Genomic DNA, 60,948 nt, shown 5'->3' with positions numbered 1-60,948 from the left:
TAATTATTATAATTATAGAACTTGAAATAGTTATTATAAGTTCCGAAATTATAACTAGATTTATATTAATAATTTTTAAATAAATAATAGCTTAAAAAGTTTCAAAAATAATATTATTAATTAGTAAAATAGATTTTAGTATTAATTTATTACTTTTTTTATAAATAATAATAGATAATTAGAGTTTATTAATAAACTAGCCGAGTTTATTAATAAATTAGCCGAGTTTATTAAAAAGATTCGAAATTATATATTAATATATTAATAAGCTTTAATAAAAAATAATAATCTTATTATATAAGAATTTAATATTCTATAAAATAAAAATAAGGCTATATTATAATTTATATAAATTATTAATTAGTATTTAAATAAGTTTAAATATTACTTTTTTAAAATCTTTTATTATTATAATATTAGTTTATTAGAAATATATAATACTATTATATAATTATAGAATATTATTTATATAAATTAGTAAAATAATTATTATTTAGAAATAAGAATTATAATATTATAATATTAATATATAATTCCTAAATCTATTAAGCCTAATAAAAACTAATTACTAATTAAGTTATTTATATAATATAAGATTATATAATTATTATTTATTATTTATATTCTATTATTTTTAGTTATTTTTATATTATATAACTATATTATATAACTATTAATAATTATAACTATATTAATATTAAAACTTTTCTAAAAACGCAAAAAATAGAAAATAATACTTTTTTTTAACTATATATAAATTTCCTAATTCGATCTAATATTAGATTTCTTAAATACTTTATATATTTATATTACTTTTAAGATTTTAGTTATATATTAAAGGCTATAGTTTTTTATATATAATTTCCTTTTCTATAATATTTTTTTATTTTATATATTTATATTTCCTAATCTAGTCTAGTATTAGATATTTAGATACTAGATATCTAGATACCTAGATATTTAGGTATTTAATTTCCTAATCCGGCCTAGTATTAGATACTTAGATATTAGATATTAGATATTTAAATACTAGATATCTAGATATTAAATATAAAAAAAATCTTTATATATATTCTTTTATTTTATTTTTTTATATTTAATTTATTTATATTTAATTTATTTATATTTAATTTATTTATATTTAATTTATTTATATTTAATTTATTTATTTATATTTAATTTATTTATATTTAATTTATTTATATTTAATTTATTTATATTTAATTTATTTATATTTAATTTATTTCTCTATATTTAATTATATAGTATTTATATTAATATAGTATTTAAAGATATTTAATAGTTTTAATTTTATTATAGAATTAATAAAATTTAATTCTTTTTTAATTTATTTAATTTCTATAATCTTTTATTATTTATATATTTAATAAAGATATTTCTCTTAAATAATATCTAATTTAATAAGGTATTTATATAATAACTTTAAATTTATATAAATAACTAATAATAATTCTATTTCTAGTATTTTATTAATTATAGATTTAATTAAAGTACTTATATTAAAGCTATAAGCTATATTATAGAATTTAGAAGCTAGAATACTTTTTGTAATTCTCTTATATTTAATAAAGAACTAATAAATAATATTAATATATCTATTTCTATTTATTAGAACTAAAATATATCTAATTTAGGAAAAGAGATTTTTATTATTTATAAATAAAGTATTTATAAAAATAATTAAATATAAGAACTTTTTTATTAGCTTTATAAATTTTAATTCTCTAATAATATTCTTAATTTATTATTAAATATATTTATTAAATATCTTTATATTAGTTTTTAAAAATTTAATAATTTAAATAATAATTAATAAATTATATAAAGCTTCTAGTTAATAGACTAATATAATATATATTTCTCTAGTATATTAGATAATATATTAGTTCTTAATAAAGAGATTTTAATAAATAGTATTTTTATTATTTATAATACTAGTATTTTTTATAAAAATAGTTTAAAGATTTTTATATTAATATTTTTATATAAGAATAATTCTAGTAATATTTATATAAATAATACCTTTATTAAACTTGAGATTATAATTAAAAATAAGAGATTTATATTCTTTAGCTAAAAACTTAGCTTTTTAAAGCTTTAGTTATTTTACTTTTATAAAATTATTAGTTTTAATAAATAAGATATTATTAGTTTAAAAGCTAATAATTCTAAAAAGTTATTTATTATAGAAAAAATAAGAATTATAAGTTAATTATTTTATAGAAAGCTTATTAATATAATAAAAATAATAAGTTTTAAACTAGTAGTTTTTAGTTTCTAGTATATTATATAATAGTTTTATAATTTTTAGAATAAAATTATTTTTTAGATTTAGCTCTTTAGTAAGTTTATAAAATAAGTTAATATAGAAATTATAATTAAATAAGATTATTAATTAAATATAAGCTTATAAAATATTATATAAATATAATTCTATAATATTTATTATTATAATAATAATATTAAAAATAATTCTTTAGCTAATATATTAAATAATAAATAATTATATTAATATTATATATTTCTTATTATTATTATAAGCTTAGATAACTAGTTTTAACTTTTTAAGCTCTTTTTTTATATTCTTATTCTTAATCTTATTAATAAACCGGGAGTTAAAAATATATATTTTCTTTAGTATTTGAGATCTAGAAATAATCTCAAATATTTTTTTTAAAAAAAACTAGTAATTTTAATTTAATAGAAATTCTTATATAGTTTATTATTTTATAGAAATACTATAATATCCGGGGTTTTATAAGAGCGTTTTCTGTTATATTTTAGTAAAATAGCAGAAATAGTAAAAGAAATTATATTTATATTACTTTTAGTTTTATTATTAGATTCGGAAATAGATTTAGGTTTAGAGCTATTAATAATAACTTTAATATTCTTTATATAAAAGAGTTTTATAAAAGTTTTATAAAAAGTAATATTATTATATAATAGAACTAGTATATAGTTCTTTTTATTAATAGCTACTAGCTTATATAATCTATTTTAATTACTAGATTAATTAGTATTTCTTTTATACTAAATAAGAATATTTAAATTCAGGAATAGTTTATAAATATTAGTAATACTAGAACTATTTCGGGTATTTAAAGTATTTATAATTTAATATCTAGCTTAAAGCTTTTAAATTTCTATTATTATTTTCTTAAATATTACTAATTACTATAATATAATAAATAATAGAATATTATATTTAGTTATTTGAAATAAAATACTATAAATTAAAATAATTAAAATAATATTATTAGGTTTTATAAAGTTATTAATAGCTTTAAAAGCTATTTGAAATATAGTATTCTTATTAATTCTATTAATTTTAGTTATAATAATAAAATAAATATATTAGATTATAATAGTATTTTATAATTCTAATAGAATTATAAGATTTTATAAAAATAATCTTAATTTTAATTCCTATAATATTTATAAGCTAAATAAACTTTTTATTAGTAAACTATTTTCTAGTATTTATTATAATTTAATTAGGAAAATCTAAATAGTTATTAATTTAGTATTATTTAAATATATTTTAAATATATATTATACTAATATTCTAGAGCTATTAGCCGGTTTAATATTAAATACCTTTATTAATAATATAAAATATAGGCTTACTAGAAATATAAAAAATATTAATAATAATAAAATAATTAAAACTAATATTATTTCTTAGATTAAACTTAAATTATTTAGATAATTAGCTATATTTCTAGTATTATTTATAATATTTTATAAAGTATTTAAGGGCTTTTATATTAATATTATAATTTAATCTCTATAAAAAAGCAGAAATTATAAGTAAAGAATTTAGAAATAAAGCCTTATAATATAATATTCTAAAACAAGAAAAAGTATTTGAAATATTATATTATAAATATATATTTTCTAATAAAAGTAATAAGATAATTAGTAAAATTATTAAAGCAAACTTCTAGCTTATTTATATTAGTTAAGCTAAATAAAAATAGAGTTTTTAAAAATATAATATAAAATTATACTTATCTAATTAGTATATTTATTATTATAAATCTAATAGAAAATATAAATCTAATACTAAACTAGATATTAACTTAATCTTTAGTAATTTTATTAAGTTTAATACTATTATTAGTTTATTAGAAAGCTTGAAATTAGTTAGAACTAGTAATTAAATATCTAAAAGCTTTAGTATTAATTATAATTTTATAAAAGTAGTAAGTATTATATCTTAATATATTATTAATTATAAAAGTCTAAGTATTTTCTATTAAGGATTTAATAGGCTTTAAGATATAGTTTTTGCTTATTATTTAATATATAAGAAAAAGAAAAATAAGATTATTTATAAGAATATTAGCTATAGTTATTAGTAAAGCAAGAATAATAGAAGTAGCTAAAAAGCTCTTAATTAAAATAAAATAGAAATCTAAATAATATTTCTTTTTTTTATTTCTTTTTACTAATAAAGCCTTAAAAGTATTATTTATTAGTTTATTTTTATTATTTTTATTATTTTCTTTACTTTTAGCTTTAGTAATATATTATATATAAGTATTACTAAAGTATTTATTAAAGTTATAAATATTTCGAAATCTGAACTAATAAATATTTCTATTTCTAAATCGAGTTTTCTTAGTTTCATATTTCTTTAATATATACTTTTATAAGTAATATTCGGGTTTCTTATATATAAAATATAATTTTAGGATATAATTATTATAATTATAAGACTTGAAATAATTATTACGGGGTTTAAAATTATAACTAGATTTATATTAATAATTTCTAAAAGAATAATAATTTAAAGAATTCTAAAAATAATATTATTAATTAGTAAAAAAGATTTCGGAATTAGCTTATTATTTGCTTTTATATATAGTAATAAATAACTAAAGCTTATTAATAAGCTAGTCGAGATTTATAACAGAGTTTGAGATTATATATTTATATATTTAGAAGCCTTAATAAGAAATAATAACTTTATTATAAAAGAATTTAATATTTTATAAATTAGATATAAAATTATACTATAATTAATATAGTTTATTAATTAGTAATTAAATAATCTCAAATATTATTTTTTCTGGAAATTTAGCTATTATAAAAGTTAATATAATAATATTTTATATATCTAAATTTCGATATTTGAATTTAGATTTTTTAAAAAAGCTATAAATATTAATATAAGCCTTTTTATATATATATTAAAAGAGCTAGTTATTATAGAAATAGTCTTAAGCTTGTTTCTTTAGTATAATAGGAAAAGCTCGTATTAGTATCTTTTATAAAAGCTTTATATATTAATAAATATTAAGAAAAATAATAAGTTTATAATTAAAATTATTATTAGATTTATTATATTTTTATTCTTTAATATAAATTTTAATAATTTTCCTAATAAGTCTTATAATTAAAAGTATTTAGAAAATATTTAGATATAATTATAGTAATAATAATAGAACTAGTAAAAGTAATAGAACTAGTAAAAGTATATTATTTATTCTTAAAGCTTTTATACTAATATATAAATCTAATAGAAATATAAAATATAATAATAAAAATATTAAAAATAATATAGGAATATTAAAAATAATAAATTCTAGATACTTATTCTTAATAAAAATAATAAAGCCTAATAGAATTAGTTTCTTAATAAAATCTAGTCTAGCTATTAATAAATTCTCGTTTATTTAGATATATTATATATTTTCTTTAATAATAGAAAATAAAATAGTTATAATAATAAAAATACTAATATTTTATTATATATATATATATTACTATATTAAAGAACCTTATATAAATATAATATCTCCGGAAGTTTAAGCTTATTAAAGTTCTTTTAATAAGTAAAGTTCTTAAAGTTATATCTAAATAGCTTTTAAAAATTATTATTAACTATTTTATAGAAAATATATTAAAATAGCTTAGTATTTAAAAACTCAGATATCTTATATATTATAGTAATATCTAGATTAATTCTATATTTCTATTTTATTACTATTTTCTTGAAATTATTAGTATTTATAAATATAAAATAATTAAATTAAATAGGTTTAATAAAGAAATTATTTACTATAATAAGTTTTACTATTATATATTTTATAGGCTTATATCCGGTTCGAGATATAGTAATTTATAAAAAAAGTAGATTTATAAAAAAAAGAATAATTTATAAGATAAATAAATAGAAATTATTATATTTAAAGTAAAAATTTCGTTTATAATAAGAAATTTAAAAAGTAAAATTCAAGGAATAAAATATTAAGATTTCGGAAGAACTTAATAGTTCTAAAGCTTAAAAGCTTTAGGTATTTAGATAATAATAAAGAAAGTAATTTTTTATAAAAAAGGTAGTTTTATAAAATAGTTAAATAATTAAATAATTAACTATTTAGTAATTAGTAAGAATTAGTATTTTTCTTTCTTATAAAACCAAATTATAAGTAAAAATAACTATTATTTCCTTTCTTTAATATAGCTTAGTTAGGCTTTAGTAAAATTAAGTATTTTTCTCTTTTTATAAAACCGAATTATAAATAAAAGTAATTAATAATTATTTTCTTTTTAATATAAAATAATAGCTTTATTTTTAAGAAACTAAATCTTAAATAAATATAGCTTAATTCTTCTTATTATCTAATTTATATATATAAACTAATTAATATTAGTTTACTAGAAATATATAGTATTATATAAGGCATGTAATAATAGGGTAATATATAAGTAATTAAGGTAAGTAAGCTATAGAGTAATACTTGTAAGTATAACTAATTCCAAGAGTTAATTCTAATAAAAGACTAATTAATGCCCCTTTCTAAAGCTAGAAGTATCTTTCTATATATTCCCTAGTATTTAGCCAAGCCTATAAAGTACTTTACTTAATTAGGAAATATAATCCTATATAATTCATATAATTCCGATTACTCGTATAATTCCGATTATAAGCTTTACCTAAAATAGGAAACTAGATCTATAATATCTAATACCTATCCATATACTATTATATATACCTATTATATTAATTCCTTCTCTGGGCCCTTGTTCCTAAAAGGCCTAAGAGAACTGCAAATAGCTTTATAAATAATTCCCTAAAACCTTTCCGGTTATTAGTTCTCCCTAAAGACTTCTTATAATTACTCTATTATTATATTAGGTAATAGACTTAAGGATATAGTTTACTAACCTTGCCTAGCTAATCCGTAAATTGCCTCTAGTAATTTCCTCTTATAAAGGTAATATAAATATAGTATATACTATTAGATAGGAAGCTTTTCCGGTCTTCTAATTAGTTTATAAATCCTAACTTAGCCTCTATTTACAAATAAATTATTACTTTATAGGCCTAAGAGCTTGGAAAAGTTAATTTAATCTTCTAGTTTATTTATGAATTTCTTCTTTGGAATTTTCTAGGTATTTCTAGTATAAAGCCGGTTCCGAATTCATAATTACTATTTAGGAAAAGGGTATTATAAAAAGGCCTCTCTTTTCCTACTAACTAATCTTCTCTTTCCTTAATTATAATACTATACCTAGCTTTTTCTTATTCCTTGCCTTTCTTCTTTAAGCCTTCTTTAAGCTTCTTTAAGCTCTTTTAAGCTTTATTTAAGCTTTATTTAAGTTCTCTTCTAATTCCCTCTTTTACTTCTTTATTTATTAAGATAAATACTTTTCTTAGTACTTATTAGCCTATTATTACCTATTTAGCTAATACTCTTATATTCTTAATTTGCCTTTATTACCTTTAATATTCCAAGAATATTACCAAGTTTCCTGATCTTACTTATATTAAGAGTAATAATTACTTGATATATAATTACTACTAGTTTAAGAATAAGAAATATAATTCTATAAATTATAATTTTCTTTATTTATTTCCTATTCTAATACTATTCAAGGTTTCTTAAGTATATATAGTATAATTAAACTATTTTCTTTAAGCTATTAATATATATAAGCATTTTCCCTATTCTTTACTTAAAAGAAAGAAAACTATTACTATTTTTTTCTATACTAAATAGTATATACTTCTTATATTAAAGCTATTATTTGAGATTAATAAATTCCTCTAATAATTTAAGAAATAGATCAAGTAATTCTTATTAGCTTAGTATAAGTATAAAATACTTTTAATAATATAATTAATATTCTTTAGTATTAAGTAAGCTTATTTCTTTCTTATTTCTTACTAATAGCTAATAGCTTTATAGGCTAATTTATTATTTATTTCTCGAGAGAATCCTAATAAAAATAATAATAAGAATAATAGAAAGTAGTTATAAGAATAAGGTATTTATAGGATATAGAAATTAGAGTTTTTAAAGTTTTTAATAATTTTTATATAGTTTTTCTAAGAATAAATATATGGTTTTTAATAATTTCCTAATAAAAGCATTTATCTTTTATATTTTTATTTAGCTAATAGTATTATAATATTACTTTTTTCTAAGTATTCTTATAATTCTTAAGCTATATTCTCTAGATTATTTAATAGTTCCTATATATTATTTACTAGTAAGTAGCTTTTCTAATAAACGAAATATTTTCTTTCTTTTCTATTCTCTTTATAGGCTATAATAAATTCTATCTCGAATTTTTCTTTACTCTTAATCTTAACTAGTTCTGGTTTTATTATAATACTAGCTTATAGGTACTATAGTTCTAAGAGAGAAATATAAAAAATATTATAGATCTAATATAATAGTAATAATTTCAAGTAGTATATCTATTTATATATTTCTATAATTTTTAGAACTTTAAAAAAGCCGAGATATCTATTTACTAGCTTTATATTAAGTTATAGCTATTAAATATTCTTTATATAAAGTATAACTTTATTATATATATTAAATTTCTTATTAATATATTTCTTATTATAGTACTTTTTCTATATATTTACTATTTCTTATTATTATTTCTCTAGTACTTCCCGTTTTACTTAAATTCTCTATATTCTTTCCTATATTACTAGTACTTCTCTTTCTATAATATTATTCTTAATATATAGTTTAATACTAGAATAAAATCCGTATAATATATAAAATAAAGAACTTCTTATTATTAAATATATAGAGTTATTATATATGAATTTTATAAGAGTAAGCTTTATTATCTAGTTATCCTACTAGTAATTAGTATAATACCTCAAATACTATTCTAGAGTTTGGTTTAGATTCTTTATTTATTTATTAGTTTATAAATAGAATATTATATTTAGCTATTATTAAATCTTTAAATAGAAATATAAACTTAACTAGAACTTACTTATAAAAATAAATTCTTTATTAGAAGTTATATCTATAGATATACCAAAGTCTTTAATAATATAATATATAAATAGCTTTACTAATTCAGGAGCCGAGATTTCCTTAGTAATTAGAATATATTATATTATTTTCATATATCTATTAATAATAATAAGTATAAAATTATATATCTTACTATAAAACCTAGAAGGAAATAGTCTTATAATAAAGTTTATAGTAATTTCTTACTATAGCTTAAAGAGAAGAAGAAACGAACTAAATATACTATATAGTAGATATCTTTTTACCTTAGTTTATTAATATATAGGGCAAGTTCTAATATAGTTTTTTATGTTTTTTTTTATATTTTACTAGAAGTACTTTCTCTAGAAAATCTCTAGTATCTTACTAGTACTAAAATACCTATTTATAGGATTATTATAGTTAGCTTATAGTAATTCTTTTTTAAGAGCCGGCTTATTTAGTATATAGATAGTATCCCGATATCTTAATAATTCAGATATATTAAGTTCCCAAGTTTTAATAGCTCTAGTAAAGGTTTTCTTTAAGAACTATTTATACTACCGGTATTATACTAATAAATTAAGCCTTTAGTACTATAATAGTAGTTTAAATAGTATTTCTCTATCTTTCTTATATACTATTTCGGATCTAGCTACTCATATAGCTAGAATCCGTAATATATATTATTTATAACTAGCTATACTAGTAATAGGCTCAAGTAGTAATATCTCTAGTATTACTTTATTACTAAAATAGACTTCTTTTTCGGAATTTCTTAGTATTTTACTAATTAAGAAATACCTACTTCCTTTTTCCTAGGCCTTAAATTATAGTATTATAGGAATAGTATAGTATCCTATTACTACTATTTATAGGGCTCTCTATTCTATATTCTATAGCTTATTATAAAATATAAGTAATAAAGTATTTTTATTTATATTTACTATAAAATCTGGCCTTTTTAATAGCTTATTAATAAAATTACTATACTCCGGCCGGTATTCTAAAACAAAATCGAAAATAGTTAGCTTCTTTACTTATCTTATCTATTAACTATTTAGTTTTCTCTTAGTTATAAAGTATTTTAAGTTATTATAATTTATCTTAATAATAATAGTATACTAGATATATACTAGATAATATTACTAAATATAAAATATTAGAATAATAGCTAAGAGTTTAGAATTATATATCTTATATCTATTCTTAATTATAGTTATCTTTTTTAAATAGAAAATAATAGGGTATTACCTGGCTTTTACTTTTTTACTAAAAAGCTAGGAAATTATATCTATAATTACAAATCCTAAAATATCTATTTTTATATAAATTTTTAAGGCTAGATTAAAATAATAAAGAATTAGTACTATTATAAATATAATTTATAGCTTCTTAAAAGCCCTATTTATCTTATTTATTTAGCTAAAATAATATTATAGGTTTTTACTAGTTTTTAATAAATTAATTAATTCTTTTATTATTCTAGAATATTTATAAATAAACCTCTAGTAAAAGTTAGTAAAACCCAGAAATACTTGAATTTCTCGGATATTATTTTTTAGAGCCGGCTATTTCCTAATAGCTATAATTCTATTAGCTTTTATTTCTATATTATCTGGGCTAATTATAAACTTTAGGAATTCTATTTTCTTTATATTAAATTCGCATTTTACTAAGTTTATAAAAAGCTAGTATTATTATAATTACTCGAGTATATATTAGACTACTATTATATACTATTCTAGGTTCTCTAAATAAATTAAAATATTATCTAGATAAATTATATAAATAATATTTATAAGGCCTACTACTATATAATTAATATATATCTGAAATATTACTAGAGTATTAGATAATCTAAAGGATATAATATAGTATTTAAAATATTTATAGTATATTCGGAATACTATTTTTTACTTATTACTTTCCCGTATTTATAACTAATAGTAAATATTCTTTAAGTCTAGCTTTATATATATCTTTATTTTATAAAGCCTATTTATAATCTTACTAATAAGTAATAATAGTATTTGGTTCTTAATAATAATCTTATTTAGATTCCGGTAATTAATATATAAATATAGGCTGCTTTTTTTCTTTAGAATAAATATAATTAGGATACTAGCTAGGCTAGTAAAATAATAGATTTATTTCTTCTCTAGACTAGTATTAAGATATTCCCGAAGAACTTTAAGCTTTCTTTTTAATAAAGTATATATAGAACTATATAGTAATTAGAACCCTAGTTCTAGATCTATATAATACTTTATTATATAATAATCGGGTAATATACCTATAGTTTTTATAGAAAATACTTGGAAAAGATCCTAATACTTCTTAGAAAATATAGCTATCCTATTAGTAATAATAGTAATAATTTTTTAGCTATTTATTATAAAATAGGTAATTAATAGAAAAACATATACTTTATACTTTACTACTTTAGTAAACTTTCTAGTATTTAGAATTTTAATTTTTTATAATTAAATCTGGTATTTTTATATTATTTTTTTAAAGGAAATTAGGAAATTAATCTAGTAAAACTATAGGAATTCAAATATTATATTAATATAATTCAGATTAAAATTATATAATATAAAGTATATATTAGCCTTTCTTTAGTTCCCTAGTATATTCTTAATAATAATCCCAAGAATATAATTTCTATATAAATAGATCCTCTTTTTCTCTAATAAGAATAAGGAAGTTACTTTTAATATTAATAGAATACCTATATCTAAAGCTAATTTCCTCTTTATATAATTAGCCTTTATACTCGAGTTTACTAATACTTTAATTCTTTATTTATTTTTTATTATCTTAATAATAATCTTAATTATTATTCTTATTTTAGGGGCCTTATTTTCTATAATATAAATAAGTATAATTATTACAGGATATATTCGTTTCCTGGCTTCTTTAGTTCTAAATACTTATATATTTTATAGCCAGACTTATTATAGTTATAATAAGTCGGTTTCCCTTAATTAGGGCAAGTAGTAATATAATAATCCTTTTTCTAGTAAGTAAAGCAAATTATATCTAGTTTTATAGATCCTAATATAGGTATTATATTAAACCCTATTATTATATCTTTATTACCCTGGTTTTATAAACCTTATAATAGGAATATATTTCTCTTCTATTTCTCTTTATTATTTCCCTTTTCTTTTTTCTTATTTTTTTTCTTTTATTATTCTATTAGCTTATTATTATATTTTTATTAAGTAAATAGGTTTAAATTATTCTTAATTCTTATAGCTATAGAAATAAGCTTTTCTTTTTTTTTATAAAATATTTCCTTAATAATTAATCTCGTCCCGAATCTCTTATCTCAAATTACTAAATAAGTTATTCCGCTTTTATAATAAACCCGTATATCTCAAGTTATCTAATAAGCTATTTAAGTAAAACATAAAGCTTTAGATACTCTAGCCTGGCCATTATTTAGTATTCTTGAATTTAATAAGGGTATTATTATTATAGTTCTCCGGATTTAAGATAAAATCCTTTATAAATTTAATAAAGGTCTCCCAATTTATAGTATTAATACTTATTAATTACTTCTTATATTTCCAGATATTCCTGGCTATATCCTTAAAATAGGAAGTATAATATATAACTTTTACTATATTAGTAGCCTAGGTAATCCTGCTATCTTTATACTATTTTAACTCTACCTAATAGAAGAAGTCCTGGACTTCTTTAATACTCTTTTCCCGGTAAGTAAATAGTTCTCGGGTTTTTGAAGCCTTCTAAACTAAGGATATTACCGGAGATATAACGGGTTTTATACCGGATATCCGAATATTTTTAAGATAATAGATCTAAGCTTCTAGCTTCTCTAGATCTTCTCTTTATTATATCTCTATTTCTAACTTAGTAATATAATAGCGAGCCGCCGCTAATTTCTCTATTATTATTATTCTACTTACTAGTTCTGGAAATATTTGAGTTCTATTTCCTTCTCCTAATTAGGTAATATAAAGAGTACTTGACTGGGCGCTTCCCTAAATACCTAGTTAAATTACTCTAGTAATAGTAGAGGCGCTTCTCCTAGTTAATACTCTAGCTATTAATATTTTGTCTATTAATAGCTTAATTACCTCATAATAAACTACTCTCTAAAGGTTAGATTAATTAGAATATAAGGCATGTAATAATAGAATAATATACAAGTAGTTAAGGTAAATAAGCTATAGAGTAATACTTATAAGTATAACTAATTCCAAGAGTTAATTCTAATAAAAGACTAATTAATGCCCCTTTCTAAAGCTAGAAGCGTCTCCTTATATATTTCCTAGTACTTAGCCAAGCCTATAAAGCACTTTACTTAACTAGGAAATATAATCTTATATAATTTATATAATTCCGATTACTCGTATAATTCCGATTATAAGCTTTACCTAAAATAGGAAACTAGATCTATAATATCTGATACCTATCCATATACTATTATATATACCTATTATATATTATTATATAATTATAAAATACTATTTATATAAATTAGTAAAGTTATTTTTTAGAAATAGAAATTATAATATTATAATATTAATATATAATTTCTAAATTTATTAAGCCTAAAGAAATCTAGTTTATTAGTTAAGTTACTAATAAAATATAAGATTATATAATTATATTTTATATTTTATATTTTATTATTTATATTCTATTACTTATATCTCGTATTTTATATCTTATAACTATATATATAACTTCTAAAGAAATAGCTATACTAATAATATTAAACTTATATTATTTATTATATTAAAGTTCTTTTAAGTTTATATTAGTTTTTTATAAAATTATTAGATTTATTTTCTTTTAATTATTTAGAGCTCTAAAAAATATTTATATTATTAATAAAATTAATATAATTTAGAATTATATTTTTTTATATTTATATAGCTTTTTTAAAAGAAATATATTTCATTTTCCGGAATTAATATATATTAAACTAGAATTATTATTTTTAATTTTAGAAAAATATAATATATTATTTTAAGAATATAATAAAAAATTATAATATTTATAATTAAATTATTATATATTTTTATAATAATTATAAAATTTTAGTAATTAATAATTAAAAACATTTATTAAAGAAATTTATTATTAAGAAATAGGCCCGGTTTTAATTATTTTATAACTTATATTATAATAAAGATTTTACTAAAATATTTTTAGTTATTTATTATATTAAATATATATATATATAAGAAAAATTACTTATTTTATAAATATAATTTTATTTAGAATTTCTTTAAAAAAATATAAATTAGAAAATATTATAAAAAACTTCTTTATAATCTTTTAGTTATTTCTATTTTATAATAAAATATATATATCTTATATTAATATAAGCTAATTTTATTAGCTTTTCTAATTTAAATTATATATATAAGAAATCTCGTTTATTTTATATTTAATTTTATAAGAAATTATTTTAATAATTCCTATTATAATAAATTTTATAAATTCAAGAATTATTATAATATTAGTATTAATATAAATATCTAGAAATATCTAGAAATAAAATAAGAAAATATTATTATAATTTCTATAAATATAAGATTTAATATTATTAGAAATAGCTAAATAGAATTTATTTTATAGAAATTATATATTATTTACTAGAAAGTCTAGAAAAATAAATTCTTTTATAATAATATATTTATTATTTTCTAATTTCTTTTTATATTTATTTCTATAATTTTCTAATATATTAATATAATTAAATATTAAATTAGTTTTCTTATTTTAGTAATATTAATAAAATTATTACTTATTATACTTTTATTTAAAATAAGTTTTATTTTCTTTATTTTCTTTATATATTATTATAAAGAAATATCTGGGTTTTAATAATAAAAAAGTCTTATATTTTATTTATAATTAGTATTATTTCTTTATTAAAATTATTAAAATTATTAAAATTATTACTATTACTAGAATGTGAGGTGTTTGTTGGTAGGCAATAAGACAATAGAATGAATCAGTGTGTTGTGAAACCACAGTGTTAAATTCAGTACAGAACTAATCTCTGTCCCTCCTGTGAGGTCCAGGGAAGCCCCCTCTAAATAGGAGGCTCCGATGGCATATATATAATTAGTGATTTATAAGCCTAATGCATATGATGTAAACAGTGGTTGGTTGGGATATCGAAGGGCTGCCGAACTCCCTGATCGACACCCGCGATATCCGAGGTTCGTCACATGCCCTTAAGTCACGTGCGACCCTGCACACATCACATAGAATTAATAAAAATGAAATTCGGAAATAGTATTTTAATAATTATTATTTTATAAATATCTAGAAATTATATCTTTAGTATTAAAATATAAAACTAATTAAATTAAAATATTATAAAAATATTTTATTATAATTATATCTTATTATATTTCTTATTTATTAGCTAAGTTTTTAAATTATTCTAATACTAGTATTCTTTTATTTAAAATAGAAATATATAATTAAAGTTCTAAATTAAAATTATTATATATAAAAAAGCTATTAATATAATTTATTTATTTCTATAGCTTTTATATATCTTATAACTATTATTATATATTTATAAATATTATAATCTTTTTTTATATTTTTTATAATATATGTTTTATTTTAAAGCTTTTTTATTACTTTAGATATAAAGTTCTTAAAATAATTTACTTCTATATATAGTGAGACGGTTAGCGAGCTACTGGATTCGGGGGGTTTGGGCGCTGCTTTTGGGGGTCAGCTAACCAACCTCTCGCTACTCCCGTACCCCAACTCCGGTCACCACACCCCCGGCAGCCTGGTGCAGCCTTAGGCATTTAATGCGGCCGCTTGAGCTTCCCCTGCGCCCATCCTCTTCATCCTCTTCTCTGTTTTCCATTTCTGGACTCAGCAGAGCACCCCCAGAAAACAGCGACCCTTCGACCCACAGCCCAAAATGCATTTAATCACCTCCCTCGTCCCTCGTCCGGTCCCTCCTCTTCTTTTCTCTCCATCACCCCCCGCCGTTCGCTCCCCTTCACCCCCACACTCTCATTCTCGAAACCCTCCCCTCACCATCGATTACACACTCTCTCCCATCTTCGAGTCTCGCACGAGTCATTCGCTCTCCCCACGCCTCTTCCCCCCTCACCCATCGTCTGCCAACGCTCTCTTTGGCGGGTCATGGCCTGGTCACGACACAATAAAGATCTCCCGTCTACGGATAACGAGACCGAGAGCACGACGGATGCCGATACAGACAGCCTATTCGACCGCAGTAATGACGACGACGACGACGACGAGACGGATATTACGAGCGGTGCTAATACGGATAGCTTATCAGAGATCGATAACGATATAGACGATAATGTATTACTTTTTAATAATAAAGTATGGTACCCTCCCGAACACTATCTTACTATAGCAGTAAACCTCAATATACAGCGGCTCCGGTACTAGCAATATAGCCCCAAGATATAGGAACGGCTTGACTAGGTAAAGGAATACTATATCTAGTAAGAGAGATCATATATATTAATAGTACCAAGGCCCTTTACTAACCTCATTATTCTAGATATTATACTTTTATTAAAAAAGATCTAACCTAATACTTCCAGAAGATTAATGCTCCGTTCTTATATGGCTTCCTAAGCTGGGTCTGTAACCAGTAATAAGAGAAGAGGGAGCGGCGGCGACCGGAAATCAGATATACTAGCTTGCTAGAAATATTCTGGAAATAGTACTAGTTAGTATATAAGCTCGAGACAAGTAAAAAGATTAATAAGATAGTCTAATAATAGGGTCAAGATATAAGTCATACTAAGTAGCCCTACTAATCCTCCTCCGGATTAACTCTATTACTAACGAGATACTAGGTAATTAAGATTATAGTAAAAGAAAAGGAACTCGATAATACTAAGCAGGCGAGTATAATAATATATATTAGAGATCTCGCCGAGTTTGCCCGTATACTTCTGGCTATAATATAGATAATCTTCGAGATTAGCTAGCTTTGAATTTAGAAGATCTTTTTCTACTAGCTTACAGGCATTATAGATAACTAACCAGAGGCTCTAATAGAACTTTGCTTCTAATATCTCGAGCTAACCTTAATCCGGAACCCGAATACAGACTGCTTTCGACTCTTTATTAAGCTAACTAGCAAGTATACTAAGGGCTATTTCGGTATAAAAGATATATATATCTAATACTTCTGTTCCTATAGATCTACTTGCCTTACTTCCTTATACTAACTATACTAAAATAATAAGTTCTTTATTTCCGAAATTATTTTTAATTTAATACTTATTCTTAGCTTATATATCTTCTTACTTAGTATATTCTTTAAAATACTAGCCTTTAAATCCCTAAATATTAACTTCCTAATAAGGCTTTATAGCTTTAATATACTAGATAGCCTAAATAAATAATAACTACTATTCTAAAAAGCATTTAATAAGAGGTTTATTTTCTATTAAGCCATTTATAAAATATATAATATTTATATTACTTATAAGCTCAAACTATTATTAGACTTAATATAATACTAAATAAAGAAAAATAATTAGATTACGGGCTTTATTAAGATTATAAAGCTATATTGCCTTTATAATTTAATAGCTAAAGAATTAAATAAGAATTATAAATACTTTTTTTTCTTTTTTTTCTAATAGGTATTTATATTAATATAAGATATTTAATATAATAAATATTAGTAATTTCATATAAAACCTTATTTTCTAATATTCTAATATTAATATTTTATTAAAATACTACTTTAATTAAAGAATTAATATTAATTTTTTAAAAATCTATTATAATATAAAGCTAGAAAAGAAACTAATAAGATTTATATACTTAATAAGCTAGTTAATTAATTTCTGGTAGTTATAGAAGTTAATACTATAATAGTCTATATTAGTTAAATATTCTTTATATATTATTAAATTAGCTAAATATATAAATAGGTTCTCGGAGGCTTTAGAAAGTAATTCGAGAAAGAAGAAATATTAGAAAGCTTATTAATATCTTAGAAATAAAATAATATAATAATAGAAATTACTTTTAGTTAAAATTATTAACTATTTCAAGAAGAAGTAGCTAGTAAATAATAGTAAATAATAGCTTTTAGGTAAGGTAATTAATAAGAATATATATAATATATTAAAATAATTTAATTAGATAATACCGGAATAATTGTTTCTAATTAATATAATCTTAATACTATCTGAGATATTACTAGAAAAGAAATTATAATAGAGAATTATAATAATCTATATTATAATTATATACTATAATATTAAAAAAAAGGTTTTATTTTTATATTTAATATAATAAACTTATAGAAAATAGTATTTCTATAATTATTAAAGCTAAAAAGCAAGTATTATTTAAGCTAAATATTATATTAAGCCAGGTAATCTTATTTATAATATTAGATAAGAAACTAATAAAGTATTTCTTATATTTTAGAAACCTATAATTAATAATTTATAAAAGAATTCGTAATTATATTATTTCTAATTCTTTTAATAAATACTTTTATAATAAATATATTAAAAAGATATTAGTAAAATAATAAATTAGCTATATATAAGATATATAATAATAGAGTAATATATAAGTAGTTAAAATAAGTAAGCTATAAAGTAATACTTGCAAGTATAACTAATTTCAAGAATCGATTTTAATAAAGACTAATTAATACTTCTTTCTAAAACTAGAAGTATTTCTTTATATATTCCCTAGTATTTAGCTAAGCCTATAAAGTACTTTATTTAACTAGGAAATATAATCTTATATAATTCATATAATTCCGATTACTTATATAATTCTAATTATAAGCTTTACCTAAAATAGAAAACTAGATCTATAATATCTAATACTTATTTATATACTATTATATATATCTATTATATTAACTTTTTCTTTAGGCTCTTATTCCCAAGAGGCCTAAAAGAACTATAAATAGCTTTATAAATAGTTCTTTAAAACTTTTCTAGCTATTAGTTCTCTCTAAAAACTTCTTATAATTATCTTATTATTATATTAGGTAATAAACTTAAAAATATAGTTTATTAATCCTATCTAGCTAATCTATAAATTACTTCTAGTAATTCCCTCTTATAAAAGTAATATAGGTATAATATATATTATTAGATAAGAAGCTCTTCTAGTCTTCTAATTAGTTTATAAATTTTAACTTAGTCTCTATTTATAAATAAATTATTACTTTATAGACCCAAGAGCTTAGAAAAGTTAATCTGATTTTCTGGTTTATTTATAAATTCCTTTTTTAGAATTTTCTAAATATTTCTAATATAAAGCCGGTTCTGAATTCATAATTACTATTTGAGAAAAGAGTATTATAAAAAGGTCTCTCTTTTCTTACTAACTAATCTTTTCTTTTCTTAATTATAATATTATATCTAGTTTCTTTTTATTTCTTATTTTATTTTTTTAAGCTTTATTTAAGTTTTCTTCTAATTCTTTCTTTTACTTCTTTATTTATTAAGATAAATACTTTTCTTAATACTTATTAGCCTATTACTACCTATTTAGCTAATACTTTTATATTCTTAATTCGTCTTTACTATCTTTAATATTTCAAGAATATTACTAAGTTTCCCGATTTTACTTATATTAAGAGTAATAATTACTTAATATATAATTATTACTAGTTTAAGAATAAGAAATATAATTCTATAAATTATAATTTCTTTTATTTATTTCCTATTCTAATATTATTTAAGGTTCTTTAAATATATATAATATAATTAAACCGCTTTCTTTAAGCTATTAATATATATAAGTATTTTCCCTATCTTTTACTTAAAAGAGAAAAGGCTATTACTATCTTTTTTCTATACTAAATAATATATATTTCTTGTATTAAAGCTATTATTTAAGGCTAATAGATTTCTCTAATAATTTAAGAAATAGGTTAAGTAATTCTTATTAGCTTAGTATAAATATAAAATACTTTTAATAATATAGTTAATATTCTTTAATATTAAATAAGCTTATTTCTTTCTTATTTCTTACTAATAGCTAATAGCTTTATAAGCTAATTTACTACCTATTTCTTAAGAGAATTCTAATAAGAATCCTAATAAGAATAATAGAAAGTAGTTATAAGAATAGAGTATTTATAGAATATAGAAATTAGAGTTTTTAGAGTTCTTAATAATTTTTATATAGTTTTTCTAAAAATAAATATATAGTTTTTAATAGTTTCCTAATAAAAGTATTTATCTTTTATATTTCTATTTAGCTAATAATATTATAATATTATTCTTTTCTAAGTATTCTTATAATTCTTAAGCTATATTCTCTAGATTATTTAGTAATTCCCATATATTATTTACTAGTAAATAGCTTTTCTAATAAATAAAATACTTTCTTTCTTTTCTATTCTTTTTATAAGTTATAATAGATTCTATCTCGAATTCTTCTTTATTTTTAATCTCGACTAGTTCTGGTTCTATTATAGTACTAGCTTATAAGTATTATAGTTCTAAGAAAGAAATATAGAAAATATTATAGATCTAATATAATAGTAATAATTTCAAGTAATATATTTATCTATATATTCCTATAACTTCTAGAATTTTAAAAAGGCTAAGATATCTATTTACTAGCTTTATATTAGGTTATAGTTATTAAATGTTCTTTATATAAAGTATAACTTTATTATATATATTAAATTTCTTATTAATATATTTCTTATTATAATACTTTTTCTATATATTTATTACTTCTTACTATTATTTCTCTAGTATTTTCTATTTTACTTAAATTCTTTATATTCTTTCTTATATTACTAGTATTTCTTTTTCTGAAATATTATTCTTAATATATAGTTTAATACTAGAATAGAATTCGTATAATATATAGAATAAAGAAATTCCTATTATTAAATATATAAAGTTATTATATATATATTCTATAAAAGTAAGCTTTATTATCTAATTATTTTACTAGTAACTAGTATAATATTTTAAGTACTATTTTAGAGTTTAGTTTAGATTCTCTATTTATTTATTAGTTTATAAGTAAAATACTATACTTAGCTATTATTAAACCTTTAAGTAAAAGTATAAACTTAACTAGAACTTACTTATAAAAACAGATTCTTTATTAGAGATTATATTTATAGGTATACTAAAGTCTTTAATAATATAATATATAAATAGCTCTACTAATTCAGAAGCCGAGATTTCTTTAGTAATTGGAATATATTATACTATTTTCATATATTTATTAATAATAATAAATATAAAATTATATACTTTAGTATAAAACCTAGAAAAAAATAGTTCTATAATAAAGTCTATAGTAATTTCTTATTATAGCTTAGAAAAGAGGAGAAATAAACTAAATATATTATATAATAAATATTTCTTTATTTTAGTTTATTAATATATAAGGCAAGTTCTAATATAGTTTTTTATATTCTTTTTTATATTTTACTAGAAGTATTTTCTCTAGAGAATCTCTAGTATTTTACTAGTATTAAAATACCTATTTATAGAATTATTATAATTAGCTTATAATAATTCTTTTTTAAAAGCCGGCTTATTTAGTATATAGATAATACCCTAATATTTTAGTAATTTAGATATATTAAGTTTTTAAGTCTTAATAGCTCTAGTAAAGATTCTCTTTAAGAACTATTTATATTACTAGTATTATACTAATAAATTAAGCCTTTAGTACTATAATAGTAATTTAAGTAATATTTCTCTGCCTTTCTTATATACTATTTTAGATTTAACTATTTATATAGCTAGAATTCATAATATATACTATTTATAACTAGTTATACTAGTAATAGGCTATAAGGCACGTAATAGCAAGGTAATATATAAGTAGTTAAGGTAAGTAAGCTATAAAGTAATACTTGTAAGTATAACTAATTCCAAGAATTAATTCTAATAAGAGACTAATTAATGCCTCTTCTAAAGCTAGGAGTATCTCTCTATATATTCCCTAGTACTTAGCTAGGTATATAAAGCCCTTTACTTAATTAGGAAATCCTATATAATCTATATAATTCTAATTATAAGTTATACCTAAAATAGGAAACTAGATCTATAATATCTAATACCTGTCTATATACTATTATATATACCTATTATATTAATTCCTCCTCTGGGCTCTTATTCCCAAGAGGCCTGGGAAAACTATAAATAGCTTTATAAATATTTCCCTAAAACTTTCCTGGCTACTAGCTTTCTCTAAAGACTTCCTATAATTGCCCTATTATTATACCAGATAATAGAGTTAAGGATATAGTTTACTAATTCTTCCTAGCTAGTTTGTAAATTGCCTCTGGCAATTCCCTCTTATAAAGATAGTACGAATATAGTATATATTATTAGATATAAAGCTTATCCGATTTCCTAATTAGTTCGTAAATCCTAACTTAGTCTCTATTTATAAATAAATTATTATTTTATAGGCCCAAGAGCTTGGAAAAGTTAATCTAATCTTCTAGTTTATTTATAAATTCTTTCTTTGGAATTTTCTGGATATTCCTGGTATAGAGCCAGTTCCGAATTTGTAATTACTATTTAGGAAAAGAGTATTATAAAAAGGCCTCTCTTTTCCTACTAACTAATCTTCCTTTTCCTTAACCATAATACTATATCTAGCTCCTTCTTATTCCTTACCTTTCTTTTTTAAGCCTTCTTTAAGCCTTATTTAAACTTTATTTAAATTTCCTTCTAATTTCCTCTTCTATTTCTTTATTTATTAAGATAAATACTTCTCTTAGTACTTATTAGCCTATTACTACCTGTTTAGCTAATACTTTTATATCCTTAATTTACTTTTACTATCTTTAATATTCCAAGAATATTACTAAGTTTCCCGACCTTACTTATATTAAAAGTAATAATTACTTAGTATATAATTACTATTACTCTAAAAATAAGAAGTATAATCCTATAAATTATAAATTCCTTCTTTTATTCCTTATTCTAATACTATCTAAGATTCCTTAAATATATATAATACGGTTAAACTGCCTTCTTTAAGCCATTAATATATATAAGTATTTTCCCTATTCTTTATCTAAAAGAAAGAAGACTATTACTATTCTTCTTTTATATTAAACTATATATACTTCTTGTATTAAAGCTATTATTTAAGGCTAATGAATTTCTCTAATAATTTAAGGAATAAGTCAAGTAATTCTTACTAGCTTAGTATAAGTATAAAGTACTCTAATAATATAGTTAATATTCTTTAGTATTAAGTAAGCTTACTTCTTTCTTATTTCTTACTAATAGCTAATAGCTTTATAAGCTAATTTATTACTTATTTCTTAAGAGAATCCTAATAAGGATAATAATAAGGATAATAGAAAGTAGTTATAAGAATAGGGTATTTATAGAGTATAGAAATTAGAGTTTTTAATAATTTTCATATGATTTTTCTAAGAATAAATATATGGTTTTTTAATAGTTTCCTAATAAAAGCATTTATCTTTTATATCTCTATTTAGCTAATAGTATTATAATATTACTCTTTTCCAAGTATTCTTGTAATTCTTGAGCTATATTTTCTAGATTACTTAGTAGTTTCTATATATTATTTGCTAGTAAGTAGCCTTTCTAATAAACGAGATATTTCCTTTCTTTTCTGCTTTCTCTATAGGCTATAATAGATTTCACCTTGAATTTCTTTTTGCTCTCGATCTCGACTGGCTCTAGTTCTATTATAGTACTAGCTTACGGGTACTATAATTCCAAGAAAGAAATATAGAAAATATTATAGATCTAATATAATAGTAGTAATTCCAAGTAGTATACCTATCTATATATTCTTATAACTTCTAGAACTTTAAAGAGGCCGAGATATCTATTTACTAGCTTTATACTAGGTTATAGCTATTAAATATTCTTTATATAAAATATAACTTTATTATATATCTTAAACTCTTTATTAATATATTTCTTATTATAGTACTTTTTCTATATATCTACTACTTCTTGCTATTATTTCTCTAGTACCTCCCGTTTTACTTAAATTCTTTATATTCTTTCCTATATTATTAGTACCTCTTCTTTTAGAACGTTATTCTTAATATATAGTTTAATACTAGAATAGAATTCATATAAGATATAGAATAGGGATATTTTTATTATTAAATATATAGAGTTATTATATGTGAATTCTATAAGAGTAAGCTTTACTATCTAGTTATTTTACTAGTAGCTAGTATAGTACCTCAAGTATTATTTTAGAGTTTGGTTCAGATTCTTCGTTTATTTATTAGTTTATAGGTAAAATATTATACTTAGCTATTATTAAATCTTTAAATAGAAGTATAGACTTAATTAGAACTTACTTATAAAGACAGATCTTTTATTAGAGATTATATCTATAGGTATACCGAAGTCTTTAATAATATAATATATAAATAGCTTTACTAGCTCAGGAGCCGAGACCATTTTAGTAATCGGAATATATTATATTATTTTTATATATCTATTAATAATAATAAGTATAGAATTATATACTTTACTATAAAACCTAGAAGAGGGTAGCCCCGTAATAAAGTCTATAGTAATTTCTTGCTATGGCTTAGAAGAAAGAGGGAATAAACTAAGTATATTATATAATAGATATCTCTTTATCTTAGTTTATTAATATATAGAATAAGTTCTAATATAGTCTTTTATATTCTTTCTTATACTTTACTAGAAGTACTTTCTCTAGAGAATCTCTAGTATCTTACTAGTACTAAAATGCCTATTTATAGGATTATTATAGTTAGCTTATAGTAATTCTTCTTTAAAAGCCGGCTTATTTAGTATATAGATAGTACCCTAATATCTTAATAACCCAGATATATTAAGTTCCCAAGTCTTAATAGCTCTAGTAAAGGTCTCCTTTAAGAACTATTTATACTACCGGTATTATACTAATAAATTAAGCCTTTAGTATTATAATAGTAGTTTAAGTAATATCTCTTTGCTTTTCTTATATACTATTTCGGATCCAGTTACCTATATAGCTAGAATCCGTAATATATACTATTTATAACTAGCTATACTAGTAATAGGCTCAAGTAGTAGTATTTTTAGTATTACTTTATTACTAAAATAGATTTCCTTTTCGGAATTCCTTAGTATTTTACTAATTGAGAAGTACCTATTTTCTTTTTCCTAAGCCTTATATTATAGTATTATAGGAATAGTATAGTATCTTATTACTATTACCTATAGGGTTCTCTGTTCTATATTCTATAGCTTATTATAAAGTATAAGTAGTAAAGTATCTTTATCTATATCTGCTATAAAGTCTGGCTTCCTTAATAGCCTATTAGTAGGATTATTATATTCCGGCTAGTATTCTAAGATAAAGTCAAAAATAACTAGCTCCTCTACCTATCTTATTTATTAACTATTTAGTTTTCTCTTAGTTATAAAGTATTTCAAGTTATTATAATTTATCTTAATAATAATAGTATACCGGGTATATACTAGGTAATATTACTAAGTACGGAATACTAGAATAATAGCTAAGAGTTTAAAGTTATATATCTTATACCTGCTCTTAATTATAGTTATCTTTTTTAAATAGAAAATAATAGGATATTACCTGGCTTTTGCTCCCTTACTAAAGAGCTAGGAAATTATACTTATAACTATAAATCCTAAAGTATTTGTTTCTATATAAATCTTTAAGGCTAGGTCAAAATAATAAAGAATTAGTACTATTATAAATATAATTTATAGCTCCCTAAAAGCCTTATTTATCTTATCTATCTAGCTAAACTAATATAGTAGTTTTCTATTAGTTTTTAGTAAATTAGTTAATTCTTTTATTACCCTGGAATATTTATAAATAAACCTCTAGTAAAAGTTAGTAAAATCCAGGAATATTTAGACTTCTCGGATATTATTCTTTAGGGCCGGCTATTCTCTAATAGCTATAACCCGGCTAGCCTCTATTTCTATATTATCTGGGCTAATTATAAATTCCAGGAACTCTATTCTCTCTATATTAAACTCGCATTTTACTAAGTTTATAAAGAGCTAGTATTACTATAACTACTCGAATATATATCGGACTACTATTATATACTATTCTAGGTTCTCTAAATAAATTAAAATATTATCTAGATAGACTATATAAATAATATCTATAAAATCTATTAGTATATAGTTAATATATACCTGGAATATTACTAGAGTATTAAATAGTCTAAAGGATATAATATAGTATTTAAAATATCTATAGTATATTCGGAATACTATCTTTTACTTATTACTCTTCTGTATTTATAACTAATAATAAGTATTCTTTAAGTCTAGCTTTATATATATCTTTGCTCTATAAAGTCTATCTATTATCTTACTAATAAGTAATAATAGTATTTGGTTCTTAATAGTAATCCTATTCAGATCCCGGTAATTAATATATAGATATAGGCCGCCTTTTTTCTTTAGAATAAATATAATTAGGGTACTAGCTAGGCTAGTAGAATAACGGATTTACTTCTTCTCTAAGCTAGTATTAAGATATTCCCAAAGAACTTTAAGCTCCCTTTCTAATAAAGTATATATAGGACTATATAGTAGTTAGAATCCTGGTTCCAGATCTATATAATACTCTATTATATAGTAGTCAGGTAATATACCTATAGCCTTTATAGAAAATACTCAGAAAAGGTCCTAATATTTCCTGGGAAATATAGCTATCCCGTTTATAGTAATAGTAGTAATTCTTTAATTATCTATTATAGGATAGGTAATTAATAGAAAAACATATGTCTTATACTTTATTACTTTAGTAAACTTCCTAATATTTAGAACTTTAATCTTCTATAATTAAATCTAGTATTTCTATATTGCCTCCCTAAAGGAAATTAGAGGATTAACCTAATAAAGCTATAGGAATCCAAGTATTATATTAATATAGTTTAGATTAAAATTATATAATATAAAATATATATTAGCCTTTCTTTAGTTTCCTAATATATTCTTAGTAATAATCCCAAGAATATAATCTTTATATAAATAAATTCTTTTTCTCTCTAATAAGAATAAGGAAATTACTCTTAATATTAATAGAATACCTATATCTAAGGCTAATCTTTTCTTTATATAATTAGCCTCTATACCCGAGTTAACTAATATTCTAACTCTTTACCTATCTTTTCTCGTCTTAATAATAACCTCAATTACTATTCTCGTTTTAGGGGCCTTACCCTCTGTAATATAAACGAATATAACTATTACGGGACATATCTGTTTCCCGGCTTCTTTAGTTCTAGGTATTTATATATCTTATAGTCAGACTTATTATAGTTATAATAAGTCGGTTTTCCCCGATTTAAGTAAATAGTAATATAGTAACCCTTTTTCTAGTAAATAAAGCAAGTTATATCTGGTCTTATAGATCCTAATACGGGTATTATATTAGATCCCGTTATTATACTTTCGCTATCCCGGTTATATAAATCTTATAATAGAAATATATTTCTCTTCTATTTTCCCTTATTATTTCTTTTCTCCTTTTTCTAATTTCCTTTCTTTTATTAACCCATTAGCTTATTATTATATTCCTATTAAGTAAACTAGTTCAAGTTATTCTCGACTTTTATAGCTATAGAAATAAGCTTCTTTCTTTCTTATAGAGTATTTTCTTAGTAATTAATCTTGTTCCGAATCTCCTGCCTTAAGCTACTAAATAAGTTATCTTGCTCTTATAGTAAATCCATATATCCCAAGTTATCTAATAAGCTATCTAAATAGGATATAAAGCTTTAGATATTCTAACCTAGCTACTATTTTATATCCTTAAACTTAGTAAGGATATTATTACTATAGTTCTCCGGATCTAAGATAGAATTCTTTATAAACTTAATAAAGGTCTCCTAATCTATAGTATTAATATCTACTAATTACTCCTTATATTTCCAGATATCCCTAGCTATATCCTTAAAGCAGGAAGTATAATATATAATCTTTACTATATCTATAGCCCAGGTAATCCTACTATCTTTATATTATTTTAGCTTTGCCTAATAGAAGAAGTCCTAGGCTTCCTTAATACTCTTTCCCTTATAGGTTAGTAATTCTCGGGTTTTTGGAGCCCTATAAACTAAACGTACTACTAGTAGTATAATAGGTTCTATAATAGGTATCTAAATATTCTCAAGATAGTAAATCTGAACTTCTAAATTCTCTAGATCCTCCCTCTATTATATCTCTGCTTCTAACTTAGTAATATAATAATGAGCCGCTGCTAGCTTTTCTATTATTATTATCCTGCTAGCTAGTTCTGGGAATATCTGAGTTCTACTTCCTTCTCCTAATTAGGCAGTAGCTAGAGTAGCTAACTGGGTACTCCCCTAGATACCTGACTAGGTCGCCCTAGTAATAGTAGAGGCGCTTCTTCTAGTTAATACTCTAGCTATTAGTAGTTTTATCTATTAATGGCTTGACTATCTTGTAATAAACTGCTTTCCGAAGATTAGATTAATTAGAATATAAGATATATAATAGTAGGGTAATATATAAATAGTCAAGGTAAGTAAGCTATAGAATAATGCTTGCAAGTATAATTAATTCCAAGAATTAATTCTAATAAGAGACTAATTAATATCCCTTCCAAAGCTAGGAGCATTTCCCTATATATTCCCTAGTACTTAGCCAGGTATATGAAGCCCTTTACTTAATTAGGAAATCTCATATGATCCGTATAATTCCGATTACAAGCTATATCCAAAATAGGAAACTAGATCCATAATATCTAATACCTATCTATATGCCATTATATATACCTATTATATAGGCTTAAGTAGTAATATTTCCGGTATTATTTTATTACTAAAATAGATTTCTTTTTTGGAATTTCTTAGTATCTTACTAATTAAGAAATACTTACTTTCTTTTTCCTAGGCCTTAAATTATAGTATTATAGAAATAGTATAGTATTCTATTACTACTATTTATAAGGCTCTTTATTCTATATTTTATAGCTTATTATAAAATATAAATAGTAAAGTATTTTTATTTATATTTATTATAAAGTCTGGCCTTTTTAATAGTCTATTAATAGAATTACTATATTCTGGTTAGTATTCTAAAATAAAGTTAAAAATAGCTAGCTTCTTTACTTATCTTATTTATTAATTATTTAGTTTTCTTTTAGTTATAAAGTATTTTAAGTTATTATAATCTATTTTAATAATAATAGTATACTAGATATATACTAGATAATATTACTAAGTATAAAATACTAGAATAATAGCTAAGAGCTCAGAATTATATATCTTATACTTATTCTTAATTATAGTTATTTTCTTTAAATAAAAGATAATAGAGTATTATCTAGCTTCTATTTTCTTACTAAAGAGCTAGGAAATTATATTTATAATTATAAATTCTAAAGTATTTATTTTTATATAAATCTTTAAAACTAGGTTAAAATAATAAAGAATTAGTAATATTATAAATATAATTTATAGCTTCTTAAAAGCCCTATCTGTTTTATTTATTTAGCTAAAATAATATTATAGGTTTTTATTAGTTTTTAATAAATTAGTTAATTCTCTTATTATCCTAAAGTATTTATAAAGAAATCTCTAGTAAAAGTTAGTAAAACCTAGAAATACTTGAATTTCTTGAATATTATTTTTTAGGGCTAGCTATTCCCTAATAGCTATAACCCTACTAGCTTCTATTTCTATATTATTTGAACTAATTATAAACCTCAGGAACTCTATTTTCTTTATATTAAACTCGTATTTTGCCAAGTTTATAAAAAGCTAGTATTATTATAATTACTTAAATATATATTAGACTATTATTATATATTATTCTAGGTTCTTTAAATAAATTAAAATATTATTTAGATAAACTATATAGATAATATTTATAAGGCTTACTAGTATATAATTAATATATATCTGAAATATTACTAGAGTATTAGATAGTCTAAAAAATATAATATAATACTTAAAATATTTATAATATATTTGAAATATTATTTTTTATTTATTACTTTCCTATATTTATAACTAATAATAAGTATTCTTTAAGTTTAGCTTTATATATACTTTTATTCTATAAAGCCTATCTATTATCTTACTAATAAGTAGTAATAGTATTTAGTTCTTAATAGTAATTCTATTTAGACCCTAGTAATTAATATATAAATATAGGCTACTTTTTTTTTTTAAAACAAATATAATTAGGGTATTAGCTAGATTAGTAAAATAACGGATTTATTTCTTTTCTAGGCTAGTATTAAGATATTTCTAAAGAACTTTAAGCTCTTTTTCTAATAAAATATATATAGAACTATATAATAGTTAGGATTCTAGTTTTAGATCTATATAATACTTTATTATATAATAGTCGAGTAATATACCTATAGCCTCTATAAAGAATACTTGAAAAAAGTTCTAATATTTCTTAGAAAATATAATTATCCTATTAGTAATAATAGTAGTAATTCTTTAGTTATTTATTATAAAATAAGTAATTAATAGAAAAATATATATCTTATATTTTACTATTTTAGTAAACTTTCTAGTATTTAGAACTTTAATCTTCTATAATTAAATCTAGTATCTCTATATTATTTCCCTAAAGGAAATTAAGAAATTAATCTAGTAAAGCTATAGGAATCCAAGTATTATATTAATATAGTTTAGATTAAAATTATATAATATAAAATATATATTAGTTTTTCTTTAGTTTCCTAGTATATTTTTAGTAATAATCCTAAGAATATAATCTTTATATAAATAAATTCTTCTTTTCTCTAGTAAAAACAAGGGAATTGCCCTTAATATTAATAAAATACTTATATCTAAAGCTAATTTCCTTTTTATATAATTAGCCTTTATATTCGAGTTTATTAATACTTTAATTCTTTATTTATCTTTTATTATCTTAATAGTAATCTTAATTACTATTCTCGTTTTAGGGGCCTTATTTTCTATAATATAAATAAGTATAACTATTACGAGATATATCTATTTCCTGGCTTCTTTAGTTCTAGGTACTTATATACTTTATAACTAGACTTATTATAGTTATAGTAAGTTGGTTTTCCTTAATTAGAGCAAGTAGTAATATAGTAATTCTCTTTCTAGTAAATAAAGCAAATTATATCTAGTTTTATAAATCCTAATATAAGTATTATATTAGACCCTATTACTATATTTTTATTATTTCGGTTTTATAAATCTTATAATAGAAATATATTTCTCTTCTATTTCTTTTTATTATTTCTCTTTTCTTTTCTTTTATTCTCTTTCTTTTATTATTTTATTAGTTTATTATTATATTTCTATTAAATAAATAGATTTAAATTATTCTTAATTCTTATAATAATAAAGATAAGCTTCTTTCTCTTTTATAGAATATTTCCTTAATAATTAATCTTATCTTGGATCTTCTATCTTAAGCTACTAAATAAGTTATTTTATTCTTATAATAAACCCATATATCCTAAGTTATCTAATAAGCTATCTAAATAAGATATAAAGCTTTAGATATTCTAGTCTAGTTATTATTTAGTATTCTTAAACTTAATAAAAGTATTATTATTATAGTTCTCTAAATTTAAAATAGAATTCTTTATAAATTTAATAAAGATCTCCTAATTTATAGTATTAATATTTACTAATTACTTCTTATATTCTAGATATTCCTGGCTATATCCTTAAAATAAGAAGTATAATATATAATCTTTATTATATTAGTAGCTCAGGTAATTCTATTATTTTTATATTACTTTAACTTTATCTAATAGAAGAAGTCCTGGGCTTTTTTAATACTTTTTCCCTAGTAAGTAAATAGTTCTCGGGTTTTTGAAGCCTTTTAAACTAAGGATATTACTAGAAGTATAATAGGTTCTATATTAGATATTCGAATATCTTTAAGATAATAAATCTGAGTTTCTAGTTTCTCTAGATCTTCTCTTTATTATATTTCTATTTCTAACTTAGTAATATAATAATAAGCCACTACTAATTTTTCTATTATTATTATTTTATTTATTAGTTCTAGAGATATCTGAATTCTACTTTCTTTTCCTAATTAGGTAATATGAAAAGTACTTGACTAGGTACTTCTCTAAATATCTGATTAGATTACTCTAGTAATAATAGAGGCACTTCTCCTAATTAATACTCTAGCTATTAATATTTTATTTATTAATAGCTTAACTATCTTATAATAAACTACTTCTCGAAAGTTAGATTAATTAGAATATAAGGCATATAATAGTAGAATAATATATAAGTAATTAAAATAAATAAGTTATAAAGTAATATTTATAAGTATAACTAATTTCAATAATTAATTTTAATAAAGACTAATTAATATTTCTTTTTAAAGCTAGAAGCGTCTCTTTATATATTCCCTAGTACTTAGCTAAGCCTATAAAGTACTTTACTTAACTAGGAAATATAATCTTATATAATTCATATAATTCTAATTATAAGCTTTACCTAAAATAGGAAACTAGATCTATAATATCTAATACTTATCTATATACTATTATATATACTTATTATACTATAGTATTTATAATATTAGGCTTTTATACTAAATATATTTACTAAATTATATAGAGAGATTTTATAAAACCGTTTTATAATATACTATTTATATTAATACTATATAATATATATTTTGAAATATAAATAAAAATAAAGCTAATATATTTTCTAATAGAACTTAGATAATATTAGTTCTTTATTTTTAATACTATTATTTAGTTCTTTCTTTAGGCTACTTAAAAGTTATCTTATTTCTAATAATATCTTATATTTGTAATATTTATTTCTATATAGTAGAAAACCTTATATAATAGAAAAAATAATAAGTATTTTAATTTTAAATATTTTAAAATCTATATATATCTTAATATCTCTTATATTTTCTTATAACTTATATTCTATAGCTATTTCCGGATACCCCAAGCCTCTTTTACTAGAAAATCACGTTTGTATTATTGCCCTTATACTTAATTTGTAAAGAGTATTCTTTTATAATATAATAGACTTCTTTTACTATAGCTCTATTACTAAGCTCTTACTATTCCTAATACTTATAAAGGGGTCTTATCCGAGCTCTAAGGCCTTATACCTATACAAGAAATCATAAGTTATAACTCTGATTTTTCGGTTTGAATTATAATAAAGGAATAGCTTGTCCTATTCCTCTTATAGTAATCTATCTCCGTAACCTGCGCTTAGAATATCCGCACTACTAGTGCCCTCCATGGCTCTGGCGCTTCGATCATCCGCCCCACCGTATTGTCTCATATGATATATGTCTCTGTCCCTCCCCTTCTGCTTTTAATTCCCTACAATTTCCCCGAATTGTATAGTAGAATTCGAAATCGGCTTCAGTTCCCAACTCTTAATGATTTTATTTTTGACTCACATTTTATGCGGCACTAACCCTTTATAGCTAGCCCGATTCTAGACCCTGCATTCGCTTACTTCCTTGTCTGAATGTCACGTGGACTTCTGCCTGAGGAACTAGCCGATGTCGGCGGATAAGATACTGACTTAAAGAATTGAGGAGCGGTAGCACGTGCCAACAACCACCAATTCGGCTGACCGAAGGCAGATTCTGGCTCCTTGATTGTGTCATCCACTTTGTGCTTGTACAGTTGCTACTGTAGCGAAATCGGCTTCCGCCTTGAACACATCTAGATTTTTATACTCAGCTATAATACCAAGACACCTTTGCTCTCACTAACCCTATTCTGGCTAGCTGTCTGCCTAAAACGAGGATAAGGATAAGGCGCTAAGGCCACAATTCCTCGCTGTCACGTGCGAGCCAAACCAATCTCGCCCTGTTAACAACACAAGCTCTTATTGGGTGGATAAGCGGAATTTGGGTACATAGAATTTTAATGAATTGATACAAAGTTATCCTATAGGGACTACAACTATAGGTGTTTATATAAACCGTTAAAGGATAGCCAACGGTAGGCAACGGTAGGCTCCAATACCTTATAATAGGTAGAAATGCACCTTTTCGTGACTCAATAATCATGTGACGGACACATGACCTGTTAGTCATACGTGACTCAGAAATCATAGAGATCATGTGATGTGTTTATCCTGTTTGCTCAGTCTAGCTGGCCTCTATATATTTATAGTTAGATGATCCCTATCTTTCCTAATAATGATAACATTCATGCCCACCTAACTATTACTGAATCACTGATTCACCGCTATTATTATCGTCCTTTTCTGACAACGCCCTTGTTGGAACTCGGTTCCAACCAACACCAGGTAGTATGGGATCACACGATAGTGTACTGGACGCGCGCTCCGCACGCCGATGCCCTGAAACAGTGGGTGGCTAAGCAAGGGGAAGGAGAGCAAAATCGCCCTTCCACTCTCTTGGAACGTGTTACCCTACTCACTTCTGCGTACGGCTGCGACTCTCGTTGCAATTTAGAGGCCATGTAAATAACAAGAACTCTGCTACAAATTGTTACAATGACTAACCTCCCTACACTGTCGCATAGGGACTACACAGTGGGATGGATTTGCGCCTTACCTGCCGAGATGGCAGTGGCTGGGGCTATGTTGTATGAGCATTATAATCCTCTACTGTACAACAGAATTCATGCGATCACAATGTGTGCACACTAGATCACATCAGAAGGCACAATGTTATTCTTGCCTATCTCCCAACTGGAGTGATTAGTACGTTGTTAGCGGCAAGAGTGGCGAATTAGTTTCCAGCTGATATCGATCGTATGCCGATAAGCACGAAGACACCGCAGTTGTGATACCGTCTCGTTCATAGGCTCTGTAGTATTATATCCACCAATATCGGCATTTGTCAATACAACGTTGTATTCGCTCATACTTTGTGGCAACCACAATTGCCTTTGTCTTCCTCTTTCTATCGTCATTCGCGTCAACTAAACCCTTCTCCAAATCTTCCTCTTTACCTTTCTTTCCCCGATGGTCGATAGACCCCTTTCGTCGGGGATGATTCTTTCGTTGGAGATAATTGAGAAATTGCCTGACATGTACCCACAAGAAATGGCAGAGGAAGAGAAGGACGGTCAGCGAAACAGTAAAGGCCCAGTAGATCCATAGTTTGTCAGATAGGACTGGCCCTTTAGACGGGTCCCAGTTGAAAAGTGGGAGTATAAAGAGAATCTGCTCTAGATATCAGGATTTTCCAGCTTTCTTGGCCATTTTATATAAACAGGAAATCAGGAGAGGGCTAGAAGAGATATTACGCATAGCAAAGAAGGTTGCGGGTAAGAAAAGCATCGTTAGCATAGCGACGGTTTTCTGCGACTGTGCCATATTGCGGTTCTACTCGTTCTCGTTCTGAGCTAGGAAGTTAGATACCTGGCAAAGGAGGTCAATATGTTTCGTATGACTTGTTTAATGGGAAAACGGGCATAAAGACCTATAATAGATAGTGATATATTAATGCACTATTAAATGCCCTCCATGTCTAATAATCACTATTAGCACGTCTTTCCTAAAGATATAAAGTCTGACGTATCTCCTGTCTAGCCAGGGCCAAGCACTAAAAACCTGGTCTCTTGACTCCCAAAGCTAAGAGCATCCCTATTCTTATTACTTACTAGAATACCGTCTACTGAGGTATTAATATACTGCACACACGCACGCAACGTACTAATCTTCATGTTCAGATAGTTCAAGGCCGCAGAGAGTAAGCGCCCCAATAACTGGGTAGCCGCTAAGGCCTGTAATTCGTGCTTAATCTCTTATAACGTCTGGATGCATCCCATAAGATCTGGGCGGTTATACGTCCTATTAATATGCCAGAATCCCCTGAGAACAAGCTCTAATAGATAATTAGGAATCTCACCGCTAGAGGCAAATATCTCGCTACACAAACCATGAGTTGCTCTCATAATAGTACCCCGAATATAAGATATAGTTTTATTATTCTCAAGTTAGGGACAAATAGCCGCGGAGAGTTTGCATGCGATATGAATGCGACTGAGACTCGGAAAGCGGAAAGAGTAAACTATATAGGTCAGAAGAATATCCTTGGATTCTGCTACCAAGTAGTATCCGACTCACTCTCTTTAGCCTATTCAGTTTTATTCCACACACTCTCTCCAGACCACTCAGAAAGGTATCCTGGCGATAACCATTATACTATAAAATGGGAATCGAGTCTATTAACCATAAAGACGCCCTTATTACTATCGAGCGATCTAGACTTTATTAGTTTCTGAGCACAAATTATATATAATAAGTAGGGGTTTCTGTATAAGACTCTCATATAGCTAGGCTCAATGCTTTTTGGATCTTCTTTACTACCGAATCCTATCCTTAGATAGCCCGTAAGACACTCTGTAAATATCTTTATCGAGAATTTCCTCTACTTTTCTAGCGAAGCTAGAAAATCATTCGCTTCTAATATATTTATAGATAAGATAGTTTGGACAAGCCCCTTGATTTGCATGTTATCTTCATATCCCTGACCCCGTAAACCCTATAGGATATGTTCTCATTATTGTCTCCAAGCTCGGCATTACGTATTAAAGCAGTACGCACGGAAGCATTAGGCATCGATTTCAGACAAGTGCCAGTAACTAAGGTAGAAGGTTAACGGCTTATAGAACCGGCTTCCATGTACCGCGAAGAAATATCCAAGTCTCGGATTTGGCAAAGACCAGTTATATAGCCTGCGTTAGTCATGGAGGACCTTGGGTCATCTTCTAGAAATTAACTACCGTCAAGATTAATTCCTTTTAATAGTTAGTTCAGATTTAGATAAAATAAAGGCTGCCACGTCAAGGCAAATCGACGATCTAGTTAGCAAAGCAGCTACACAAAGCGCGCTCCAGATAATGAGACATATACTATTAAAAGGATATATATTTGCCCATACTACAGTACCATTTCAGAGAGCATTATTGGACTTTCGTTTACTCTTGGCGCTAGTATGTGGACGGCTTATACTAATATACCCAATCACTTAGCTATTCCAATCTGCCGTCGAATAGCCACAAGACGATTTAGGCACCGATAAGCTGGATACAGACCGATACAGGTGCCACACTCTGAACAGGACGTTTGTTAGGAGTCACAAAGATGTATTCATTGCATTAGCCTATTAATAGAGCAAGTTCTGCCTAATTATGCAATAGAGTATAGCAAGGTTATCCAGGCTACAAGCAAGATAATGACCTGAGTTCTTCTACAGAGAACAGTGATGTTGCAAATCTTAGCATTCAAACACGTGGCTTAACCCTATAGAAATAATGCCGATGGCCGGCGATATGGGAAGATCCTCAGGCAGAAGTCCTCACTTCATGCGTAATAGGGAAGTCAGCTAATGCAGGGGTCTGGAATTAAGCTAGCCATAAAGGGTTAGTGCCGCATAAAATGTGGGTCAAAAATAAAATCATTGAAAGTTGGAACTGAAGCCGATTTCGAACTTTACTGTATCTGACCCTTCTGTAACGGCGGAGGCTTATAAGGTAAGTTAATTCTCGCGTTACTGAGAGTGTTCAGGAACGTGACACCAGATCCGGTAAACTCGAAACTATTTATAGCAGCCCGTACCTGGTGAAGAAGATTAACCGCAAAGTCCGGGATCTCTAGGGCTTCGCTCAAATAGTCATCGCGAGAAAGATATCCCGGTACGGCCGCCAAAGCTAGTATGCTTCGTACCGGGTGCCCCTTAGGCAATAATACGCCCGAGATAATATGCTTGGATATAAGGCAATGGATATTAGTGGCCGGCTTCTTTTCCCTTGCTTTTGTCAGAGATGGGTTACTGACGATAAGGGCCTTGATACGTTTAGCCATTAAAGATTCCATACCAGTGACTTTATATATATCCGTAAGCCTGACAAACTCGATGGTAGTAGTAACGGCTTCTTCTGGTGGTAATTCATCAAAGATGACTCTGCCGATATATATCCACTGTACCAGTAGCTCAAAGCTCCGTATAGAAACGATATCCTCTTCTTCCTTTAAGGTTATAAACTGTTTCTCTCCTTCCTGGAAGCTCCCGTTAAACGCAGCCGCAAAGAATATAGATTGCTGGCATAGCAACCCTTTTGGAAGTTTATATTTATGGCCAGTGGGTTCGATTCGAATTTTGACGTACGGTTCGGAATAGAGCGGGAGGAGACTGAGAAGGCATGTTAGTAGGAACGCGCTTCACCCTCAATCCACTGACTCATTAATGAAATCTCTATAAGGCACTTTAAGAGGCCACTTCTGATGAGATTCGGCGGTTATACTATACGTCAGCAATGGTTCAGGCTCTATTATTAAAGTTTTTGAAAGGTCATGGGCGCTAGGGTAGTATTCAATCATTTATAGCAGTGTTAATGAATGCTTATATTACCGTACCCTAATCCCTCAATTATAGGTTAAAGGTGTATGGACGGGAGCTATTAGTATTGTTCGAGGGTACCAGCTACAGAAATGATCGATCATACTCGAAGGTGTAAGCTGGTGAGTTGAGATGTTATTCGAGGGCTTTGCTACAAACGACTGGCCGCACTCGCATATTAGAGCACGAGTTGCTGATTGAAATGTTGCTTGAAGTAATACACTTACCCCGCTCTCTTATCAGTTGGTACACGTGACTTACGGACTAAGGCATTGTTAAAACGTTTAAGGCACCCGTAGTGATCCAGTACTTGTTTCATGCACGTCGCCCCAGTAGTCTCTATATATAGGCTGAAAATGGTCCTGTTATAGATAATCAGGTGAGACAGAGGTCCTGTAACTAGGGAGGCCCTAGAGTGCTAAGCGTACTGGGAAAGCAGTCCTAACCGAGAATCTGTCCTGGCCCATTTGTCCTGGGACAAATGGCCATCCGGGACAGACTATCTAGGTCAAATAGCCACCTAGGGCGGCTCCTATTACAGGAGGTGCATCCTACCTACGCTATCCCATTACTAATATCCCACGGCGGATTCCCTCCTGTAACTAAGGGAATCCTGAGACGGTCTGGAGGCTAGGTAGAAAGCCCTAGATAATAATTCAAGCTAGGATCTCTCAGTCAGGACTAATCTATATCTGGGACGAGTTACCTAGTACTCATATAAATCTGGGGTTCCCAGAGTTATAGGAAGGTTGCTCTAGCCAGAGTTCTGTGTTAGGACAGTACTCCTAGCTCACGAACCGTCCTGGGCCTATGGTTTTTGGTTTTTATATATGGTTTTTATACACTACTTGTTTCTATATTTCCTACTTTTAATACTTCTCTATCTAGTAGCTATAGGTATAACTTAGTATATATGATATTTAAAATAAAATATATATATTCTATCTAAAAGCAATAAAGAAGTATAGAGAATAAGTTAAACTATAATATAAGAAATAGTATCTAACTACCTTATCTATTATAAGGGTTAATAATTAAGTTTAAAGAAGCTTACTTCATTTACTAGATAGCCTTATATAATGCTTTATAACTTATCTCGAATATTATTAGTACTAGAGACTTCTATTTATTAATATACTATAGCCAGAAAGATAAACTAGGCAACTTACCTATAATAAGTAGCTAATTATCTCTTCTAGTCTTTCTTTCAGATTTAAGTACTCCCTAAACAAATATCTTTATATTTTAGTTAATATTATCTATTAGCTTCTTCTTAATATACTTTCTTATAACTTCTACTTAAAAGATCTCTCGTAATAAAATATTACCCTAATAGACCTTTATATACTTTTTAAAAGATTTTTTACTAATATTACTTAATTTATAATAAATTAAGATAATAAGAATCTATTTTTTATTATTAGTAAAATTAAGAAAATAATAAATATTATAATATATATCTAATTATTATTTAGTATATCTTTATTAATATATTATTAAGAAATATCTAGGCTATAATTATAATATCTGGCTTAATTAGATCTCTATTCTAAAGAAAATAAAAGAATTATAACTTATTAATATTCCGAATTTACTAGACTAGATAAATTTAATAAATATAAATCTTCCGGATATTATAGTCTTAAATAAACTATTTTAGATATAATAAATATATTATAATTCCGAAGCTACTAGTTATTACAAGAATATTCTTATAATTATTTATAGAAATATTCTTTCTATAAGATTTACTAAATAATACTAGGGAATTTATAATATATCTATTCTTTATATAATATAAAAGTTTTCGGGTAAGGCTCTTTTAAGACTTAATAAAAAGATTTAAATAATCTTATAGCTTTTTTGCTTATAAAATAATTATAAATAAATAACTTTATAAAAAGAACTAGAAGCTAATAAAAGATATTTAAAGATTAATAACCTGTCTGGTTTTAATATCTAATAACTTCTAAAGTTATATATAAACTCTAATTATATTATATTTATAAGTAATATAGGCCTATATATAACTATAATAAAAGATATTATTTTAGTAAATAATTATATATATTTGAGTAATATATAAAAACAGAAATAGTCTTATTAAAATATATAAATATATATAGAGAAAGGCTTTTTTAGAAAGCAAGTATTACTAAATAAAATAAATAGCTAGTATAGCTAATATCTAATAAATATAAAGAAAGAGTTTATAGAATAATTAGTAAAAAAGTAATATAAAAAGTAATATAATAATATCTAGTAATAATATTTCTTATATAAAGTATTAATAAAGAAATATAGCTAGAAGAGGCTATTTATAATAATTATAAATAATATATAAAAGATAATAAATATTATTACTATTATATTTACTAATTAATAAATTTATTAAAATATATAAAAGCTTATATCTAATAGATTTATAAGAGTATTTAAATAAAGAACTATAAATAGTAGGATTAGATTAATTATTATAAGTATTCTAGTTTAAAGTCTGGCTTATAAAATAATTATATTTCAGAACTCGAAATAATATATATTTCCTATAATATAAATTAGCTATATTAAGATATTAGCTCGACTTTACGAGTCTAAAAGCCGGTATTAATAAAAAATATAGTAATAAATTAAATACTTTAATATAAGAGAAAAGAGATATCTAATAATATAAGTAATTAAGGGAAAACTATTAAGAAATAAAAGAAATAAGAAGCTATTACTTATAATAATAATATATATAAAACTAATATCTATAACAAATAAATAAAAGCAAGAATAACTATTTATTATATAAATAAAAATAAAGGAAAAGAAAAAGAAAAAAAATCTAAAAATAGAATAAAAGAATAATTATAAGATTTTATTAGAAAAATTGAATTATAAAGAAAATAGTATAACTTCTTTATTTATTAGAGTTAAGAAATAGTTTCTATTAAAATATTATAGGCTAGAAAAATTTATTTTATAATTCGGAAAAATATTAATAATTATTTTTATTTAAAATATATAATTCTATAATTTTAAAATATAAATACTTAAACTAGAAAGAGCCTAAACTAGATATTATTTATTTTAAAACCTTTTAGTAAAAATTACTTTATTAAAGAAAGCTATAATTAGCTTCTAAAAACAAATAAATTATAAATATAAATTTGAATTATTTATAATATCTTTTTAGGATTTCTATAATAGCCTAAATTAGATAAGTAATTAACCTTAATAATATATTTATAATAAGGCTTTTTCTAAATATAGTTAAATTATATAGCTTTTAAATAAGCGAAATCCAGAATTAGTTTAAATATAAGAATTATTATTAATATAAATAAAAAGAATTTAATTTTAAAAAATTAAGAGATTTTTTATAAAATAGCTAAGCTTATTAAAACTCTTATTAATTCTTATTAAACTAGTAGACCGAGTAAATAATTATAATATATAAAACTAAAAACAGAAATTATTAATTTTAGAAAAACTTTAAGCTTATTTAATACTTTTAAAACCTTTATTATAAAACGAATTCGAATCTTTTTTACTATAACCTAATATAATAAACTAATACTAAATTAAGATTATAGAATTAGAATAAATAATTAAGATATAGTAATATTATTTATTATTAGTTTAAGAATTAATAAAGAAATTTATATATATTAGAAATAATCTTCTATTAATCTAAATTTAAAATAAAGAATTAGACTTACTTTTCTTTTAACTAAAGAGCCTATATTATACTAATTTATATTATTTATAAGAATATTATTTTATTTATAATAAAACCCGAGATTTTATAAGAAAAAAAACAAACTATAAATGTCTTTCTATTTATAGTTTATATATTATATAAAAAGAATAAAAAGAGGCTAGTAAATATTAGTATAAAATTAGCTTTATAATTATTATTCTTAATAAGTTATAATATAATTCAGATATAATAGCTTTTTTTTTAGAAATATTAGCTTTTTTAAAAAAAGAACTATTTATATTAAAAATAAAAGTTATATTAATATAATATAATATAATTAGAAATAAGATTAGATCTAATTATATAATTCAAAATATAAATTATATTATAAGATATAAAATAAAAATATATTTATATTTTCTAAATAAATTCTTCTAATTAAAAAATTATTTAAATAAATAATATAAATATCTAAATTCTTATTTAAATATACTAGTCTTATTTACTACTTATAATATATATCTAAATAATTAATTAAAAAAGATTATATATATTAAAGATTTTAATTTTATAGCTATAAATAATATATAAATTTATAATTATAAAATAAAATAAATAGTTTTGGCTATTATTTAAAATAAAATAAGTTTATTAAATATTATTTAAGCTTCTTTTTAATATTTCTATTTATAAATATATCTTTCGAAATCAGGAAATAAGCTAATATATAAAAAGATATTAAGATCTTAGTATTTTTTAAATAAGTTATAAAGATATACTAGTAAGCTTTAATAATAATCTAAATTAAAGATTAGAGAATCTTATATTTAAAAGCTTATCTAATATTATAAAAGAAATAGCTTTTATAAAATTAATTATCTTAATAAACTAGTTTATTACTATAGACTTTAGAATCTTTCTTATTTCGCCTATTATTTCTAGTATAATTATTTCTAGTATAATTATTTCTAGTATAATTATTTCTAATATAATTATTTCTAGGAAGTTTAAATTTACTAAAATATATTTTCTATTATTCGGAAAAATAGTAAAATCTAAATATATTTAATTAGAACTAATATTTATTTCTATATAATAAGACATATAATATTCCGAAATAAAGTTTATATAATTATATCTTATATTTTATTTTATTAGTTTATTATTCTATTTATAATATTTTATAATTTTCTAGTATTTTATTTATAGGTTTCTTATATAATAAATAAAATCTAAATATTTTTATTATAGAATTTAATATTTTAAATTTAATTTCTTATTAATTATAGATATTATTAGATATTTAAAGTTTAGAGGCCTAATATAAAAATATAATATTAGATAAGAATTATATTAAATATTTAAAAAAAAATAAACTTTATATAGCTAGTATAAAAAAGTTTTACTAAATAGAAAAAGAGTAATATTTTAAGAAAATTAATAAGTACTTTTATAATAGTACTTATATTATATTATATTTGAGCTAGTATAATTTATATTAAATAAGTTTAATATTTATATTATTTTATTATATTTAATTATAAATTAGATATTAAATAAGATATTTAATATAATTTCTAATTATATTAATAATATAATTTAATAATAAAATATTAAAAAAAAAAGCTTTAGTTTTTAATTCTCTGGCTTATTTATTATTTAGTTACTTTTCTAGCTTATAGAATATTTTTATTTAAATTATCTTAATTTATATATTATAGGCTTTATAAATTTATTTTAGCCTATTTCTAATTTAAGAAACTTAACTTATAATACTTGAATTTAATTTTTAAGCTACTTATATTATTTTAAAGAAAGTTCTTAAATAATTATATATCTAGCTAATATCTAATTATATATTATTTTTATTAAATCTTTCTAACTTATTTATAAAAAGAAATTACTAAAAATAAATATAATATTTAATACTAGTAAATATAAAAATAGAAGTTTAGAGCTAAATACTTTCTTATAGCTTTATAATACCCGAATATATATCTTTTCTACCTTTATTAGCTTGCTTTAATTAATATAAAATAAGCCTAGATTATTAATTATAATAAGTATTAATATATATTTTAGTTCTAGGGCCTTTTTCTTATTTTATAATACTCGAATATATATTATTTTTACTTTTTCTAGTTTATTTTAATTAGTATAAAGATTATTTAGATTATTAATTATAGTAAATACTAATATATATCTTAGTTCTAGAATTTCTTTCTTATTTTATAATACCCGAGTATATATTACTTCTGCTTTTATTAGTTTATTTTAGTTAATATAAAGCAAGCTTAAATTATTAATTATATTAAATATTAATATATATTTTGGCTTAAATACTTCTTTATAGTCTTATAATATCTAAATATATATTACTTTTATTTTTTCTAGCTTGTCTTAGTTAGTATAAAAGATATCTAGACTATTAATTATATTAAGTATTAATATATATTTTAAATTAAATATCTTTTTTCTATTTTATAATACCTAATTAATTTTTATTTTTATTTTTTCTAGCTTATTTTAGTTTTTATAAAAGTTATTTAAGCTATTAATTATATTAAATATTAATATATACTTTAGTTCAAATATCTTTTTATAGTCTTATAATACTCGAATATATATTATTTCTACTTTTTCTGATTTGTTTTAGTTAATATAAAGGTTATTTAGATTATATAAAGGTTATTTTATTTTCTTTATATTTATCTTATTTTTAAATATAGCTTGTTTTTATTTAATAATATATTAAAGTAGTTATTATTATAATATTTATAAGTTTATTTTATTTTTTATAAAAACTATTATAATAATATAACCTAATACTAGCTATATAAGACTTTTATTCTATTCTTTATTAAATATAAATACTATTTATAAATATATATAACTATATATATTATATTTTTTAAACCCGAATTATTATTAAAAAATATTATTTAAATTAACTAACTCAAAGCTATATAGTAAAATAATAGCCTTATTAAAGTCTAGTTCTATTTTTATAAGCTTTTATATCTATTAATTATTTAAGAAATTTATATATTAAAAAAATTCGAATTATATATCTTATTAATTAAAATATATTTATAGTTATAATAATTTTATTAATATTAGGTTTTATTATTAGATCTAATTAAAAATAATCTATTATATTATATATAATAAATAATTTTTATAAAACTCTAGTTATAGGCTTATAATCTAATAAAGTTATTAATATATATTTTAGATATATATCTATTATAAATAAAATAAGAGACAGGCCGTTTAATTCTTTAATAAGTTCTATAATATTAGGTTCTATTTATTAGTATTATATAAAAAGTTATATAATAAATAATATATCTTTTATAATATTTTTTTATCTAGATATATTTAATAGGATCTCAAAGCTTTTTTTAATATCTAGTAATTTCTAAATATAGATATAATAATCTTAATTAACTTATAAAAATTATATTATAATAATAATTAAATTCTAATTAAACTAAAAAAGGAATTAGTATATATTAATTACTAAATAGTTAAGGTTTCTAGATATTTTGGGGTTATTATAATTATTATAAATTATTAGCTAATATATATTCTTCTATAAATTAAATTAAGTTTTAATTATATATATTACTTAATTAATATTATTCAAGTCTATACTAGTAAGCAAATTAGTTAAAGAATAATACTTTAATACCTGCTAAATAATATCTCGAAAACTAAGCTTAAGAAAATCCTAATTATTTGTATTTAACTAGAATATTACTATATATTTCTCCTTATATTATCTGATATATTTAATTACTAGCTAAGTTTTTCCGATTCTATTAAGACTATATAGAATAATACAGGATCGACTATTATAACTATAAAGCAGTTTATATATTTTTAATAACTTCTTCTCTCTTGTAATAAATTATATAGCTTTAGGAAATAATGCGAGATTGAGTCCTATAGTAAACTGTTCGAAATTAATACCTGTACCGGTTAGCTTTATTACTTCAGGCAGTAATATCTAGATAAGAAACTTACCCTTATATAATTTATAGATCTCTTCGTCCAGCCGCCTGAATACCTGGTCCCTTCTCTCCCTATAGTTCGGTACTATAGAAATATCGAAGACCCCGATTAAGTAATATGCTTTATCCTCTTCAATTATAGTATTATGGCGCTCTGCCCAAGACCTCCGTTCTTTAATACTGAAATTCGATAGTATATTGCCTCGGAGAGCATTCTTCTCAATACCGGTAATCTCGTATATCTTAGATTCAAGTAACAATTTGCTCCCAAGTCGCTCACCCCTCTAAGCTGAAAAAGTCAACTAGCCTTGGTACGATAAGTTCTTGAAGTGTCCAGCCTCGGGTAAACCATCGACTCTTTCTGAAAGCCTCTTCCCATACCCTCTGATCCGTTCCGGTATTAGGTTTGCAGATATCCGAAAGGTAAACGTAGCAGTGCACAGCATTCTGATACCACCGAAACATGGAATTAATCGCCGCGCCAAGCTCGACCGTATTCTTTTTATCGATATAACAGGTATTAACCCAGAAGTATTGTAGTCCATCGGCTGTAGCCTGCTTCGCGCAGAACTGTATCTTCCTCCACCCAGCCTTGCTTACGGTCTGGCTCATGTCCGCACCGGCTTCCATATCCTGAAATATAACCTCTTCGTCTCCCCAGGTATGAGAGAGTATTGCGTAAGCAGGGACATTGCCGCTGGGAGGTTTGCGAAAGACGATCTCGCCGTCGGATTTGCGATGTAATAGGCGTATGAAAGCCATGGGAAGGGGTTCGCAAGCAATTTCATGGCAAGCGCGACTCGTGTGACTCGTTCGGCATATCGGCGCAAGTATTGCGATTTAAAGGTCGACAGGATGGGAAGCAGACGTCAAAGGACGGATCGTGAGAAGGATACGCAGTCGTGATCATGGGCGCTGCCCACGAGGCTGCATTGTGGCGCTTGCATAGCGAAGGCAGACGACGTGGAGTGACGCTTTCACGTCGCTCATTTCATTGGAAGGCTTAAGTGCTGCAGACTGGATCCTGGGATAAGTTGCTTATTGCGGTATTGCGGTTGGCTCGAAGTTGACAAGCGGCCAGATAGATGATCACGGAGTATATTCGCAGACGCTGAAAGAAGTATCGTGCACAGCCGTATGCTTGTAACTTTCAGAGTATCTCGTGGATTTGGCCTAGGCAGGTGCAAATAGGGAGCTTGCTTGGCATCAATTCTACTAACCCAATATTCTATAGCGTAGACGCCGCTATAAAGAGAACCCATGATGCGCATCAGACGCCCTTCTCTCCCCACTCGGCCGGACTCGCCCACACCAGATCTGATTGTCCTTAAAGACTGATGTATTACTTATCTGGTATTACGCTTCACTATGAGGCCTCCGAAATCCGAATAGCTGGCGATGTCGACAACGCAGCAGGGGGGTGAATCTTGGGTATCAGATTGTGCGATAAACAAATCGACAGCGACAGCGACCAAAACTTCTGGTTTCGCGCGCTATTGTAAGGATCTTATGGGCAAATAACTAGGGAATCAAATAATATCATATATAGAACGACAAACTGATAAAGCAGAATATAAATTGTTGATTTGCCATTTTCGTCTCGGCACACGGTGCGTCTCGCTACATAGGAACAGACGTTATATAATGCTTTTTGGGTTAGGCTTCTCACCGATCTTGACCTCGCCTTTCGAAGACACGAGAATGTTCTCTGTTGAGATACGTGGGTGGTCGAGTTTCCTAGACCAGATGAACCGAATGCCAGCCAGAACCTGCGATGTTAATAAAGGTAGAATGGGGGAAGGGTAACATTCGACTCACCTAACTAATTATATATGCTATCTCTCGTTCTGTTAGATAGATCGAGTGAAATAGCAAATCTTCTATCGAGAATCCTATATACTCGGTAAATACAAAGATTTTATCTTTAAATAAATAGTATTCGCAGATATTAACGAAATTGAGATACTGGATTTCAGGGAAAAAATAACCCTCTTTATCATAAGATACGATACTAAAGGTCCTTATTGCCCGGATTCCTGTTCCATTATTATAGAGGACGAGTGAGGGGCCTAAGGCAAGTTTGAGTAACGGTTCATAGAAGTTCCAAGGGTTATATATGAATAAGGGGATTTCCCTCATCTGCGCCGTCCAGAATTCTTTCCTGGCGACTCTGGGAGCGGGGTGCATTAGACAGAGAGATGTTAAAGTACGGCGACGTTTTCTTATAGTTAGGGTTAGTAGAGTTACTGCATTAGCGGACGCTGTCTCCGTTCTTTCCCTCATATAGCAATGGTTGAAGTGAAGAATTAGCAAATTAGGAAGGCATTTATAGTCCCTGTAGCCCTCGCCTATAGCAGCTAATTATAGTACCGTTTTAAGTGGCTAGTGCAGGAATAGGAGGGGTCGAAAATGACCCGAATCGCTTCGTTCCATTCGGGTCCCTTTGCTTACTAAATGATGCGATTTCATCCAAGCGGGTAACGTTATAAAGCGCGGGAGGAGGCAGGGGCCAAATTCCTAACCCTTCCTGTTAGTTAGGAATTTTGACCCCGTCCAATACTGCGAATGTATTATTCAGGACTATCTATTACTTACTATATAGCCTTTGAGCAGGCAGATATACAAAGGTTACAAGAATATAATCTCATATTAATAAAATAGCGTCTCTCGATCTAGGCGAAAAATCGGAGCCAAATGTCCTGAATAGTTCAGATATAGACAAGGTCTAGTACTATCCCCTCTCCCCCTCCCAGATTAATTATTTCTAATAGCCTATTAGATATTCAAGTATATCGTCCGCTGGCTATAAAACCAAGAAACCACCCGGTATTTCAAAGACTACCCTGCCGCTCGTAATATAATTATAAGCATAGTTCAGGAAATAATATGACCGAAGCTTCTCTCTACTCCTGCCCTAATAGCTTGCAATTCCAATATACCCGGCAAATAAGCCTTGACCCTTCTACTATCTTAATATATTATATAAGAAGAGCCTGGCCATAATAAGCAGGTTCCTCTGCCTCTAGCCTCTTAGTATATTATATATAAAGGAGAGTTTGACTATAATGACCCTACTAACTCGTATAAGAGCCTCTCCGGAGTATATTATAACGAGAGCTCATTAGCTATTTAATAAGAGTATAAGTAAGAAAGCCGGCTATTAAAGTATATATATATTAAGGTTATAGGCTACTATAGAAGCGAATAAAGTAGTAGTTCCTAGTACTTAGCGAATTCCGACTACTGGCCTCTAGCTAGCTATAGTAATAACCTCTATAATTAAGATACCTGTTTAAATAGTTAGCTCTCAGAGTAGGCTACTATATTATTAATATAATATAACTCAGATACCTCAGAAGACTTATCCCGAAAATATAAGTATTACTTCGAGTATAAAGAAGATTTAAAACGTTCTTATATCCAGGCTATAGATATAACCGAGGTTAAGCTCGGGAGAAGAAACCTCGAATACTCTAGATTCCTCGAACTCCAGCTTGGAACCGATTAAGATAAAAGATATGGCTAATAGTCTGAGATCTCGGAAGCTAGCAGGAATAGCCGGCCCTTAATAACTGTAGTTACCCTGCTAATACTACTATAGAGAGTTATTAGATTACGATATCTATCTCCTGGAACCCCGGATACTAGTCTATTAGATAAAGGAGATAATAAGTTCTCGATACTATTTATATCCTTATATATAAAGCTAGGAATAATTATAGATACCGTAATACTAGTAACTATTTGGGATTACTTTAAATACTAATAAACCCCGTATTTCTCGGCAAATAATTCAGAAAATACTCCAGAAGAAGATATAGGCCCCGATATTATTTCGGCCTCGGATTAAAGGCTTTAGAAGCTTAAAAACCGTATTATTAGTAATAAGGAAGACGAGAAATTAATTAGGTAATAGTAAATAGCTATTTGTATTTTAAAGAAAGTATCTTTTATAAAGCTAATAGGTAAGTATATTAAGGAAAGAAATACTAGGAAAATAGTACCTAAGAAGAAATAAAAGAAGTAATTGCCTTAATTATTACTAAAAGACCGGTTTATTAACCTTCTCTTTTCCGAAATAATTAAATATAAGGGCGAGTAATTAAATAAGATAATATAAAATATATAAGTAATTAAGAAGAAAGGCCTATAGAAGAATATTAAGAAAAAATTTAATTATTAGATATAGCTTGGGGAGCCGCTAGCTATAATAGCCTAGTATTATAGTATAGCCTTTATAGCTTTCTTTCCTAAAATACTAACTAATAAAAAATAAGTTTATATTTAGTTATTTACTAGTAATATATAATACTTGATTTAACTAATTATAACTTAGTCTTTATAGACTTTTATAGCCTCAGATTCCAGTTTTCCTTAATTATATTAATTTTATTTAACTAGATCTATTTATACCCGTTTATTAATATAAGCGATTTGGGAATCGGGTACTATTAGGGCTAAGCAAGTATAATATATACAGGGTCGCACGTAACTTAAGGGCATATAATAAACCTCGGATATTACAGGTATTAATCAAGGAGTTCGGCAGCCCTTTAATATCCTAACTAACTACTATTTATATTATATATATTAGGCTTATAAATTACTAATTATATATATACTATTAGGGCCTCCTATTTAGAGGGGGCTTCCCTAGACCTTATAGGAGAAATAGAGATTAGTTCTATACTAAATTTAATACTATGGTTTTATAATATACTAATTTATTTTATTATCTTATTACTTACTAATAAATACCTTATAAGCTAATCTCTTTACCCTTAAAGAAGGTAGTTTAATAAGTAATTATATCTCGAAATCTGCGAAATATATAATCTCTTACTAAAGCTATTCCTATAAAGAAAGTTAACCAGATTAATTCTAATATGGGTAATAGTAAAGGCTCGTCTAATACTTTTAATAGGGCCCCTCAGGAGCCTTCGAGAGCTAGTAATAATAACGGAAATAATCCCGGTAATAATTAAGATACTGAGATTAATACCCAAATTACTATTACCCAAGCTATAAAATAGGGCTTATATACTAAAGTCGAAGTGCTCTAATAAAAGCAAGAATTAGTAAATATAATTAACTAGTATATTCTATAGTTAGAGTAATATAAGGGTACTTTTAGGGATATCTTATGGTTTATTATATCTTATAGAAACTCTATTTATAAGTTTATTCCCTCTTTCTTAGTAATTCCTATTAGGGAACTTCCTGAAATAGAATTAGAACCTATCTTCTTTCCTAATATAATAAGCTTTAAAAGTAATCTCAATACTATTTATTAGAAGCTATTATATAATATTCTGAAAATATATTTGAACTAAAAGAAGCTTTTTAAGATCCGGATACCTGACTTATATTATAGAAAGTTCCTTAAAAAATAAAGAATATTTATATTTTCCTGGAAGGCGGTTTTTAGGACCTAGCCTTAGACTTATAATAAATACTTTTCTAGAGTTAACTCTATTATAAGTACCCTTAGGAACAAATCTTATAATACTTGGAAGGCTATAATAAAATAAAGCCTACTATTATATAAGATCTATTAGAAGTAATTTAAGGCCTATTTGGCTAATATATTTTAAGTACCTTAAATCCGTTAATAAGATGCTTTTAAGAAATTCCGAGATCTTTATTAGAAAGATAGTAAGATAATTACCGAGTTATATACTCGAATAATTAGTCTTAAAGTTAACCAGAACCTATATTCTAAGAGAGACCGGATCCGGACTCTTAATATTACTTTATCTAATTATAAGACTTATTAGATACTTATATCTATTTTCTTAGGAAATAAGGTAATATCTATTTCCAAATAGCTTAAGAAAGCTCAGAAAGCAGAATATATTACTTATTTCAAATTAAAGAAAATAAAAGCAGAAAAGTCTAATAAGGGCAATTCTATCCCTAAAGACTTTGACTTAGCAAATTCTGATTTATAAGGCTATTAAAAAAGGAAGAATAAATTCCGAAAATTATATAAGAAACCCTTAAATAGTATTTTAGCTTCTTTAAGGCCTTAATAAAGTACTAGTTCTACTTTAGATATAGTTTATTAGACTTATAAATAAAAAGAATACTTTTCAGGAAATATAAAGTATTTCAAGTATACTAAATAGGCTTAGTAAAACCCTAATAAGGCTAAAACTATAAAAGAGTTAAGGTATTTATAGAAGCAGGTTAATACTATTACTATAAAAGAGTACTCTAGAGAAGATTCTCCTAAAGAATAAGGAAAAGGAAAGGCCAAATCTTAAATATTAATAATTTTAGCTATAATAAAAAAGATATATTATTTTATATAACTATTTAAATAAGATTAATATAGCTAGAAATAGGTATCTTAGAGATATATAGTAGACTTAGTAATACTAGATTAGACTATAATTTCCTTAATAATAATTAGGCTTAAAGCCAGGGCTTTATTACCTTAGCTAAGTATAACCAAGAGTTTATAACCTTTTATAAGAATAGATTTAAGATCTATTAAGCCTATAATTTTAAAGTATTTATTATAGATAATTATAGTAAGATATATTCTTTTAAGCTCCGGTTTTATAAGTATAAGAATATTAGCTCTTATAGCCTCGTTTTTAATATAGAATTTTATAAAGTAATTCTTATATAATATATAGACTATATTAAGAAATAATAGATATATATACTTATATAGCCTAATAATATTAAGATCCTAATACTAAAAGAATTTAGTAAAAAGCTTAACTAGTATCCTGAGCTAGTATTTCAAGTCTTATTCTTAACTAAAGGCAAATATAACTATCCTAGATAGTAGGCTTTATATATTTATAATAGTTACTAGGTCTTTATTTTATTATATAGTTCTAGTAATACTAAACAGGAGTTTTTAATATAATAAATTAATACCTTCTGGAAAGGGGCCTTAGAAATGCCTATCTATCTCCGGAATAATAAATATAAAGACTTTTTAGAGGTTTTTAATCCTAATAAAGCTTTGGAACTTCCTAATCTTAGTAGTATTAAATACTCTATTAATATAGATAATACGGTCCTGTATAGGCCTTTATATAATCTATTAGAGACCTAACTAGAAATATTATATTTATATTTATAGGATATATTTTATAAATATTAGATAAGGCCTAGTAAAAGCCTAATAAGGGTATCTATTCTTTTTATTTCTAAGAAAGATAAAGAACTATACTTTTATATTAATTATTATAAACTTAATTAAGTTATAATTAAGAATCGGTATCTGCTTTCTTTTATTAATAAAACTCTTAACTAGCTCTAAGAAGCCAAGATCTTTATAAAGCTAGATCTTAAGAATATATATTATTAAATAAGAATTTATAAAGAATATAAATAGAAGACGGCTTTTAGAACTTACTATAGCTATTTTAAATATCTTATAATATCTTTTAGGCTAGCTAATATACTAGCCATATTTCAAGTATATATTAATACTATATTTATAAGACTCCTGGATTATTTTATAGTTATTTATTTAAATAATATTCTTATTTATTCCCGAAATAAGAATAAATACTATAATTATATTTACTAGATACTTATTAGGCTATATAAAAATAACCTGTTTTATAAACTTAGTAAATACAAGTTTAATATTAAGGAAGTCGAATTTTTGGGCTTTCTTATTAGAATAAAAAGTATTTATATAAATCCTAAATAGATTTATAGTATTATTAAATAGCCAGAACTAGAATTATTTTATAATATCCAAGTATTTCTTAGATTTACTAATTTCTATTATAGATTTATTTACTATTATTCTCAGGTAATTATAGGCTTAATAGATTTCTTAAAAGAAATAGAAAAGGGCCGGAAATCCGGTCTCTTTATATAAATAGATAAAGTAGCTAAAAGCTTTTACTATAATACTTGTTCTAGTCTATTTTAACTTTTCTAAGAAAATTCGTATTAAAACTAATATATTAAAATTCGTAATTACTAATACTATTTTATAATAAGTTAATTCTAGTAATAGCCTAAAAAAATACTAGTATCTAGTAGTATTCTAGTCCCGGAAACTCTCCGGAGCCAAATATAATTATAGTACCTATAATAGAAAGCTATTTATAATTATTAAAGCCTTTAAGTATTAGTACTATTATCTTAAAAGGTCTAGATTTATAATTAAGGTTATTATAAATTATAATAACCTCTAATATTTTATAAAAATAAAGTATTTAGAAAGCTATTAAGTATATTAGGTAATATATCTTATAATATATGATTTTAATATTATTTATTATAAAGGTGCCTCAAATCTAGTAAATAGACCTAGTAAAAGACCTAATTATAAAAAAGGTTCTATTAATATAACTTGGCTTCTGATTTTTTAGAATAAGTTAAAAAGAGCTTTTATAATTATAATTCAGAGATCCTTATAAATATCTAAAGAGTTCCCTTTTTAGAATAGGTATTATTTAATACTTACTATATTTATAGTAGTTAAGGAGAAATATTTATTATAAGATAAATAGATAGATTATCTTATAAATTCCTTAACTATAAAATTAGTTAAGAAGTAAAATATAGGAAGATATCTTAAAGGCTCTACTATTATAGCTAAAGTAATAAGGATATCTATAACCGTATTACTTAATAAAACCAAAAACTTTTTGGTTTCCTAAGTTTTTGAATTAGATAATTATAAATACCTAATTTCCCGTATATAGATATATATAACTACTAAAAGAGCTATAGTATTAGCCCCTCTATCTAAATCCCTTCTAAATATTATCCAGATAGCTTAGAGAAATAATTCTCAATATTAGAATATTATAAAATAGAGGCTTAGTAAGAAAGATATTAAGGGAAAAGAAATCTGGAAAAATAATTTAGATCTATTTAGGTACTATTCAAGAATTATTATATCTAATAATCCCGCTTTATATTAAGAAGTTATAAAGCTTTATTATAATAATCTAATAGCTAGATACTATAGAATAAAGAAGACTCTCGAGCTCTTTAGAAAGTCCTGGTATTAAGAGAATATAGAAAGAGATATTTGTAATTATTATTAAGAATATAATATTTACTAGAAAGTTAAGGTAAAGAGGCATTTGCTATATGGTTTACTTAATAGTTTACTATAGCCTAAAAGACTCTAAAGTAAAATCTCTATAGATTTTATTATAAGTCTACTACTATATAAAAATCTAGTAGAAGGTTCCGATTTTAATATAATTCTTATAGTTATTAACTAGTACTCTAAAATAGTAAGGTATATTATATATTATAAGACTATTAACTTTCTAGAACTTGCTAAGATTATATAGAAATATATTTTCTCGATTTTTGGCTTCCCTAATAGAATTATTTCTGACCGAGAAACGGTATTTACTAGCTAGTTTTAGTCTGCTTTCTACTTCTACTTAATATATAAATAGTATTTAAATATAGCTTACTATTTTTAGATAAATAATTAGATAGAAAGATAGAACTAGGCCCTGGAATACTATCTGAGATATTATTATAATACCTAAAAGAATAACTAGTTTAAGAAGTTATTTTTTATAGAATTTATATATAATAACTTAAAATATTAGATTTTATAAAATATATCTTTTTATATATATTATAAATATTACTTTTAACTTTTATAGAATCCTGAAAACAGGATTATAAAAGAGGTACTAGCTATATATAAAAGGCTAGAAACCCTTAAAACAGAATAAAGAAAGCTTAAGGATTTATAGTATTATATATAAAATAACCGGGAAACCTATTATAATAGGTACCGGTTAGCTAAATACTATTCTAAAAAAGCCTAAATAATACTATTAATAAGAAATATTAAATTTAAAGCAGGAAAGCTTAAGCCAAAATTTATAAGTCTATTTAGGATTCTTAAATATATTAGTAATTTAGTATATAAGTTAGAATTACTAAGTCTATATAATTATTTATATCTAACTTTCTATATTTCTTTCTTTAAAGAGTATATAGTAAAAAAGAATTAGAAGCTATATCTATATTTCTCTAGAGAACTTCCGGAATTAGTAAATAATAATAAAGAATAAGAATAGGAAATAGAAGCTATTATTAATTACTAATAAGATAATAGAAGCAAAAAGTAATAGTATTTAATTAAATAGAAAGCCTAATCTAAAGATTATAATACCTAGTTATTTACTTTCCCTAATTTTAAAAATTCTAAGGAACTTCTAAAATTATATAATTAAAACTATAGTTTAGAATCCGAAACTATCTCTTAATAATCTCTTAAGATTAAAAAGAATTCTGGACTATTAAGAAAAAGGCTATTTAAAAGAAAAAAAGGACCTGGATAGCTAAGAAAAGGCCCGGAATAATAATAGAAATACTTTTTCCCTGGGTTTTTTATTTATAAAGGTTTTCTAGGATTTTATTAAGGCTTATAAGAATTATATTTAAATTATTAGAAAAAGGTTTAGAATTAAGAAAGATTTATTATAGGTAGATTAGCTATAAGTATCTTAAATAAATAAACTCTAATTCCTATAAATTCCTAATTTCTAAAATAAGAATACTAAATACTGGCCCTATTTAGGACTTAGTAAAGAATTAGCTAATACTTTTCGGAATTCGCTTATTTCTTAATAGAATATAGTTATACTATAATAATATTAGTATTAAGGATATTAAAAGAAGTAAATAAGGAACTTATAATAGCTATATATATTTTATAAAAGGTCCGAATTTCTGAAATCAGGTCCTGAATAGCTATAAGTATTATATTATTAGTACTTGAAATACTAATAGTAAACTACTTAGTAATCTCGGTAATAAGCTTAGTAATAAGGTTAATATTTTAAAAGTAGATATTATAGTATTTCTTTAAGGAATTAGTAAATACCTAAATATATTAGAAAAAACTTACTTTTAAGATACTAACCCAAATAGTATTATTATTTGCCTTATTAAGACAAAAAGAAGAATTCCGAAGCTTATTAGTATTTTTCTAGTTTTTAAAAACCTAATTAATAATATTATTCTTATTAGTATAATACTATTTAGGATATACTTTAAGAAATTTCTTAAAGATTATAATAATATTTTCCCAGAACCGGTAAGTCTCTAATAAATAGTAAGGAATCTAAAATCATATTAGCTTTAATAGATATTAAAGCTAAAGAACTTACTAATATATAAAACTCAGAACCCTTATTATAACGGTTATAATTCTTCTTACTAGGTACTATAGTATATAAGATAAAGGAATTAATAAGCAAATACTTGAAATATTTCAAGTATTTACTAGTAATAGAAAAAGAAGCTATAAGATTACCTTTATACTTATTATTACAGGAACGGATAATAAAGCCAGAAAAAGATATTATAGAATTAATTAAAAATAATTAAAGAAGACTTAGAGAAGAATAAAAGAAGAGACTAAAAGGCAATAATAGAAAAAGTTATATATATAGTTATTAGAAAGGAAGAGAGTATATAGTAATATAAAGAGGTTTTTTTATAGAAATAGAGAATTACCTGAATTAATTACTAGTTTTTATACTAGTCCTAATTAGAAACTAGTATAACTAATTAATATATGCTTCTAGGAGCCTGTAAATAATCTCTAGGACCTCAGAAATATTTATATAGGTTTCTTATATAAATATTTATTAAATACTTTCTATATAGCTATTTAGATTATTCTAATATGAGATCTGACAAGTAATATTAGTTTTATAGGATAATACCTTGGTACTTTAGATCGAGCTAATTAGAATACTCAGATCCCAAATGAAATTATAATTATTAGCTAGCCTCTATACCTGGGGTATAATTACTTTTTCTTCTTACTTATTTAGCCCTAATCTAATTAGATAATTTTTATATCTATTATCCAGATTATATTAGTAAAACCACCTCCCAAGATACTAGAAGTTTATATTAATTAAATAAATAATTAATTAAATATTTACTAGAATAGATTAATGGATTTTGGAAACAAGATCCTAGAAGGGAGATATAGTTATAATATATATAGGGTTATATATAACTTAAGGATATATAATAAACCTCGGATATTACGGGTATTAATTAGGGAGTTCGGTAGCCCTTTAATATCCCAACTAACTACTATTTATATTATATATATTAGGCTTATAAATTACTAATTATATATATACCATCGGGGCCTCCTATTTAGAGAGGGCTTCCCTGGACCTTATAGGAAGGACAGAGATTAGTTCTGTACTGAATTTAATACTATAGTTTTATAATATACTAATTCATTCTATTATCTTATTGCCTACTAACAAACACCTCATAGTAAGGGGCCCGATTACTCAATTATCTACTTAAGCAAGCTCCGGTTTATAAATCCGAGGTCGAATATGAGCGAATTTTGAAAATATTATAATATTTTCAAATTAATAAATTAATAAAATTCTATTAGTAGGATCTATTAAAAATAATTTAGTTAATAATACTATTTAAGTAATTTTAGCTAAAGCCTTTTATTAGAACTATATATAATTTTAATTATAAAATAGTTTTTTAAAATATATAATTATATAAATCTTTTTATCTTTAATAGAATTTAATTTAGGTAATACTTATTTAAGTTTCTTATAAGTATTAATACTTTTTATTTAATTAAAATTTGGCCTTTGTATTTTATTAGAAAGTTATATATTATTTTAAAATTAGGCCTTTTTATTAGCAAATCGGGCCCCTTGCTTAGCCCTAATAGTACCTGATTCCCAAATCGCTCATATTAATAAACAGGTATAAACAGATCTAAAGAAGTAAGTCCGTAATCTATCTGCTATTCTTCTATAAATATTAGACTACTAGCTCTTATTATAAAGGCTAGTACTCGAGATACTTATTTCTAACTTATTACTTTAGCTTAGAAATAGGCCCTTAAAGGAACTATTCTAGTTTAATACTAATATTATTAACTCTTACTAGGCTAATATAGTAGTTAGTTCTTTATCTAATTAGGGGCAAGCTAACTAATAGCTACTTTCTATCTAAGGTATTATAAAGTTAGTATAAAGTATCTATTTAGACTATATTCCCTAAAGCTATTAGTAATAATCTCCCTATATTAAAATTAAGAACAGAAATCTATCTAATTTTACTACGGATTATAGTAAATATATATATTTACTAGTATATTATAAGAAATCCGATTATTACTAAAAGCTTAATTAGTAATTTAATAGATATATAGAAGAATTCTCTTATTTCCAGGATAGTAATTAGTCTATATAACTGCCGCAAGATTATTATAGGGGATTTCCTAACTCCTAAGACTATTATTACTAGGATATTAATTAGTATATATAATAGCCGCCTGCTTATAAGAGGGAATTCCTAGATACTAAAGATAGTAAATTATAGTAATTAGGTTCAAGTAATATAGAATTCTCTGACTTAAATTCGTTTATTAACTATTCTCCCCAAAATATATCTAGTATTATATCTATATTCTCAAGTTAGTCTCGAGGTCAGAATTTACTAGTATACTATATGGATATACCGCAAGCCTTAATACTGCTATAATTCCCGAGCGCTTTAACTTATTATTCTACTCTAGCTACTAAGCCTAATATAAAATCCTCGGCTTCTGTTAATACCTGGCAAAATGAAGGTATAACTAATTATATAATGGCATAGACTGCTCATAATCAAGGCGCCGGAATATTTAGTTCCCAAGATCTCTTCCAAGTATCTGTTTAGCATTTAGTACAAAAACAAATAATTATTATCAAAACTTCGGGCTCAAGAACATTATATAACAAAGCAGTGATATTATAACTGCAGCAGCGAACATGGCATCAGCAAAGCCGTGTGCAATTTGCTTTGATTTTGGGGCCCTCTGCTTCTTGGGACGAGAGCTGGAGGCAGTTGCCTGGGGACAGGAGCCAGCTTGCCCAGGGTGCAAAGACAAGGGGCAAAGACATGGGGGAAAGACAGGGGCAGAGACAGGGGGCAGAGGATGGTGCCAAAATCAGGTACCCGATCCAGCTCCCTTACATCATTCTAATTATAGCCTAGAAATTGGGCCGGGGTCGGCAGGGAGCCGCATCGGACCCCACAATCTTTGAACTCTGCCCATATCTCTGCACCCAGCAATCGTGAGGCATTTCCGGGCAGGGGGAGGGATGGGAGGAAGTTTGAGACTTCACACTGGCCAGTGACGTCAGCAACGCTGCCTACCTATACAGGTAAGAAGTAAGCATTAGTCGGCCGCAAGCATTCTTCTATGTCGCGTTAAAACGGTAATATATTACTATATTCCCTATCACGTGTTCACAGGACCCCCGCCTGTACCCACTGTACGCCCGCTGTACATTACACTAACCGAGCCACCGAGTCAGCAGTTCCGACACTACTACTCTTCTTCCATCACGCAATACCAACGTCCATCTTGACTTCCTATGTTGGTCTGCTATTTGACTAGAGAGCTGGAGAATTTCTCGAAGTCGACACATTGATTTTGACGGTAATTCTATAGGAGATTTAGCCTCGAGGTCCGCGAACTCTCTCGTAGTGTACTGACGTAGTCTCTTTTCATAGTATTGAACCTCTTCAGATGATAGTGCATTATAGGCACTATCGAACAGGGTACGCACAGGGAACTGATTGACTTCCATACTTTGGTGCGATAT

At 24.4% G+C, this 60,948-nt stretch overlaps 4 protein-coding genes across 4 annotated transcripts in view; 1 reads left to right on the top strand and 3 right to left on the bottom strand.

The window, feature by feature from the left end:
• Positions 1-16,286: 16,286 nt before the first annotated feature.
• Positions 16,287-16,752, top strand: K444DRAFT_607840 (uncharacterized protein). The gene has a single exon (XM_024879251.1). It carries the CDS (start codon positions 16,449-16,451, stop codon positions 16,722-16,724), a length of 276 nt encoding a protein of 91 aa, XP_024742182.1. The 5' UTR covers positions 16,287-16,448; the 3' UTR covers positions 16,725-16,752.
• A 20,961-nt stretch (positions 16,753-37,713) lies between these two features.
• Positions 37,714-38,415, bottom strand: K444DRAFT_519241 (uncharacterized protein; the record flags this gene model as incomplete). Its single annotated transcript, XM_024873935.1, has 1 exon — positions 37,714-38,415. A coding segment is annotated over one exon (702 nt), but the record flags the coding sequence as incomplete, so codon positions are not given.
• A 7,742-nt stretch (positions 38,416-46,157) lies between these two features.
• Positions 46,158-47,457, bottom strand: K444DRAFT_607838 (HET-domain-containing protein). The gene is made up of 2 exons (XM_024879250.1): positions 46,338-47,457; positions 46,158-46,283 (listed from the first exon to the last, which is right to left on the bottom strand). Exon 1 carries the CDS (start codon positions 47,084-47,086, stop codon positions 46,601-46,603), a length of 486 nt encoding a protein of 161 aa, XP_024742180.1. The 5' UTR covers positions 47,087-47,457; the 3' UTR covers positions 46,158-46,283; positions 46,338-46,600.
• A 13,092-nt stretch (positions 47,458-60,549) lies between these two features.
• K444DRAFT_659544 (uncharacterized protein) overlaps positions 60,550-60,948 on the bottom strand; it is a gene marked incomplete at its 5' end in the record, with an annotated part of 997 nt that continues 598 nt past the window's right edge. Inside the window, 2 exons of the mRNA XM_024886363.1 lie at positions 60,550-60,788; positions 60,840-60,948. The exon at positions 60,840-60,948 is cut by the window's right edge and continues 112 nt beyond it. Of these exons, the coding sequence (XP_024742179.1) occupies positions 60,637-60,788; positions 60,840-60,948 (261 nt within the window). The 3' untranslated portion in view covers positions 60,550-60,636. The remainder of the gene's footprint in view (positions 60,789-60,839) is intronic.

This window comes from Hyaloscypha bicolor (assembly GCF_002865645.1).
Source record: "Hyaloscypha bicolor E unplaced genomic scaffold K444scaffold_16, whole genome shotgun sequence".
Taxonomy (NCBI): Eukaryota; Fungi; Ascomycota; class Leotiomycetes; order Helotiales; family Hyaloscyphaceae; genus Hyaloscypha; species Hyaloscypha bicolor.
The sequence above is the reverse complement of the archived record's forward strand: the minus strand, read 5'-3'. Positions and strand labels throughout refer to the sequence as shown.

Coding starts and splice junctions, on each gene's coding strand:
- K444DRAFT_607840 (XM_024879251.1), top strand. CDS start 16,449: ATGGCCTGGTCACGACACAATAAAGATCTCCCGTCTACGGATAACGAG.
- K444DRAFT_607838 (XM_024879250.1), bottom strand. CDS start 47,086: ATGGCTTTCATACGCCTATTACATCGCAAATCCGACGGCGAGATCGTC.